The sequence below is a fragment of the Epinephelus lanceolatus genome, chromosome 17 (genome assembly GCF_041903045.1).
Source record: "Epinephelus lanceolatus isolate andai-2023 chromosome 17, ASM4190304v1, whole genome shotgun sequence".
Classification (NCBI taxonomy): Eukaryota; Metazoa; Chordata; class Actinopteri; order Perciformes; family Serranidae; genus Epinephelus; species Epinephelus lanceolatus.
The window spans coordinates 2694394-2766482 of NC_135750.1; the positions used below are offsets into that span (position 1 = coordinate 2694394).

General features: G+C 43.0%; 1 protein-coding gene and 1 pseudogene across 2 annotated transcripts; both read left to right on the top strand.

The window, feature by feature from the left end:
- The first annotated feature begins 901 nt into the window (after positions 1-901).
- LOC144467497 (NLR family CARD domain-containing protein 3-like) lies at positions 902-31455 on the top strand. 2 transcript variants are annotated; one of them, XM_078176306.1, is made up of 14 exons: positions 902-1062; positions 7818-7873; positions 8040-8069; positions 8927-9052; positions 13481-13559; positions 13703-13940; positions 14102-15905; positions 16006-16179; positions 24297-24470; positions 26401-26574; positions 27865-28038; positions 28403-28576; positions 29758-29804; positions 29927-31455. In XM_078176306.1, the coding sequence occupies exons 3-14, from the start codon at positions 8062-8064 to the stop codon at positions 30472-30474; spliced, it is 3720 nt and encodes a 1239-aa protein (XP_078032432.1). In that variant the 5' UTR covers positions 902-1062; positions 7818-7873; positions 8040-8061; the 3' UTR covers positions 30475-31455. The 2 variants fall into 2 exon arrangements, with proteins under 2 accessions (XP_078032432.1, XP_078032431.1); XM_078176305.1 differs by lacking the exons at positions 902-1062; positions 7818-7873; positions 8040-8069; positions 8927-9052 and having other exon boundaries at positions 13479-13559.
- A 13156-nt stretch (positions 31456-44611) lies between these two features.
- LOC144467507 (NACHT, LRR and PYD domains-containing protein 12-like) lies at positions 44612-68155 on the top strand (annotated as a pseudogene).
- Positions 68156-72089: the final 3934 nt, after the last annotated feature.

The window sequence follows — 72089 nt, forward strand, 5'->3', positions numbered from 1 at the left end:
TACGTGTGGCTTCTGTACGCAGTCAGTGGAGCCCAAATGAATGGAGCGGAGCGTGTGTTGTGTTCAGGCGTTGTCAGGTAAATAACAAATTCCGGCACTTGAATAGGCCATAGCACAACACAGCAGCATGTCAAGTTGGCCGAACCTGAGCAAAAGACCATGAAATACCGTGAAACTGATATGATTTTTTCTTAAAACCGTGATATGAAAATTTTGTCATACCGCCCAGCCCTAATCACAGAGACTGGTGGTCAGTGGGATGTGAGGAATCTTAAAAATCATCTGTACAGATGTGAAGCCCTGACTGTATCTGACTGATCTTTGATGAAAGCTGTTGTCTTGTGTTTCTTTCCTCTGTGTTTGAATGTTAGGCTGATGTTCTTAATTTTAATTTAATTTAATAATTTATTTACATGAGAATTCATGTAAAATGAAGGTTGAGGTTGGTGACAGGATTTGTGTTTCTGTGACTTCCTGTACGGACTGAAGACTGCTGGAAACTGTCGGGAAACTGTTTGACCTCATTGCAACTTTTTGTCACCGCCTCTTGCTGCAGCCGCCTGATCTTGTTCACTTTCCAGGCGAGGCGCAATTCATCTCAAACAAGACTACTGCTTTTATTCAAGTTGTGTTCAGCAAGCTAAACTCTACACAACAGTGTCTGCAAAGGTTTCTGCACCATCATCTGTTCCCCATTCATCTACATATACAAGAGCACAAAGTGACAAAGAGCGCCGTGCATGGATCCTCTAAACTATCTGCTGTCAAAGCAGCTCTTTACAAGTCATCATGACTTTTGCACAGATACTGAATTTGATCCTGAAAGACTCTTGTTGTTGCTGTGAGGAGGTTTATATTCACACTAACATTTAATCCTGTGAACGCAGCTCACGTTGAGACTCAGTCCAACTGGTTAGACTGCATACTTTCACAGTGAAGTCAGAACTCACACTCTGATGAAGGATTCACACGGACTGATCGGAGTTGAAGTTGAAGTGACACTCAGACCTGCTGAGGACAGAAGAGAGCTGAACACTAATGAAGTTCATGCCTGAAAGTTCAGTAAGTGGAGGAATGATTGGTTTTCATGATGTCATTGATTGTTGTGGTTAGAGAAACAGTTGAATTGATGGTGAACCTGTGACTATTTAAAGCTGTGAAACAAGATGGCCGCCTGTGTGAGTGGGCAGAGAGAAACTGTTAAGTTTGAAGTTCAGATGAAGTGTTGCTCTGAATGAGAGGATGAGTTCAGTCTGATCTGAAGGTGGGAGGTGGACGAGCACTAGGACCCAGCAGGGATCAGAGGGCTCACCTGGTGAAACACACCTGAGAGACTGAGGATGAACTCTGTCTGCTCTCAGTCCTTTAATGCTCATTTCTCCATCAGTTTTTTCCAAGTGTGTTTAATGAGCCAAAGATGGAATTACATATATCATATTGTAGTGTCAGTGCTCATTTCAATTTACTTGATAGAGCTCCCAAATAATACGTTCACAGATGTGGGAAATTGTTGTAAAAACAAAACAAAACAAAACATAGACACAATAAATGTGCATAAACTAAATAAAGGGAGGAAACATGAAACAGACCAAAGTCAAAGTACAGGACTGAACCTCTTCTGTTCCCCTATCTCTTTTCCTTGTGTCACTCATTAAAGGGGAACTAATGTTTTTTTCAACCTGGGCCCTATTTTCAGATCTACTTTTGTCTAAATGACATGTTCCTCTGCCTGTTGCTGCTCCCTCTCTCTCCTCGTCCGCTCTTCAGTTTCAATGAGCTCTGCGTCCGTGTGCATCCGTGTACGTCCGTGTACTCCGTGTTCAAATAAATACGGGAGGTGGTCAAATTCAAATGGCTCATCCAGATCCAGTTGGTCAAAATCGGGTAAAAATTCAGACATGTTTGTTGTGGCAAGTCAAAACACTCACTCAGAGAGTGAAAGTCTGGCTCTGAAATCTCACGTCACATATTGTAGGTAGGCACCATTGATCCTTTCCATGATATGAGTAGTAGGTTTTTTTTTGCTGTAATGATACAGTCAGAGAGGAACTTTTGTTGTGCAGTGGAGAGCTGCCTTAATGCTTCAGATACACCCAAAATGATTAATATAGGCTGTGATTCTGGTGAAATATTATATATAATTTCTGAGATGTTGTTGAAGACATCAGTCCAAAAAGATGCGACCTTGGGGCACAAAACAAATCTACGAGAAAGAGTTGCCTCTGAGGAATGACATTTGTCACAAGTTGGTGACATGTATAGATATATGTTGTGTATTTTTACCTTGGAGTAATGGTGATTATGGAGACAGTGAACATTTGTGTATGTGTCCAAGGCTTTCATCCCATATGTCATCTGGTATTTGAATACATATTTGTTTCATCCAGCTGGCTTTATATCTTTTAGAAGTTGGAGATGCTGATGATAACAGGGTGTCATATAGGTAGGAGATGAAATAGTCTTGATATGGTGACATTTTAGGACAGTTGTCCATTGTTGATTGCCTCTCAATTTCTGTTAAATTTAAACATAGATCCTTGATACTATGGATTCCTAAGTCGCTCCATGTGCAGAAGGTTTTATCTAGAATGAATGGCATGAAAGTGTGTTTTTTTGCAATTCAATTTTCAATTTTATTTTCAATTTTATTTATAAAGCCCAATATCACAAATCACAATTTGCCTAACAGGGCTTTACAGCAATGGGAAGAACACGATAAGTTGGCTTAAGATTGGAGTGGGATTTGATCTGCTTCCATATATGTATTAAATTATGTATGATAAGATTATAATTGTATATCAATGGGAGTGAGAGCGAGGAGTATATCACCAATGGAGTGGGGAAAACAATATTCTTGCTCAGTTTTTAACCAGTTAGGCTGAGAGATTGATGTATCTAGCAAAAATGTAAAGGGCTTAATAACAGAGGTCCAATAGTACAGCATGGAATTTGAAAGAGTTAGTCCTCCTTTAGAATTGTATTAGTGTAGAAGTTTCCTACTTATCCTATTGGTTTTGTAATTCCACAAGAGGGAGATTGTGATGGAGTGTTATCTCTCAAAGAATGCCTCTGTCAAAAACAAAACAAGGAAATTTTGAATTAGGTTTAATATTTGAGGTAAAATTCTCATCTTAATGGAGTTTACTGTGCTGATTTTTTAAAAGATTTTTTTTGGGACATTTTAGCCTTTAATCGATAGGACAGTCAAGCGTGAGGGGAAGAGAGAGAGAGTGATATGCAGCAAAGGGCCACAGGCTGGAGTCAAACCCGGGCCGCTGCAGGTACTGTGTAGCACTCATGGGCTGCAGGCAGGTCGGCCCGAGCTTCATACTGGAGAAATGTCACATATTGAACATCCTATCACTCATTTAGGCAAAAGTAGATCAGAAAATAGGGCCCAGGGTGAAAAAAACATTAGTTCCCCTTTAAGGTGGCTTTTGGAGTCGATGTCTGAAGCTGAAATCATTGACAAATTGATGGTATTTGTGACCCGTTCTCATTCCTAAGTCATAACATATTGCTGCTTTGCAGTCGCCCTCCATGTATATATAATACGTGCTAGGTATCCTTCTGCATCTGCTGTTTACATTCCAGGATGCTGCTACCAGCGCCGGGATGTCAACATAAGCACTTGGTTAGGTTTAGAAAAAAAACGTCAACGTTTGGCTCCAAGGGAAGAGAACACCAGCCTACTGGGTGAAAGTCCTGGGTTTGTTGGACCCATCCACCACACCTCCAGCCCAGCCTATCAGGATTTTTTTGCTATTTCAGTTTATCATAATACCACCACCACAGGTGCCCTCCTGCCAACCGGCGGCGTATCATAACACCACCACAGGTTCCACTGGACCACTTTACACACTGACGCGACCTGGCATCATACCGCCCTGAAAGGTGGCTGATGCCCAAATCACTTACAAAGCAGCAGTATTTTATGACTTTGGAATGGGTTGTGAATATTGTGTAATAAGTAATGTTGACATACATCTGGGTTCACTTAATCAGTTGTGTCAAATTCTGAGTAATAATTAATGTAATCTGTATAACCATGAATCAAAGCTTACTAAGACACTTTCATCAACCAAAGCTCATTTGGCTAATTGTATCAAGTACTCAGTAATAAGTTATGTCACCCGTAAAAACATAAATCAAGGCACATTTAGATAATTGCATCAAATACTAAGCGATAAGTAAAGTGACCTGTTTAACCATAAATCAAAGCTTATTTAGGCAGCTGCATCAATTTCTAATAAGTAATGTGACCTATATGAACATAGATCAGAGCTCACTTTTGCTTAACCCATATTTAACCAGGTAAGTCCTGCTGACATCAACAATCTCTTTTTCAAGAAAGACCTGGCCAAGACAGCAGCGTAAGAAAAAGTTACAGACAAACAACACAATAAAAAAACATAAAAGATATACAGTAATATGCAGAAATATTACGCCTTCGCACAATGACAAGAACCAACTGTCGCATTCATCCTTGTACTTATGAGAGCTTTAAAAACAGACAGAGACCAGTTGATGTTGCTTCAACTCTTTTTGAAGACTATTCCAAGTGAGAGGAGCAGAGCTCCTAAAAGCTTTTTTTCCAAGCTCAAACAAACACAACTAAGTCTTGAGATCTCAGACTGTAGCTGCAGTCAGATCTCTGCTCAATTAAAGTACAATTGTATAAATGAACAAATACCAGTGACTGAGCCTACGAAAGGTCAAAGATGGCCGGCCAGCCTTGGACACGTACAGTGATGAGTGAGTGCTCTACAATTTGTGACAAATCTCAGTGCACTATAATATTCAGTATCTAACACATGCAAACAATGTGCAGATGCATTCATGTACAACAGATCAGATGGATGCTTGCAGCTCTTCTTTAGCCGTAGCTAAAGCCAAAACTCGGGTCAACATCTGCTCTGCTTTCGAGCAATGGCGAAGACTGATGCAGCTTCATCCTGAGCTAAAAAGGGACGAGATGGTCGCAGAGTTTCTGCTGGACAGGTCTTTTTAGTTTGCCTCTAATGTATCATAGGCTGTAACGTTATATATGACAACACAGCATCCAGTTGCTAACAGTTAGCCTACTGTAGCCTAACGTAGCATGAGCCTCTGTATTATCTCCCTTGTTTGTTGCCAGTCAGCAGCGTGTTTTACTCCTCTTCTCTTCTACTCTTCTCTTGGCGTGTTACACTCGCTCTCCTCTTCCGTGTATCTAACATTGCCTTGCCAACGCCTACGTCTATCATAGACGTAATGAGGACATAATGAAGGAGAGCAGAGTAGGCCTTTGGAGGGAGGTGGAGTTGCAGGAGGAGGGGGATGGGACTTTGGAGGGAGGCGGGAGTTGTGGATGTTCCAATTTTTTTAGGTGGGTGTGAAATGCAAGAAAGGTAAGAGATGCTTTAATTCAGTTGCCTGAGCTACTTTGTCTGTTGTAGTTTTCTCTTCAGGCTTCTCTGTAGCCCTTTGTAGATAGAAATTGTGCAAATTTGCAGGAAAGCCCAATCAGTCTTTTTTCAGCATTGGCAGTATAAAAACAAAATCGGGGAGTGCAGCAAAATGCCGCCTACCTACTTTTGTTTATACAGAATGTGCCTTTTTCGGGGCAATGGGGGGCGTGAGCAAGTAACAAAACGTGTAGCTCAGCGTGTGACGTAAACAGTGACGTGGGAGGGAAGCCGCGGCTGGTCAGTCCTTCGGCGATTCTCTCGTAAGTCGGCCCGTTCTTCACCGTCCCCGTCATCTGACGGTTAATGGCCTCTTCGTTTGCGAGGACAAGGAGGGCGTGCAATTCCTTGTCTCCCCAGTTGCTCATCTTTACAGTGTCTGTCAGGTTTGTGTTTCCCTCTTGCTACTAGCTGCTCGCTAATTCCTGCTATCAGCTGTTTCCTGTTTACCCACCGCCAGTGGGTCGCACGTGCGGCGTCATCAACAGCTCCTCCCACAAAATTGGGCACCTCGGATCAACTCGCCAATCCGGCTCTGTGTGACTAAACGCTTGCAGCTTGGCGGCAAAATGGCCCAACATTCGTGGAAAATCTGGCAGTGTAAAAGGGGCTTGTGTTAAAGAGGAGCTGAGCAGGAGAGAAGCCATTTTGAAAATATCTTCATCTGCTTTGAGTCTTAAAACAACTCAAACCAAGCTGCTCTGTTTGTTATAACAAAAGGCTTGTTTTCTTCAGTCAGCTGTGGAATGAAGGAAAACCAGTTTTCAGGTCTGAGGAGAGGAGGAGAAAAGGAGGGGGGAGGGAGGAGAGAGGAGTAGAATATTTAAAGTAATGACCTCCAGTGGTCACAGTGAGTAACTACACCACATCCAGCTGATAACTGCAGGTTATCTGGTTTCTCACTAACTTTTTTTCATCTCTTTAAATAAAAGAGGGTTATGGTTAAGGATTAAATTAATTATTCAAACATCAGGATCAAAGATGGCCGCCACACAAAGTGACATTTAGTTTTGATTCCCATGAAACAGTAAAATCCTCCCCATCAGCTCCATGAGGCCATCCAGTGGACTGATAGAAGTAGAGTGGCTGATGGCAGCTTCCTCTGCTCTGATTCGTCCTCACCACTGACCAATAAAAACAAACAGCATCTTCTCTGTCCAATAACAAATCACTATTGATACATGTACTGATCAGTTTTCTGTGTTGGGTTTATAAAAATGTAATAAACTAATGAGAAAAGGCCCTCAGTAGGTCACATAGTTCTTAAGTCATATGTCTACTCTGCCATGGACACTGTCACGTGACTGTATGAAGTACTGAGGTGATCTGAGCCACAAATCCACCCACAGTAGAATTTAATATGTGATCTAGTTTTTATCATGTTGGTGTTTCTGACTTTATTTTAAAGTTGAGTTCAGTTTTAAAAGAATTAATTTCCCTCTTTAATCTTCATGTTGAGACAGAAACGTGATCCTGGTGATGATCCATCAGGACATGAAAGTTTTTACTGGTCGATGACATTTAGAGAGAAACTGGTTTTATGTTTGTAAGTGAGCGTCTGCATAAAGAAGGTGTTCAAAGCACATCAGCCATATTCAATCAGCACAGAAATAATGATGGCTGTTATTATTTTGGGTGAACTGAGTGTGTCAGCTCAAAGTGACATGCTGCAGTTTCCCTTTGTGCCACCAGAGGGCCACAGATCCACCAACAGCCTGACTGCGAGGAGACATTAGTGGTGGACGTCACGTGACTCAGAGTCCATCAGTGATAATCAGGAGGTTGAGTCCAGGAGAAATGATGTAAAGGATGAATGAGTGATGACGTGCTGATCAATGATTGGACTGATGCTCTCAGTGTTTCCTCTACAGATGAAGGTAGAAAGTCTCTGGGAGCTGATGGGATTGATTTTGGATGATGTGACGAGCACATTGGAACATTTGAAATGTTGAAGAGCTTTTCAGAGTCGCTCAAACACAAGTGAAAAGTGAGGTCATCCCCAAAGACAGACAAAGACAAAGCAACATGAAGTGTGTCCCTGTGGTGTAGAAGAGGACACATTATGAACTCTAACAGAGGCTGAGAAAACCTTCTTCTTCCTTCACATCATTTCACTCACTGTTGTTCTCTCTCTCATGGAGTCTCTGTCCATAAATGTGCTGCCATGTGTGAATGAAGCTGTAAGAAACATCAGCGTAAACGTCTCCTCTGTCTCAATGAGCAAATATCACTTTAACAAATCCATGACGGCAGCAGTGTCACATATTTCCTGTCTGAAGAGGGCTTAAAAGAGCCAGTCTGCCTCCAGTCTGAGTCCTGATGGAGCACATGGTCCCACTCAGATCAACAGAAAACTCTTTGTGTCCACAGACCTGGTCCAGACAGCAGAGAGCTGCAGAGTGATGAAGTCCATGAGAAGAAACTGAGTAAGTGGACCTTTGATTGATTCCAGTCTCTAATGTGTCTCTGTTGGTTCATGTGTTCACCTCCTGTCTTTGATCCAGACTCCACAGCACAAGGTTTATCTGACAACAAACACTTTAAAGTCTAATGATGAACCTGTCTGTCTGTCTGTCTGTCTGTCTTCATCAGGAGGCTGCAGGTTATCACCAACATGAAAAGGTATCACACTCAACACTTGACATCACATTTGATCCTGTTTCACCTTCAACATGTTCATCAACTCTCTGTTTCCTGTTTCTCTGCTCTCTCACCTCAACACTGACTCATAATAAACCTGTAAATGTACTCAAAGAGCCACAATGTGTCAATATAACCAGTTAATGGTCGGGACCTCGGAACCTCCGACCTTATGAACGCCGCTTAATCTAAAGCAGATGAACAAAACACATGCAGGTTAGTCTGTCACACCTCGTGTTAAGGGCTGTACCCTTCAGACAAACTATAGAAAAGCAATGTACTTAAAGTGACATGAACTTTTATAGAATTTACATCCTTAAAATGACAAACTTTTATGATAGCAACAATAGTTATCTACTGCTGTGCGTGTATTAACTCTGGGGTTTTTAACCAGGGTTTACACAGAGACAAAAGTTTTCAAAGTGAATCCAACAGAAACAAATGAGAGCATCTGTGAGTGTGAGGACGATCAGCCCACGGTTTCATGATTAATCACAGCTTCAACTGTTTGTCATAAGTCATGCTGTATCCATGGCAACGACTGTAGTCCTCATGTTATCCCTGTGGACTCAGCAGTGTCACAGTGTTAACAGTGAGAATTTAAACACATGACAGAGTGAGTGAAGTGTGGGAGGGCTCAGTGTGCAGGTCCACAGGGTGGAGGTTTGGATTGTGAGCTCCCCCTGGTGGTCAGTGAGGTTTACAGCTGCTCTCAGTGTTCCTGTCAGTCTGCTGTCATCCTGTAGGATTCTACTTCTCCTGTTGATAGCTGCTGATACTGAGGCTGAAGACTGAAAACTGAATTTCCCTCCCTGCTGCTCTTCCTCTCTGTGTGCTAGGATCCATCAGAGACCAGACTCCCCTCGACCTGAACCTGAACCTGACCCCAACTGTGTGTCCCTTCAGACTGACCAGTCACATGAACATGGCATCGATGTTAAAGGACGAAAAGTCTCTGCTGCACAGTAAGCTGACATTAAATGTTAAATGAACCTGACAGCTTCCCAGTTTAACTGGTCTTGTCTCCATCATCTCCATCATCTCCATCATCTCCATGCCCCAAGCCTCGCTTTCCGTCATCCAAAAGTCACTCAGGAAGCGAGTACAGTCTCAGCGCAGTCTCTTCCACGGTCCATATCCCACTCAGTCAATCTCCACTCAAAACACAAAATCCATCATGTAACTTTAGCCTCCCTCCATTGTCCCGACAACTGTGGCCTAATGCTAAAAGAATTCTCTCATGTCAGTCGTCATGCTCACTGCTCCGTCAACACGAGCTCTCTTCTGGAGGCCATCATCACCCCCGAAGAAAAAAATAAAGAAAACTCTGAAATGTTAACACACCTGTTTTTTTTCTCAATCTGTAGAGTTTAAGACTGTTGCATCACCGCCACCCACTGGATTGCAACAGTTTCACAGAGCAAACTATTTACAGTGTCCATTCAAATAGATCCAAATCAAGACATCTTACGTTTTGTAATCCAGACCCAATTATGATCTGCCAGGCAGTCGTAGTTGGAAATCCAACAGGAGTGGCCGGAAGCTCTAATAAGAAAACAGTGATGTGCAGGGCGAGCCTGGTCTCACTCCAAAGTTGTCAAAATCTGATGCTTGGGCAGCGACTTTCAGCGTCAGAAACCAACAGAAAAAGGCCTTTAACGTCGGCGTGACACGCGGCCGGTTGCTGTTATAGTTTAACAGTGCCTGGTGGCATCGGGGAAACACAGCGGGACAAGTTCAAAAGTTTAGGCGGCGGAAGTCTGACAGGGGCGGTCTGGAAGGGCGGTGTTCATGTCCTGTAAGATTCTTAAGCCAAAACCCTGTTCTTTTATCCTCAACCTAACCACATGCTTTTGTTGAACGAAAAAACGTCTGTTCACAGTGTTGTACCAACGTAGTGTGATTTTGAAAGAGACTGTATGTAGACGTTAACTTTTCTGTGAAAACAGAAGTGTACTTTGAAAGAAGACAATGCATGTAACAGGCTGAACTTGACATGGTGTCCCAGAATGCACCAATGGTTCCTTGCACATCATATGTGGATGTGGGAAGTCCATGACCAAAAGTCAATATGTGATGAGGTTGGAGTGAGAATGTGCTGGCAGGGCTCTGGTATCATGTGAAAGATGGTTTTCAGATGTTGGTCAAGATGTTCAGTGACTGTGCTGTCCTGACATCAGTAGGGAGTTCATTCCACCACAGAGGAACCAGAACAGAAAAGAGTCTTGACCCAGATCAAAGACCACACCACCAGGGACAGGGCAGCTAAATGTCCAGAGGTAAAGGAGGAGGGCAGGGTTTGATGGCTTGTTGGTATGAAGGACCAGCTGCAGAGGTCTGAAGACAAGCTGCAGTTCAACAAGACAAAGATTTAGCACTATGAGAAACTGACCCTGCACTCAGATGTGCTGCGTCCAAAACCCAAAACAGGCCACAGTTTCAATTGGAGTGGCAGCTCAACAGTGTGAAGTCTTAGCACATCTGACTGACAACACACTGGTTAAACATTCACATACACTGAATACAAACAAGCATTGAGATAAAATAACTTTTATTATCCAATAAAACCAGTGAAATCAGAGACAGAAATCTTGTATGTTCAGTAAATGTCAGTGTTTCTATCAGTTTCCAGCAGCAGAGAGAAAAGTCCCCTGTACCCAGCTGTGTGTCCATGAAGAGTGATCGGTCTATGGGTCGTTTCATTGACTTCAAAGATGGACGTCCTTCTTCTGACCCATTGTAAGTACTTAAAACTGTCAACTGAAACAGATGGGCTATCAGTTACACAGATACAGAACTGGTAGTTCATGATTTACAGTGTTGTTTACATCTGGTTTTCATTACAATCAATTATGTCAGAGCACAACATCTTTAACTAACTGGTGTGTGTGTGTGTAATTCATAACTTAAAGCAGTCTCCTGGTGCAAACACAACGGGTCTCATTCATGAAAAGTGAGTAAATCTGTGTGTAGATTTGCACATAAAAGCTTACTCTACTAAAAACCTACTCCGGATTCAGGAACGCCACGGCAAACTCAGATTTGATCGTAAACACGTGTGTATGATCATGAATGCCAATCCATCGTAAAGTGACAGTGCGCTCCCGGTAATCAGCAATTAGCATAAATCCCCGCCCATGAATAGCCAATGACCACCATATAAGGAGGTGTAGGTGCATCCAGTCGATCTGTCAGTCATGGCGCAAAGAAAGAAAGAGACAGAAAGAAAAAGAAATTTTCCGAAGTGGAGATCGAAATAATTTTGGGTGAAGTGGACTTAAGAAAAAACATTTTATTTTCTTCAGTCAGTAGTGGTGTGACAGGGACAGGCAAAGCAAAGGCCTGGAGGGAGGTAACAGATGCTGTTAATGTTGTCTCCGTGGTACAAAGAACCATGTCAGAGGTGAAGCGTAAATGGTTTGATATGAAACTGGAGGCAAAGAAACGCATAAGCACACACACAAAATATACAGCGGTCACCAAACAAACAGAAGATTAATTTGTGGGGTTTTGAATGAAGTGGGAACGGGAAACCAGAGATGTTTTGTGTGTAATGGATAAACTCTAAATCAGTGATGGCTGTCGGAATGTAGAGCTATTTAACATTTATTTTAACAAATGATACAGATAACATATAGCCTACAGCAGTTTGTATGCATCATCTTCAAATTATTTGAATCCTAAAAGCCTAAAGCTCTGCTTTATACAACGTAAATTAAACATTTTTCAAATCAGATTTATTAATTCAAATGATCAAAAAGCCACAACATGGATCTTAAACCTGCTAATTGCCAACTAATTTAACTAAATGTGTTATATTTTTAATATTTTGTCATGTTTAGATTACGTGTTTCAAAGGCATCTGTGTATTGTGTACATAACAGAGTGCAATACGAGTTAAAATTGTAATTTCCAAAAGTGACAAGCAATATTTATGTGCTTTACTAAATTTACACAAGCACTACGAGAGGTCAGGAGCAGGAGTAGACTTTGTTAGTAGCTACGAAAAGATCGGAGCTACTAAAATATTGATGAATGCGGACATGCACGTAAATTTCCGTCTGCTAACAGTTTACACACAAATTCCTTCTGCTCACATTTCATGAATGAGACCCAATGTGAGCTAATTCTTTCACAGAGTCAACCAGGGGAGGCCAAAGTTTCAGATCGCTGCAGATTTTTGGGGACTGGCAGACAACTGGGGACTAGCTGAAGTCCTCTGGGCAGTAGTTCTAGATTTTTGAAGGACTACCTGCAGCAGTATGGCAAGTAGTTTCAGAAGCTTATGGTCCAGATGCAGAGGCTTGAGGAGTCACTAAAGTAGTCTGGAAACAAATTAAAGAGGTTGTGGACTAGCTCCAGAGTTTTAGGTCAATTGCTGCAGAGGTTTTTGGACTACTTTCAAAAAGCTGCGTCCACACTTCAGAGTTCTGGGAACAACCAGTGAAGGTATGTGGACTAGTGGCAGATGTTGGGGCCTAGCTACAGAGGTCTGTACACTAACTACAGAAGTTTAAGGACTACCTGCAGAGGTCTGGAGGCAGAGCGCAGTTTGTTGAAGAGTCAGTTACTTTAAGAGTTCCCTTTTGAAGGGTTGCCCTTATGTCCTAGCCTTTGTAGGTAAGTAGTCTTTGGTTTCACAGATGCCTCCAGAAACACCCTCTGATTAAAGCTAAAGCCTCAGATTGCTAATTGCAATTATAATCAGGGAATGTAGTGCAGGCTCCACCCACAAATGACCAAGACAAAGCTTTATCACTGACAGAAACTGGCCGTGCTCCCAGATGTGCTGTGGCCCAAAGACAAACACAGGTCACAGTTTCAAGTGTAGGGGCAGGTCAACAGCATCAAGTGTAAGCCTGGCACTGGTATAAAATTCCAAAATTCCAAGTATCACATCAGATTGTGGTGATCAGTGCCTTTAAGCACACACGCCGCTGCCTCACACACATCCACCAGTCAGGTCAAGGAATATCTATGCTGTGTTTTATGCTGAATAGAAATCTTGTATGTTCAGTAAATGTCAGTGTTTCTATCAGTTTCCAGCAGCAGAGAGAAAAGTCCCCTGTACCCAGCTGTGTGTCCATGAAGAGTGATCGGTCTATGGGTGGTCTGATTGACTTCAAAGATGGACGTCCTTCTTCTGACCTGCTGTAAGTGAATGAAACTGTTGAATGAAACAGATGAACTAACTGTTGTGATCCTCAGTCATGAGACACAGAATCAGGTGTCCATCATTTACAGTGTTGTTTACATCTGGTTTTCATTCTGATCAATCATGACAGAACACGTCTTTAACTAACTGGTCTGTGTGTGTTTTTGTAAATGATATAAGTTCTACAGTCTCCTGGTGCAAACATCATGTGAGCTCACTGTTGATGATTCCTCCACAGAGTGGACCAGCGGAGCTCAGAGGTTCCCAGTGGTCAGTCTGCCCAGCAGCATCAAACACACCTGGACTCCATATTTATGGTCTGTACATGTACAACAACTACTTTGACATCTATTCTGTTCACAATCATCTCCATGCTGCACTTTTTACACCAGTGGATTGTCAGTGTGTCCAACATGGATCTGATGTTTGAGTGTGTCATTCATATAATATTCTGTTCCAGCTGCTGGAGGAGAACATCCTCACTTTTGTGAAGAACGAGCTGAAGAAGATCCAGAAGGTTCTGAGTTCAGATTACCCAGAATGCTTAGAGAGTCAGAGGGAGGATGAGGAGGGGTTGGAGGTGTTGGATGGTGAGGATGAAGAGCAGAGGAGGAGCAGCAGAGAGGCATTTCTGAAGATCACACTGAACTTCCTGAGGAGAATGAAGCAGGAGGAGCTGGCTGACTGTCTGCAGAGCAGTAAGAGGATTTCTATAAAGATTTAACATGATGGATAAATGGGACGTTTACTAATGTCTCAAGAGACGGACCAAAATATATTCATATACTCATTCTTTGAGGAAATGACATGTTGAAATATTTTCTTTGTCTTACTGATCTTCTTTGTTGTGTTCATTCAGGACATCTTGCTGCAGTCTGTCAGCGTAAACTGAAATCTGACCTGCAGAAGAAGTTCCAGTGTGTGTTTGAGGGGATCGCTAAAGCAGGAAACCCAACCCTTCTGAATCAGATCTACACAGAGCTCTACATCACAGAGGGAGGGACTGCAGAGGTCAATGATGAACATGAGGTCAGACAGATTGAAACAGCATCCAGGAAACCACACAGACCAGAAACAACCATCAGACAAGAAGATATCTTTAAAGCCTCACCTGGAAGAGACGAACCAATCAGAACAGTGATGACAAAGGGAGTGGCTGGCATTGGGAAAACAGTCTTAACACAGAAGTTCACTCTGGACTGGGCTGAAGACAAAGCCAACCAGGACATACAGTTCACATTTCCATTCACTTTCAGAGAGCTGAATGTGCTGAAAGAGAAAAAGTACAGCTTGGTGGAACTTGTTCATCACTTCTTTACTGAAACCAAAGAAGCAGGAATCTGCAGGTTTGAAGAGTTCCAGGTTGTGTTCATCTTTGACGGTCTGGATGAGTGTCGACTTCCTCTGGACTTCCACAAGAATGAGATCCTGACTGATGTTACAGAGTCCACCTCAGTGGATGTGCTGCTGACAAACCTCATCAGGGGGAAACTGCTTCCCTCTGCTCGCCTCTGGATAACCACACGACCTGCAGCAGCCAATCAGATCCCTCCTGACTGTGTTGACATGGTGACAGAGGTCAGAGGGTTCACTGACCCACAGAAGGAGGAGTACTTCAGGAAGAGATTCAGAGATGAGGAGCAGGCCAGCAGAATCATCTCCCACATCAAGACATCACCAAGCCTCCACATCATGTGCCACATCCCAGTCTTCTGCTGGATCACTGCTACAGTTCTGGAGGATGTGATGAAGACCAGAGAGGAAGGAGAGCTGCCCAAGACCCTGACTGAGATGTACATCCACTTCCTGGTGGTTCAGACCAAAGTGAAGAACATCAAGTATGATGGAGGAGCTGAGACAGATCATCACTGGAGTCCAGAGAGCAGGAAGATGATTGAGTCTCTGGGAAAACTGGCTTTTGATCAGCTGCAGAAAGGCAACCTGATCTTCTATGAATCAGACCTGACAGAGTGTGGCATCGATATCAGAGCAGCCTCAGTGTACTCAGGAGTGTTCACACAGATCTTTAAAGAGGAGAGAGGACTGTACCAGGACAAGGTGTTCTGCTTCGTCCATCTGAGTGTTCAGGAGTTTCTGGCTGCTCTTCATGTCCATCTGACCTTCATCAACTCTGGAGTCAATCTGATGGAAGAACAACAAACAACATCCTGGTGGTCTAAAGTCTTCAAAGACAAACCGAATCTGAAGTATCTCCACCAGAGTGCTGTGGACAAGGCCTTACAGAGTCCAAATGGACACCTGGACTTGTTCCTCCGCTTCCTTCTGGGTCTCTCACTACAGACCAATCAGAGACACCTAAGAGGTCTGCTGAGACAGACAGGAAGTAGCTCACAGACCAATCAGGAAACAGTCCAGTACATCAAGAAGAAGATCAACCAGGATCTGTCTGCAGAGAGAAGCATCAATCTGTTCCACTGTCTGAATGAACTGAATGATCGTTCTCTAGTGGAGGAGATCCAACAGTCCCTGAGTTCAGGACGTCTCTCCACAGATGAACTGTCTCCTGCTCAGTGGTCAGCTCTGGTCTTCATCTTACTGTCATCAGAAGAAGATCTGGACGTGTTTGACCTGAAGAAATACTCTGCTTCAGAGGAGGCTCTTCTGAGGCTGCTGCCAGTGGTCAAAGCCTCCAACAAAGCTCTGTAAGTACAGAGACAGTTGGATTCATATATCATAACTTAAATGCTCTGTTGTCTTTTCAACTTACTGTCTTTTTATTTCTTTAATATATTGTCTCTGTAGGCTGAGTGTCTGTAACCTCTCAGAGAGAAGCTGTGAAGCTCTGTCCTCAGTTCTCAGCTCCCAGTCCTCCAGTCTGAGACACCTGGACCTGAGTAACAACCACCTGAAGGATTCAGGAGTGAAGCTTCTGTCTGATGGACTGAAGAGTTCACACTGTACACTGGAAACTCTCAGGTCAGATCAAGCTGCAGACCATCTGAAATGATTTCACATATTTCTCTAAACTCCATACAGTTTAAACATTCTCTCTCATGTCAGCATTTCTGAATCTGACAAATGTTCAATCAGGATTTGAAACTTCACAGTTCAGAAACTCTTTTCTGCTTCAATTCCACCTACTGAACAACATACAGATATGAACTCTGGCTGATATAGAAAAGACCATTATGCTTTCATATCATGTTATTTGGATTGACTCCTTATTTATGAGTTAATCATAATTAACTGTGAGGCAGGGCTCGAAATTGCGACCATTTTGGTCACATATGCGACCAAAGTTTCATCTGTGCGACCTCAAAATATAATTGGGAGCACTGGTGCCAGTGTAAATAATTCTTCTGGTGCGACTATTTTCCCCCCCGAGTCAAATGTCTCATTCACAAGTTCGTAGGCTACATTGATAAAGTTCCCAGGATTCTCTCTACCTCGTGAGCTGACAGTGACCAATCAAACATGAGCTTGACATTTAATGCTGTTTTTAGATTGGTTATTAGCCTCAAATCACTCCGCAACCGCGGCACTTCTGCCACTCAGAACTAAGTAGAAGCCGAAGCTAATTCATGCCGGAGAGAAGAGAAAATGAAGAGAACGCTGAAAGACTTTTTTAGAACAAACACCACTGAACTAGCCTGGTGAAACCATCCTAATCTCGCGAGCTCATATTCTATTTCGCTCCACAGATCAGTCTGGCCATGCAATCATAAAGGCGCTTCTTTAAAAGCAGAGCAAACGGCTGCACTGAAAGCTTTTATTGATCAAAAGGATGCGTTTGCCGTCCTTCCTACGGGGTTTGGTCAAAGTTTAATTTACCAACTGGCTCCGTTGATCGGGAAAAAGATGGGACTCAGTGAAAACCCAGTGGCTATTGTTGTTTCTCTGCTAGTTGCTCTCATGGAGGAGCAGGTCAGGGAAACGACCAAGCTGGGAATCACAGCCGTGCAACTCGGAGTCCACAGTGAGGAGGAAATCCGCAAAGACGCAACACTCTTTCCCAGACATCATCACAGCTCATCTCCGCTGCAGCTTGCTGGCAGTGTTGCCAGATCTCGCGAGACAAATAAGCAACCAGGCCTGTGAAAACAAGCCCAAAACAAGCGACTTTTTCTATGGAGCTCCCCTAGGTTCCAGGGAGAGAAAAGTAAATAAACTGTGTGCACTGCGCAGTTTTGCAAAACTGTACCCAGGGTACACAGTTTATTTATTTTTCTCTCCCCTGAGCTTCAGGACAATGACCACAAGAGGGAGATAAACCACATTTTTAACATTATTTAACATCAGAGTTGGGTATAACGCATTACAAAGTAACGCGCTAGAGTACTTTGATTACTTTTTGCAGTAATGAGTAACCTAACGCGTTAGTTTGCTGTTTGAGTAATCAAATACTTAAGTACATTTTCAAAGAAGACATCAGTTACTTCCGTTACTTTTAGAACGCTGGTCCTTCAGCTCCGAAACAGCAACGGCTGTCGTTTGGTTCAAATAACGGAGATAACGTTAAACCTATCAGTCTGAAAGAAGCCACGGAGCTTGTGGCTCGCTACGTGGTTGGAGAAATGCTGCCGTTGTCTACGGTGGAGTCTAAATAGGTGGAGCAGGACTCGCTGACAGACATATTTCAGACTCAGGACTTGCATTATACCTGGTACACGCTACACGCTGGTACACACCAATTATCCCCGGTCGTCTTTCACAGCGTGTGTGATGTCATCGGGTTATTCTTGTCCTATTTTTATTACTTTGACTATTCTTTGTGTCTCTTCGTGTGCCAGCCGACATGTTGTTGTAGTCACCTAAAAGCGTCAGCAGATGGCAGGAGCTACATTTGAAGCGCCACACGTAAACTATCAAGCTACTATATCTTCCACAGGAAGTTCTGACTAGGGATGGGTACCGAAACTCGGTACTTTTTGTACTTGGTACCGATTCACGTCGGTACTACCGAGTACCGATTCACTTAAAATTAAACGGTGCCAAATTTCGGTACCTGAGGTGGAGGCGGAGCGAGAGTGCATGACTCGCACCTCAGACTCAGCAACAATGGCGACAAAAACAATGTGCAGACAAAAGTTAACGTGCAGCAGTGTTCCTAAATGTTCTCAATAAAATGTTGAAACTGAGAAGTTTAGACTATGGGCCCGAACGACGCATAGTGCGTCCAAATTCACACCCGTTCTTCTCTGTGGATTTTCTCCGCGACCGTGCGTCATAGCGAGAAGCCACGCATATCAGCGGAAACAGCAGAATTGTAGCTTTCCGACAAGGTAAAGTCGGTAATCTAATGTTTTCACAGCGAAAAAAATTGATAAAATTTCAATACAATGATGTATAACAGAGCTTTCATACAGCTTTGCACACAAATTACTCTTGGATGGATTACTGGCGAATGCAGGCTCGCACAGAAATGCCACGCATATCACATGAAAGTGCAGGAGCAGAGCTTTCCAGTGATACCACACACATCATTGTGCTGTCATCCCATCAATACAATGCTTTAGATACAGATCAATTGTCTATAAAATAAAAACTTGACGAATTTCTTTACAATCCATTATACAGATCTTGTTATCAGTCACTTCATATAGTGAGGAATATCGTATCTTACCACGTCTTAGGCTTGTGTGTGTTTCTCCCTGTCTATCCACATTTGTAGTCCGGCTTTCAAGATGCAAATATCTCCATATTGTCCAGTTGACACTCCATCAAACTTTGTATGACAAGACCAGCCACTTCACCTTTGCGCACCCAGACAACTGCAGCCTAATTATGCATGCATGACAGGGCCGTAGTGACCATATACATTGAGGGGGACACGTGCCCCCCCCACCAATGCCCAAAATGTTCCCCCAGTATATAACTGAAAGTGAAAAACAAATATTATCTTGGAGGACATCATTGCACTTGGTTGACTATTTTTCTATGATCTTAGATGTAAATATTGCATGTTTCTTTCAGATAAAACACATTTTTGACTTGTGAATGAGTCAATGGAATTTCTTGCAATAATGAAAAAATACTGGCAATCATGTCCGCCTGGCACAAACCACATGTTTTGGACAGCTGTTAAGTGACAGAATGTCCCAGCATCATGGTTCTTATAATGTCAGATTCCAGAGAGTCTCCCCTCTTCATATATGGCAGAATATGTCAACTTCCAACTTGCTATGGTGAGATACATGTAAAAATGTAAGAATTTAGTAACACAGATTTGTTTTTTTCATTGATATAAAAATTAATATAAAATACAGGCACATAGAAGGACATGAAATGATGGCAAATCTGGAAAGCCCAGATTGTCCTAAAAAAACCAAGATATAGCATGTGTATGTAGCCTTTATAATGACTGTGATATGAGCTTAAAAGTAAAGGCAGTAAAAATACCCCAAAAAGGCCTAGGTCCCATAGGGTTAAAAAGTACCGAAATAAGGTACCGTTTGGTACCGGTACCGAATTCCAGATACCGATACCGGTACCGTATCGGTTCAATTATGAACGGTACCCAACCCTAGTTCTGACAAATGTTTCAGAATAAAAGCCTATTTAGAAAATGGAGGGATTCTCTCAGCCGAGGTTATAAGGGGCTTTCAATTTGAAACAAGTGTTGAGTTTGAAATGACGGTGCGATATGTTAACTTTACAAAGACAACGGAGCGGATAAAAAGTAAATATATAAACACACAGAGGGATTAATAAATAACAGACCGTCTATAATGTAGTTTGTTTCAAATGAAGCTGGGAGCCTCTGCAGTTGTGGTGAGTAAAAGCCCCGCCGCTATTTGTTAATGTTATTACTTTATCAGGGCTCGACAGTGCGAGCGTTTCACTTGCATTTGCGACTAAAAATAGATGTGTGCGAACTGTAAAAAATATTTAGGGGCACATGTGCGCATAAAAAAAATCAGCCGAAGCAGCCTATATTTTTGTCAATAAAAAAAAATATGATAATCTAACCGCAAATGTTGGAGGAACTCCAGCCGCCTTCCCTCTTCTCCGTGTGACACGGTTATGGGCGGTTTTCCAAGCCACTGTCGGCACAATGCGCTCTTGCGCCGCGGTAGCACATACACAATGAATGGGTTCGTTGGTGGAGGTCTGCACTTTGCGTGCTCTGTGTGAAAAGGGCTTAAAGGGATAGTGCACCCAAAAATGAAAATTCAGCCATTATCTACTCACCCATATGCCAACGGAGGCCCTGGTGAAGTTTTAGAGTCCTCACATCACTTGCAGAGATCGGCGGGGGGAGCGGCTAGCATATCTAATGGCAGATGGCGCCCCAGACTAACGTCCAAGAACACAAAATTGAATCCACAAAATATCTCCATACTGCTCATCCGTAGTGATCCAAGTGTGCTGCAGCCGCGACATAAAAAGTTGTTTGGAAAAACGTCATATGAACTCTGTTTTTAGCCTCACTGTAGCCTGTAGCTCTGACTGCTTCTCTGTGCTCCGCGCTCACGTGTGCGCGCTCAGGGTGATCGGTGATGCACGGTCTCTGAAGAGCAGCAGTCTCGTCAGTACTGATGTCCAGATTCTCAAGTGCAGGCATTGCCAATTCCCAGTCTGAGCAGCAAAGACTTTCCTCATCTGTTGGCATTGCTTTGCATTTGAAACAACTACACCACCAGGTTTCCAGTGCTCGACTCCGGTATTCTGCGGCTGGCTGAGGCTCATGAGCTGCGGCGGCTGCTTCGTCCAGTAGCCTGAGTTCCGCGTCCATATACTCGGGCTCAAACAAATACGGCTCAACAAAGAAATGCTGTTCCTCCTCAGTTTCAAAGTCTTCAGACATGTTGGGCTGTCCTTTGCTAAAAGACCGTAGTGCAAATTATCTTTTAGCTCTGTGGTTACTGTTGTCTCCCCCTGTGGTGCACGTGTCACGTGATGTAAACATGGGTGAGCAAAGCTCATGCTTTCCCTGGTCTCGCACAAGCGCGCACACGTGAGCGCAGAGCACAGAGAAGCAGTCGGAGCTACAGGCTACAGTGAGGCTAAAAACAGAGTTCACATGACGTTTTTCCAAACAACTTTTTATGTCGCGGCTGCAGCACACTTGGATCACTATGGATGAGCAGTATGGAGATACTTTGTGGATTCAATTTTGTGTTCTTGGACGTTAGTCTGGGGCGCCGTCTACTATTAGGTGTGCAAGCCGCTCCACCCGCCGATCTCCGCAAGGGATGTGAGGACTCTAAAACTTCACCAGGGCCTCCATCGGCATATGGGTGAGTAGATAATGGCTGAATTTTCATTTTTGGGTGCACTATCCCTTTAAGTCCCACTGTCGGCAGCGTGGAAATGAGTCAAAGTATGGAGGAGATGGACCAGGTTAAGCGGCGGATCTCCGGGGAAGCCTGCTCCGTTCTTCCCGTAGTTCAAATAATTTCAACTCTGAGCGCAGCGTTCGGGCGGAGAATCAGAGCGGTGCGCGACGCCAAGGGTAGTGGTGCCGCTTTGTCAGGCGTTGCTGCCCTCTCCATAGACAAACAATGGGACAGCCAGCGCAAAGCGGTTTTACAGCTGATCATGTGTAGAGGCCTTTAGGGACCGTTCGCCACGGTACCGCTGCTGGGCAGGGTGGAAATAAAGCCCTTTTCACACAGAGTGCGCAAAGCGCAGACCTCCGCCAATGAACCCATTCATTATGTATGTGCTACCGCGGCGCAAGTGCGCACCGCTCTGCCGCTGAGCTGAGAGGCGCACGAGAGGGCGCATGTCGCGGCGTCTGCGTGCTGTGACGACACCTCGGCGCTGCGTGTCCAATAGCAGAGAAGAGCCTGAAGTAGACCCGGAAGCGGTCACCATGGAGCTGTAGCTCCTGAACGAGCCTGTACTCCCCCAAATCCTGTCCTCTGCGCCCTACCCCGTGGTGGGCGCCGCGAAAGCTCAGTGTGAAAGAGGTTTTAAGTCCTGCAGAGTTTCAGAGGAAATGGAGAATGTTTTAGGATAGTAATAACATTATATAAGATAATCATATTGCAAAGATAATATATATAAGATAATAACATTAAAGACAAAATTAAATTGCAATACTTTTTCAAAACTTGATGATTTTACCTTTCTGTACATTTTGTATACAGATTCATTAAATAATATTGCTTGTAAATGTCTATTTGCATAACGTTTATTACGGAAAACACATTATTTGATCAATTTACAGTGTGCCCCTAAAGTTCTTTGTGCGCTCCTTACTTTTTCAACTTAGGAGCACATGTGCTCCTTGGGAAAAAAGTTAGCGTCAAGCCCTGTTTATGTCCGACTGTGAGGATGCACCATTGTTTGCTAGCTTGATGCTAATGACAGTAACGTTAAATCAGCGGGTTGACAAAGTGCCTCTCCTGTTTCACACCATCATTTCCCCCTTTTACTCTGTGTGGTAACATCCCTAGAGGAAATATTAAAAACGCTGAGGTGTTGTTGTCATACAGTTGTCTACGGCAGCAGATCGTTGTGTGTTTCTACTGGTCAAAGTGACGGCTGTGATGGGAGAATTGGATCTCAGTGAAGGGCAAGTGGTCCATAACTTTAATTTTGGAGACAAAAAAATGTAGGCTTAGCGCCCTGTGGTCCATTGCCCAATAGGAAAAGGGAGTAACGCAGTAAAGTAACTGGTTACTTTTTTTTAAAAAAAAGTAACGCAGTAATGTACTTTGATTACTTTTAAAGTAACCCTTACCCAACACTGTTTAACATTAGAAAACAGATGGGATATCAAATATAGACTGATGTACCAAGTACATTATATACACAGTAAACCACTGATGATTAAAATTCGCACACACAAATAAATATCATCCTGAATTCACAAATTCTTTATTTATTATTGCTTTTTATGCACTCATCTTCTGACGTTTTCCTAACCAGAAAAAAAACAGATTACCCTGCTCTGCCTCTGATTGGCTAGTACTCGTTGCCATCAGGGTCAGAGCCAATTAGAAGCAGGATGCAGGTGGGAAAAAACTCTGCTGTCTCCTGTGTGTATGGGGAAAGGAGAGGGACAGAGGGAACAGGCAAGACAAACTATCCTACGTTTAAATAACATATCGAAAATATCTGCTTGACAACTTATTATGGAGCTGGGAACAAGCCCAAATAAGCAACTACACTTTAGAAACAAGCCCAAGAAAACCGCGACCCGCGACTACCAATATTTGTAAGCGACTTAACAGAAAAACAAGCCCAAAGTCGCTTATAATAAGCGGACTTGGCAACACTGCTTGCTGGTCTGTTTACAGTGGCGTTGTGCTAGCCCACGTCACACGTTTCGTTTACTCTGATTGGTTTTCTGTCTTTCCAATTGCGTGAAGGGTCACTTTGAGTGACAGCCGTTGATACCGCCTGTCGGGAATAGAGGAAATGTACACTCCATGTCCAGACCCATTCGTGTTTTGCGAATTGGGTCTGGACACGCCAGGCTACCACTGAACACCACTGTGAATGAAAGAGAAACCTTAGATGATGATGATGATGATGATGACTGCCGCCACCATCATCATCATCATCATCATCATCATCTAAGGTTTCTCATTCATTCACAGTGGTGTTCAGTGGTTCAGTGGTGTTTTTTCTAAAAATGTCTTCAACTGAAAAAGTTAATGATAAGTGGACTATACACATACAATGTAATGTATACAGTATAATGTCGACTTTCTGTTGCAATAAAAAAAATCTATTACACTGTTGCTGCTTCTTACATTACAGTGGGTGCTCCCAAAATTTTACTGGTGCTCCTAACTTTCTGAAGTTAGGAGCACCAGTGCTACCATGTAAAAAAGTTAATTTCAAGCCCTGTGAGGATTTTAATCTGTGCTCAGAAGAGATTATACTGTAGATCACCAAATTTAGTGGGTCCTCACTTGTTACCATCTGGATGAAGTTGATATTTCAGTTTTACTGAACAAATGTAAAGTGTTCTTCTTGACTCAGTGTTATAATGCAGGTCTGTTAGTTTCCTGTTAGCTGAAGTACTAACTGAGATCTTTGTTCCTTTAGATTTGACTTTAGTCCAGACTCATTAATCAAAGAGGATTACATTTGAACACAGATATTTTTCTTCCTGTTGATTGTTGTCTCTGTAGGCTGAGTGGTTGTAACCTCTCCAAGAGAAGCTGTGAAGCTCTGTCCTCAGTTCTCAGCTCCCAGTCCTCCAGTCTGAGACACCTGGACCTGAGTAACAACCACCTGAAGGATTCAGCAGTGAAGCTTCTGTCTGATGGACTGAAGAGTTCACACTGTACACTGGAAACTCTCAGGTCAGATCAAGCTGCAGACCATCTGAAATGATTTCACATATTTCTCTAAACTCCATACAGTTCAAACATTCTCTCTCATGTCGGCGTTTCTGAATCTGACAAATGTTCAATCAGGATTTGAAACTTCACAGTTCAGAAACTCTTTTCTGCTTCAATTCCACCTACTGAACAACATACAGATATGAACTCTGGCTGATATAGAAAAGACCATTATGCTTTCATATCATGTTATTTGGATTGACTCCTTATTTATGAGTTAATCATAATTAACTGTGAGGCAGGGCTCGAAATTGTGACCGTTTTGGTCACATGTGCGACCAAAATTTCATCTGTGCGACCTCAAAATATAATTGGGAGCACTGGTGCCAGTGTAAATAATTCTTCTGGTGCGACTATTTTCCCCCCCGAGTCAAATGTCTCATTCACAAGTTCGTAGGCTACATTGATAAAGTTCCCAGGATTCTCTCTACCTCGTGAGCTGACAGTGACCAATCAAACATGAGCTTGACATTTAATGCTGTTTTTAGATTGGTTATTAGCCTCAAATCACTCCGCAACCGCGGCACTTCTGCCACTCAGAACTAAGTAGAAGCCGAAGCTAATTCATGCCGGAGAGAAGAGAAAATGAAGAGAACGCTGAAAGACTTTTTTAGAACAAACACCACTGAACTAGCCTGGTGAAACCATCCTAATCTCGCGAGCTCATATTCTATTTCGCTCCGCAGATCAGTCTGGCCATGCAATCATAAAGGTGCTTCTTTAAAAGCAGAGCAAACGGCTGCACTGAAAGCTTTTATTGATCAAAAGGATGCGTTTGCCGTCCTTCCTACGGGGTTTGGTAAAAGTTTATTTACCAACTGGCTCCGTTGATCGGGAAAAAGATGGGACTCAGTGAAAACCCAGTGGCTATTGTTGTTTCTCTGCTAGTTACTCTCATGGAGGAGCAGGTCAGGGAAACGACCAAGCTGGGAATCACAGCCGTGCAACTCGGAGTCCACAGTGAGGAGGAAATCCGCAAAGACGGCAACACTCTTTCCCAGACATCATCACAGCTCATCTCCGCTGCAGCTTGCTGGTCTGTTTACAGTGCTGTTGTGCTAGCCCACGTCACACGTTTTGTTTACTCTGATTGGTTTTCTGTCTTTCCAATTGCGTGAAGGGTCACTTTGAGTGACAGCCGTTGATACCGCCTGTCGGGAATAGAGGAAATGTACACTCCATGTCCAGACCCATTTGCGTTTTGCGAATTGAGTCTGGACACGCCAGGCTACCACTGAACACCACTGTGAATGAATGAGAAACCTTAGATGATGATGATACTGATGATGACTGCCGCCACCATCATCATCATCATCATCATCATCATCTAAGGTTTCTCATTCATTCACAGTGGTGTTCAGTGGTTCAGTGGTGTTTTTTCTAAAAATGTCTTCAACTGAAAAAGTTAATGATAAGTGGACTATACACATACAATGTAATGTATACAGTATAATGTCGACTTTCTGTTGCAATAAAAAAAATCTATTACACTGTTGCTGCTTCTTACATTACAGTGGGTGCTCCCAAAATTTTACTGGTGCTCCTAACTTTCTGAAGTTAGGAGCACCAGTGCTACCATGTAAAAAAGTTAATTTCAAGCCCTGTGAGGATTTTAATCTGTGCTCAGAAGAGATTATACTGTAGATCACCAAATTTAGTGGGTCCTCACTTGTTACCATCTGGATGAAGTTGATATTTCAGTTTTACTGAACAAATTTAAAGTGTTCTTCTTGACTCAGTGTTATAATGCAGGTCTGTTAGTTTCCTGTTAGCTGAAGTACTAACTGAGATCTTTGTTCCTTTAGATTTGACTTTAGTCCAGACTCATTAATCAAAGAGGATTACATTTGAACACAGATATTTTCCTTCTTGTTGATTGTTGTCTCTGTAGGCTGAGTGGTTGTAACCTCTCAAAGAGAAGCTGTGAAGCTCTGTCCTCAGTTCTCAGCTCCCAGTCCTCCAGTCTGAGACACCTGGACCTGAGTAACAACCACCTGAAGGATTCAGCAGTGAAGCTTCTGTCTGATGGACTGAAGAGTTCACACTGTACACTGGAAACTCTCAGGTCAGATCAAGCTGCAGACCATCTGAAATGATTTCACATATTTCTCTAAACTCCATACAGTTCAAACATTCTCTCTCATGTCGGCGTTTCTGAATCTGACAAATGTTCAATCAGGATTTGAAACTTCACAGTTCAGAAACTCTTTTCTGCTTCAATTCCACCTACTGAACAACATACAGATATGAACTCTGGCTGATATAGAAAAGACCATTATGCTTTCATATCATGTCATGTTTTACTGAACAAATTTAAAGTGGTTGCTTTTCACAGCAATATAGTCCACGATGAGCAGTGCTAAAATCAACCTGCGTAGTTGTCCCTCCATTGTGACATTAGAAAGTGTCACATTTATCTTGTAAGTGTACTCTTCTTCAATGTTTACTTTACTTCCTGGATTTTTCCCACATGGAAACTCTGACGAATCAAGAGCAGCTTTCTCACACAAGGCATTAGTGTTGTGTCGTTCGCGAACGAATTCATTCATTTCTCAGTTCAGTTGAGCTCAGCAGCGAGCATGCAGGCTGGGAGTGGAACTGCTGATTTGGTCCGTGCATACAATGAATCACTCGCGAGTCGCTAGGCAGCCAGGGTGCAGGGAGGGACTGCCTACCGTGTCACAAATCACTTGGTGAACGAATCACTCGGTGAACGACGTAACCCTGATCCCTGAGTGATTCAAATAATTTCTTCTCAGCGATACACTTTCTTAGGGACCGTTTCTCCAAGTTAAAGGCTAATGTATCCAGGAGTCAAGCCACATGAACACAATCACACACCTCCCCATTGTTTTAACAGACTTAGTTTCCAGATAAACAAACTTAAAACATTAGGCTGGCCAGTAATGAGACTCATCAGTGCAGGGCAGACGCAGCGGCAGCTCAGCCGTGTATCAGTTCAGTGAGTTGGACTACGCAGTACACAGTCAGGGCTCCTCCCGCTAAGCACTGAACGATTCGATGAACGAATCTTTTTAATGAACTGAGTCTTGTGATTCAGTAACATCTAAAGAACTGCTTTGCCCATCATTACAAGGCATCTGATCAATTTCAATCGGTTGCTATAGCACCCCCCTTTGGCCAATTGATGTAATATTGCTTCATTGGCATCCTCCCATGACCCTCTACCACTGTGCCAAATTTCACATGGATTGACCAAGTCAGTGAGGAGAAAAACGTCGAACACACACACACACACACACACACAGAGTTTTCGTCATTATATAGTAAGATTACATTTTAACACAAATTAGTTTTGTTTTTTTTTCCTTCTTGTTGATTGTTGTCTCTGTAGGCTGAGTGGTTGTAACCTCTCAAAGAGAAGCTGTGAAGCTCTGTCCTCAGTTCTCAGCTCCCAGTCCTCCAGTCTGAGACACCTGGACCTGAGTAACAACCACCTGAAGGATTCAGGAATGAAGCTTCTGTCTGATGGACTGAAGAGTTCACACTGTACACTGGAAACTCTCAGGTCAGGATTCATCAACATGTTCAACTGATGGCCACTTAAATCCTGATTTACATTAGTTGATAAACTCATAACCATCACAGGATTGTCTCTGCTGATATGATTTCAAACCAGTTGTCTTTTGTGTTTCAGTCTCTTTCCATCAACATGTTTTATCTTGTTTTTTTCTCTGTTGTTGGAACTTGAAATATCAGAGAGGAATCAGTAATGTTGTCAGATACTTGGTGGACATTAGTGGGTGTTTGGTTGGGACTAGAAAAAAGTCAGTAATAATGTTGATGTAACCCCACAGTAGGCGACAGTATGGCAGTACTGTGGTACCCACCCTCACATTATGTGACATGTGTGTTGTTTTGTGTGTTTGCAGTGTGTCAGGCTGTCTGATCACAGAGGAAGGCTGTGCTTCTCTGGCCTCAGCTCTGAGCTCCAACCCCTCCCATCTGAGAGAGCTGGACCTGAGCTACAATCATCCAGGAGACTCAGGGGTGAAGCTGCTGTCGGCTGGACTGAAGGATCCACACTGGAGACTGGACACTCTCAGGTATGAAGAGGCCTGCTGCAGCCACACACACTCAGTCTGATAGAGGAGGTAGAGCTGGAAACTTTGTCTCTGTCACACTGTCAGCCTGGCTCATATGACCCTGACACACCAAGCTGACCTCAAACAACCACAGCTGATAAACACTGACTCATCAAACTGTTTGTGTCCCACATCAGACCATCAATACAGACACAAGTAGTCAGGGAACAGTAGCCAGGATGGGCCAAAACAGGGAGGGAAGGTGATGAAATGTTTCTGGAGCCTTGTCTTGTTTCAACATTGGATAATAGGACAGTGGTGTATCCTGACACGTTGGAGGTTCATGGTGGGTTGACGTGTGTCAATGTGGTCATGCTGCAGGTTTGTGGGCTCATATGAAACAATAGTGGGGGATGTTTTGGTCTTCATCATCTGACACCACTGGGTGTCATCATAATGGGAATGTTTCCTGATTTAAAAGGAGTTTAGCTTCACCTGGATTTGGTTTGTTTTGCACTGACAGAGAGTTCCCTGGCTGATAAGAGTCGACTTGTAGTGGGACTCACCACAGAAACTAAAGGTGACAGTCAGCCACAGACGCTCAATGAAGAACTAACAGCTGATTGTGGACGTGGTGTGTCAGAGACCAAAGAGCTTTATTTAGAACTGGATCAACATTATGGGGAAACAGGCAGTGCACTGTGGCTGCAGATGGACTTTGACTGTCATATTTGATATTCAGATTACAGATGATAAAAACCAGTGCTGACTGTTGCTAGGAGACAGGATGTGAACAGCAACCCTAACCCATCCAACCATCCACCCCGACCTCCTCCATCAGAGGTTGTGTCTCCTTTACTTGTGACAGACAACAGTCATTATGACACAAACAAAGGAGGTCACTCATCAGGAGTAAAACAGGTGGTTTCAAAGCTCCAATAATCAATACTTGTATATTGACAATGGATCAGCTGACTGTAATGGTCAAGTGTTGTGTGGTGGTGATGAACCCACAGTAAACTGTTGAAACACCACCTGCTCAGGTACACTGAACTAAAACAATATCAGCTGATTAATAATAAGTGATGACCATGTCAGTCCATGTGGAGACAATAACAAAGCTGTGTGTATGAGAGTGATGTAATGTCCATGTTTCCATGGTGAAAGAGGAAGTGCTGCTCTGACCCCCCTCCTCCTTTCAGGGTGGAGCCTGCTGGAGTCCGATGGTTGACACCAGGTCTGAGGAAGTGTAAGTGTGTTTTTCATTTCATCTTCAAACTGTGACATCACTCATTCAAATCTCTGATGTCATCATCAGAGTGATGACAGATGAATAACTGCAGCTGTATTGTGTCTTCTTCTCTCCATCAGATTCCTGTGAACTCACAATCGACACAAACACAGTGAACAGAAAGATCAAACTGTCTGACAACAACAGGAAGGTGACACATGTGGAGGAGGATCAGTCATATCCTGATCATCCAGACAGATTTGACGGCTGGGCTCAGCTGCTGTGTAGAACTGGTCTGACTGGTCGCTGTTACTGGGAGGTGGAGTGGAGAGGATGGGTTTATATATCAGTGAGTTACAGAGGAATCAGGAGGAGAGGAGACAGAGATGACTGTGTGTTTGGATGGAATGATCAGTCCTGGAGTCTGATCTGCTATGATGGTGGTTACAGTGTGTGGCACAATAGCAGAGGAACATCCATCCCCTCCTCCTCCTCCTCCTCCTCCTCCTCCTCCTCTGGTAGAGTAGCAGTGTATGTGGACTGTCCTGCTGGCACTCTGTCCTTCTTCACAGTCTCCTCTGACACACTGATCCACCTCCACACCTTCAACACCACATTCACTGAACCTCTTTATCCTGGGTTTAGGCTCTGGTCACCTGGTTCCTCAGTGTCTCTGTGTTCTCTGTAGGAGGGAGAGTCTCCTCCTGTTAGAGAAACTTTCTCACTGCTGAACAGATAGTTCAGTCTGTACAGGACTTGTTGAGAACAAAATGACGTAACAACAGTCAGTGGGAACCAAAATCATCAACCCACTGAGGGCTGGATTCAAAGAAGAAGATCAAAGTAAAACATCATCATCAACTCATCATGTGACTCAGTAGTGTGTACGGCCCCCGCCTGCCTGTATGACCCAGGGCCCTCTGCACCAGGAGGAGCAGATAACGGTCCTGCTGCTGGGTTGATGCCCTTCTACGGCCCTGTCCAGCTCTCCTGGTGTAACGGCCGGTTTCCTGGTGTCTGGTATCAACCTGATTGGGCTGCAGGTACGGCCTCATGCTACCAGTAGTGCCAAGGACACTAGCAGAAGACCAAACTAGAGAAGAATCAGTAAGAAGGATAAGGAGAGAGCAACTGTCTGTGGACACCACATGTAAAACCATTCCCTTTTTGGGGGGTGTCTCGCTTTTGCCTCTCCATTGCACCTGTTGTCACTTTGATTTGCACCAAAGCAGCTGAAACTGATTCACAATCACTTGTGCTTCCTGAATGGACACATTGATATCCCTGAAGTTTAACTGACTCCCTGTTACACTGTGACCATTGAGTGTTCCCTTCAGTTTTTGAGCAGTGTAAATATCTTCATAACACAAGTTGTAAATAATTTAGGAATGTAATATAATTAGAAAATTGGGTTGTAAAAATATCCTAATTGTTGTATGTAACTATATATACATGTAAGAAATTGTGCAAATAGTTTAAGTTAATAGAAGAAAAGTGAAAGAGGGGTAGGAACATATAAGTTTTACTTCTACCTACTCCTTTTAGAACATTTCTGTTTTGTTTTCTTCGTTTTTTGTTGTCACAACATTGTTTTAAACTTTGGTTCGAAGTCATTCATTCATTCATTCATTGTCCACAGAAAAAATAAATTTTAATGAAATAATTTGAACTAATTAATATTTTTTAATAGGCTTTAAACACCTTTTTAAAATCATTATTAAAACAATGGCTTTAATGATGAATAATTTTAAAGTATATTTTCCACTCAGGCCTCTTGTGCCACTGCCCCACAGAACACTCATTCAGAGTGTTACATTTTTAACATAACTGTACTATGACTTCTTAAAGTTTTTTCAACATGTTATACTATGACTTTTTTACATTCTCTACTAATGTAGTTTTATAACTAAGGTCAGGAACAAAGACCAGGCCTTAGACACATCCCATTTCCATCCAAAAGTATTGAAACACTCTCACAGCTTCACATGTTCTGTGCCAGGGGCGATTCTAGGATCAGAGGTTTAGGGGTGCTGAGCACCCAGAGTGCTGGCCGGCCAGGCAAGAGACATTTCACTGTTTTGTACATTTTGACGCAATTTCGGACCATCATTCCCACATTTGTGAAAGAAAAGCACAACACTTTGTGGGTAGGGGAAACTCTGTGACTAAACCATCAAATCTAAGTAATTTAAATGCTGAGTCACAGCAAAAGAGGAATGGATTGGAATCATTAAAGAAATATACCCTAACCCTAATTTCTGGAGGAAGTAAGGCTGGGCGATAAATCGATTTTATCTATTAATTCAAATTCGTAGTAGTAATAAATATCCATTTTTTCTTTAACATCCACCACAGCCGCTCCCCGCTGGGCTTCTGTAGTTCAGAGTGGGCTCACCCCCCCATCAAGTGTGTTGGAAGGCTGTTCAAAGCAGTACTACCAATTTACTGCAGCACCTCAAACAGTTGTTGCTCCCTATGAAAATATCCCGATTCAAGTTCTGGAATTCATTACAATATAATGGTAGGGGAAACACTGCCATATGATGAGAAAGGGGCCCGGTGGAAGGCGATCATGGATGCAGTTGTGATGTATATTACAAGAGATATGGTGCCCTTATATACTGTGGAAAAGCCGGGGTTTATTCATATGCCGAAGGTTTTGGACCCCAGGTACGTGCTACCAGGCCGCAAGTATTTTTCTGAAAATTGATTTTAAGTAGAGGGGAAAAACTCGATTTAAATCATGAATCAGATTTGTTGTGAAAAAATGTCTGTCTGTCTGTCTGTCTGTCTGCACACACTCCTCTATTTTTGTTGTTAAAATGTCACGTTTCAACCTGGATTAGCACCCCAGGGGCCCCTGGCCACCAGATCTCAAAGGGCCCTTGTACACACGCAATGTCACCACCTCACACACTATGCTATGCCACACCACGGCACCACCACGCCAATTAACACACAAATCATACTAACCAGTTACCAGCAACTAATGTTGATTTCAGCACTGATGATACGAACAACACCTTATTCTCTCTCTCTCACACACTCACACACACGCACACTCACACACACACACACACACACACACACACTCTTAACTCAAGGCTGACACTCACTGACTCACAGATAATAATCACCACTGAAATGTTACATCAATGCATCATAACAGCCACACAACACAGCTGAATGGAGGGTTTCAAAATAAGGGGTTCATAGGTACCATGCAGAAATGCAACAGCCAACAAATGAGCTGCAACTGGTGTGTGTGTGTGTGTGTGTGTGTGTGTGTGTGTGTGTGTGTGTGTGTGTGTGTGTGTGAGAGAGAGAGAGAGAGAGAGAGAGAGAGAGAGAGAGAGAGAGAGAGCGTGTGTGCAGGGCAGAGATAATGTGTCAAAATGAAGGCGTGTGCATGTGTGTCAAGGCTGACAGACAAACAGCAAATCAAATAAACCATCCTCACACTATGCTCAGTGCACTGACAGCATTATCAATGTTCTTACCTTTAGGAGTTCTTCTTCCTGGACTTTAACTTGAACACACAGTCTGCCACCAGAAAACCCAGCTCCTTCACCAGGTCACGTTCAATGGCCATCAGGCAGAGTGCTGACAGTCGCTCTTGTTTCATGGTGCTCCTCAGTTCCTTCACTTAAATGTTCTTTCTCCTTCACAGTTTGATACAGGTAGGGTGAGAAAACGACGGAGAGCCAAGCGTCCACAGTTCCCTCCTTTTCTGGACGATGCACTTTCTGTGTTCGGGTCCCGTCTCCATGTTTCCTGATACAAATGCGGTGTTATGTGCTGAAAACATTTTGCAAGCACAGCACAGTATATTTATAAATGATCCATTCACGGGTGATGATTTCTCCATTTTGAAGCTCACTGGAGAGCAGGCCGTTGGTCAGTGAGCGCGTGGCTCCGTCCGACATGACGCTCGGTACTTTGTGGCCCCATTTTGAAAAGCAAAAGCACCTTTCACCATCATGTCCTCTCTGAGGTTATCCGTCACCACCCCCCATAAAGCAGGGTCGTTGCTGGGCGGCTGCCTGCTGCTCTCCTGGCTGCTTCTTCTGCTTCTTTAGTTGAGGCTCTGGGTCACGGGCTGCGGCAGCCGCCACTCTGCTGGTGCTCGGCACTGGATCACCTCCTCCTCCAGCTCCGAGGACCTGTTGCTGGTGTTGGCCGGGCTAACCGTTAACGTTAGGGGCACTGGCTCCAGTGCTCCGCCGCTAGAAACAGTTAGCCTATCCTCCGGGTCCTGCTGCTGCTAACGTTAGGGCTAGAGGCGTTAGCTAGCTCTAGCTAACTAGCTAGCATGTTAGCCAACTCCGTTTCGTCGTCGTCTGTAAGTTTTTTTGTAAAAGGCGGGACATCTTTAATCACCGCTGCTTCTCTCGCTTGTCTTTCTTCCTTTCTGCTCCTCCGCTTAAAGGCTTTTTAAAATCCATCTTCTCTCTCTTATCTTAGTGTGAGCTGTCTACTACTGACCACACTCTGAAGTTCAACGAGCCGCCGCGGCGCGCGCTCGCGCTGCCCAGCATGCACCCTGCCAGCCAGCGTCACGTGATGACAACACACTCAGATCTTTTTTAAAAACATGATTTTATTATTTATGATTTCATTTTCCAGTGTTACAAAGTTTTTGAAAACAGATTTAAATTGCTGTATGAAGGGCCCAACAAGCAGGGATGGGCAGTATTTCTATTACTTGTATTTAAAATACGTATTTCAATTACATTTGAGTATTTTGTCATTTGTATTTGATAAGGACGATAAAAAGCAAATGTAATTTGTAACAGAATACTTTTGAGTGGAATAATTTTGTATTTAAAATACTCAAAATACTTTCTCCACAAATCAAAAAACAAAAATAATAGGCTACACATTCTTATAATATTGGATGCAACAATATTTTGTACTTCTTTTTTTTTTTCTTTAATATTTTTATGTATATGTTTTTTAAACTTGGGCCATTCAATGTGCCCTTCACTGACCTAGTGGTCTGTTTTACTGGACTGTGCATCACATAGGAAACTGTATGTTGTTGTGGTTGATGCTTGGGATAAGTATGCTATAAATGAGTTGCCTCACGTGGGATCAATAAAGTTGTCTGAATCTAAATCTGGATCAGTTACAATGCAGTTACTCATGGTCTCTCATTGCAGCATGTAAATTTTGAGCATTTTTGGTCAAGGACTTTTTGAGTTATTCACAAAAAGATTTGAATTGGTTAGTATAGCGCCACCTATGGACGAATCATGGGCATTCCTTCTGGTATAGTTACTCATGGTCTCTAGTTGCAGTATGCACATTTTGAGCATTTTTGGTCAAGGACTTTTTGAGTTATTCACGAAAAGCTTTGTGGACCAACCGACAGAGTGACCTATAGAGCTGCAGGTCGCTGCTAAAAAGAAAAAGAAAAAAAATATTTTCTGTATTTGAAAATACAAAATACATGTATTTTATTTTGATACATTTATTTGAGGGGTATTTTGTATCAAAATACATTTTGATGTATTTTTGCCCAACTCTGCTGACATTGAACGATCACTGAATGTGGCAACGTGTTCTGCTATACCTCAAAGAAAATATTATTTTCATTATTATTATTATTTTAATTTATACAAACTGACATAAGGAATCTTTTTTCGTCATCTTTTTCCTCTTTGTCCAATGGGACGATTTGAGAGGCGGGCCTTCTGTGGTGCTCACAACAACAAGTTTACAGTTGGTAAACAATGGAGGAGAAACTGGTGGTAGTGGTTGCTGGATACCCAGAGCTATACGGCCTGATGATAGACAGCAGGTTGTCAAACTGCCCCTGAGTCGTCCTAAAATCTGCCTGTAAACATCCATGATGGAGGAGAAGCTCCTGGACTAACTGGTGGTACTCCCCATGATCCAGCCTCTTTTTTAGGGTCTCATGTACCCACACAGATCTCTGTTTATCTGCTGACAGCCTCTCACCCTCAACCAGAGCTACAGACAGCACCCTCTGCCTCAACATGGCAGCAACTACACACTGATTACTGCAGGATAAACACAATAAAATAAACTAAGTGGCATACAATTAAAAAAGGCAGCATGGCGTGCCATATACGTGACATTGACTTGATGTGATTTAAAGAACACAATACAAAGAATAGCACAAAAACAAATGTAACTAGGAAAATAAAAGTCAAAAAGTATGTCTTGAGTCACGCAAATGTTACAAACATCAAGGATTACCTGAGTCAATTTACACACGTATTCAACATCATTGCAATATCTGAAACATGGATCAACATGGAAAAAGGGGTGGACTTTGAGCTGGAGGGGTTTGAGTTTATGCACATGGATCGGCAGAATAAAGGTGGAGGGGGAGCTGCAATCTATGTGGACAGAAATCTGAACTTCAGGGTGTTGGACAATATGTCAGCTGTTGTTAACAACATGCTTGAATGCAAATCAACTGAAATATACAAAGAGAAAAATAAATCTGTAACTATTAGCTGCATATACAGGACACCAGGTTCCAGTATTGAACTGTTCAAGGACTGGATGGAGGAAATGTTTGCAAAAAAAGTCATAAAACAATTTTCATCTGTGGAGACTTCAATATCGACCTGCTTCATCCAAATAAACACAAAATGACCGATGATTTCATTCATACAATAAACAGTATGAACTTATATCCGAAAATCACCAGACCCACCTGGATAACTTCCCACTGTGCCACGCTAATCAACAATACATTCACAACTGACATGATGAACAACACAATAAGTGGACTATTAATCAGTGATATCAGTGACCATTTGCCAATTTTTACAGTATTTGACAGCAGCTACAAGAGAAATCAACCTGACGACAAAACAAAATTGTGCATATGAGGAATTCTTCAGAATATTTAGAAGATTATAGGATAAAAACTGTCCTATAAAAATCATCACTAGGAGACTAAAATATGCAGATTGTCCTTGGATCACAAAGGGGTTACAAAATGCCTGCGAAAAGAAAAATACACTTTATAGAGAATTCATGAGACAGAGAACTGAGGAGGCAGAAAATAAATATAAAAATATAAAAACAAGTTCACTAATATTATAAGAATAATGAGGAAAGAATATTAAAACAAACTATTAGATGATAACAAGAATAACATTAAAGGTATATCGAAAATATTGAACACTAATAAAAATGGTTCTGGACAAGTAGATTACTCTAAATATTTAATTATTGATTACACTGAAAAGTATAATATGAATGAAGTGGTTAATGGTTTCAATAAAGTCTTTGTCAGTGCTGGACCTGATCTTGCAAAACAAATCCCTGATCCAGGAACATCTGAGGAGCAGAACGATCATTTCATTGATAGAAATCTGAGTTCAATGTTCCTCACAGCAGTGGATGAGAAAGACATTTTAGATATTGTTGCTAAATGTCCAAATAAGACATCTACTAACTGTGATGACATTAATATGACTGTTGTGAAAAGGCTCATTGAGGGAATTTCAAAACCATTAACGTATATCTGTAATTTATCATTTCAGACTGCTACATTTCCAGACAACATGAAAATAGCAAAAGCCATAGCTCTGTATAAATCTGGGAACAAACACCACTTCACAAACTACAGACCTGTTTCATTACTACCTCAAGTCTCCAAAATCCTAGAAAAGCTTTTCAATAACCGGCTGGAAAAATTCATAGACAAACACAAATGACTCACTGAAAGTCAATATGGATTCAGATCAAACAGCAACATCACTGGCATTAATAGATTCAGCTGAGGAAATCACAGATTCACTCGGACATAAACTGTATACAGTTGGAATATTCATAGACATAAAAAGGCTTTTGACACAATAAACCATGATATATTATTCAATGAACTAGAACACTATGGCATCATCTCAGAGGAACATGTGGTACTTTTACTGCACTACATCTCAGAGGAACATGTGGTACTTTTACTGCACTACATCTCAGAGGTACATGTGGTACTTTTACTTAACTAGTAACTTGCCCAACACTGGTTATAATTTAGTATAATGGTATAATAATAATTAAGTACACCCAGAAATAATAACAGTTGCATGTACAATTCAGATCTCCATCAAAAGTGCCCTCAAAGATTAACAGACCTGTGTTATTGTATGACTGATAAATAAAGCTGAGTTGACTGACTGCTCACCAGATATTAAAGATTACAAAAACATAAAACACAAGGATTACTGTGGGGACAGATTAAAAATATTAAACTGAACATGTATAAATATATAAAAATGTACAAAAAACATTCAATAAAAAATAAAAAGTCAGAGACAAGTTTTTTTTCTTCCCATTGTTAATGGAAATTCCATTCCTCGATCTTCCTTCTCTTTGCAAGCTTCTGTATGAAGTCTTCCACTTCACTAAACTGGTAACAGAGAACACAATGTTTGCCAAGTAGATATTTTACTTCAAATTGCATTTGAAAATGTAATTATCCACCCTCACCTTTGATCATAAACTGGACCAGAGAGATAGGCCTGCTCAGCCTCCTGTGAGGACAGCCCCTTTAGCTCAGTCAGTCCATATATGAGTGCCTACCGCCAGAATATACACACACACATTATACCAAGTGGTGTTGTATTTTATATTGTTGGAAAGCCTGATTAGTCAGCTTTACAACGAGGTACAACTTGTAAGGATCATGCATTAGTGGAATGAGCAACACAGCTAAACATGTGGGTAACGCCCCAAAACAATGTGCCAAAATCCCCTGCAACATTCTCCTGTTGGTATTCACTCTTGTTCTGAGCTTCAAGTGCTGCTAGGTGTGTGTCAGTCACAGGTGTATGGCACCTGACTGGAGTCCAAACTTCAACCCAATTGAACACTTGTGGGATCAGCTTGGGCATGCTGTACGTGCTAGAGTGACCAACACAACCACGCTGGTTGACCTTCAACAACTCCTGGTTGAGGAATGGGATGCCATCCCACAACGAAATGTGACCAGCATGAGGAGGAGGTGCCAAGCTGTTGTGGCTGCGTATGGCTCTTCCACACTCTACTGAGGTCCCTGACAGTGTCAAGGGAGGGGAAGCTTTGAAAATCAATAACCACACAGAAATGCATCACACAGTCATGCTTACTTCAGGAAAAAGAACACCACATATGAAGTCTACTTCATCGGTAAAGCTCAGTGTTGTTGGTGTTTTCTCCAACATGCCCTTAAGACAGGCAAACAGGGTGTCCTGCTGCTCTTCACTGTCGAGGTACACAGGCACCTTGTATGAGGGTTTCTGAGGAAACCACTTAGATGGCTTTCCATTAAGCACATCCTGTAAATAAACCAAAGGACAGAAATAATTATGTTATGTATAATATCCTAACAATGGCAGAGGGTGAATCAATTCAGTTATTTAGTATGTAGAATCTAATAGTTGTCCAAGTAGCACCAAATGCTGCGCTGCTCCCTGTGACTGTACGATGAAGTCCACAAGTCTTTTTTCATTTTGGGTACTGTCACTGACTGCCTGCATGTGAGCGGGAACATCTTCAGTTGGGGCTATCTGTTTTGGCACTCTGTACACTGGCTGAAGAGTTCCCTGGAGCAAGCTTCTGGCCTCATTACTCCAGAAGGCAAATCTCTGGCCATGTCTTAATAACAACATTGAAATAAATTACTACATGTGGAAAAGGACAAGTTATATGTGCACAACTGACATTCCTAAACACCGTCAGCAGAGAGACAGCCATCAAGACCTCCAGATCTGTCAGGAGAATGTCAATATTGTGCATATCTGGTATGAATGCATAGACAGACACATGGTCACTTTATTAGCATTTTCTGAGAAAGGTTTCCAAATCTTACCTTCATGGACAGCTACACGAGTGAAGTGGCTGTCCAGATGAGCCTGTGCTTTGCTCAACTTTGTGGGTTGATAAACTGTTGAGCTGCAGAAAGGACAATGACATTTGTTGCAGCATGTGCTGCATCTTTTAATGTCTGGCAGTGATCGCCCGCTTTGTATTGAAATAAGCATCCTAAAAAAGAGACAACATAGTTAGTCAAATCCAGAATCAACCCTTTACATCTATTTCACAAACCAGCAGATTGTAGTAGCTTCTGTACCGAGGGGCGCTACAGTGTTGTGAAAACATGCTCAGTCAAAGTATATCCTGGTAAAACACTGTCAGTATGGAGTTAATAAGATGTGTCTGCAAAAACCTTTATAACTAAACCAACTTGTGATGTTTCTCTGAGTAACAGAACAGACCCACTGGCTATAGAGGATTTTTTTATTTTCCCCCCAAAAACACGTGTTAGCATGTAACGTTGTGGCATCCGTGTAAGCCAGCATGCTAACAAGCTAACGTCGTTGCAGCAAACTATCATAAAAGTGTCATACTCAGCAGACTTTACGAAGGGTAAACTCATCATTAGTGCATAATGAAGCCAGCCCATGGTAACTCACAGATCCATTCAAAGACAAAGTAGACAACTTTTAACCTTAAACAATTAAAACTGTACTCACGTTCTGTCGTCTTGTCCTCTTTAACGTTACTCCTTCTAACCGTAGACACTTACTTTTTCTCATCTCGTCCCCTCTAGTCCTTCTAACCGTGGGTGGCGCTGTGATGAAAATTGAAGGGTCCTAAAACTGCGGTCCTGAAACTGCAGCCTCCAGTACTGCAGCTTTACCCTACTCAACTCAAGGCTATTCAAGAGAAGGCTGAGACACGGGGTCAAACATGGGGGGATTGCACATGCGCAGTGTAACTTGAGCTGCGATGCTGGAGGGTGACAGTAGGGGCGCTAGATAAAAAGCGCAGGATCCGCTCAGGTGATCAAAGAGTGCGCTTGGTGCGGTCTGCTTGGCCTTTTGGACGGCGGCTCACGCCATCTACTGAGCCTTTGAGGAAGTGCAGACCAGATTTTACTGCGCATGTGCAATCCCCCCATGTTTGACCCCGTGTCTCAGCCTTCTCTTGAATAGCCTTGACTCGACTGATGTGAGAGCAGCTGTTTGTCACCGCCCCTTCCTTCCTGTTGGCACTTTTGTTTCACTTTGGCCCAGTCCCAAACCAGCCCCTATCCCCTCGCCCTATTCACTCCCCCTCCGTTTGCGCTGTCACGTGGAGCGCCGCCATATTAATGGCCGTCCCAAACCAATTATCGCTGAGTGCGAGTGGACTGCTCAGCCTTTAAATAGCGAGTGTGCATCAGTGCAGGCTTCTGATGAGCCCAGCAGGAAGCGCAACATCACAATGGAGGAAACAATGTACAAATGTGAGAGTTCCGTCTTTCTACTTTGTAAAATATTTTAGATCAAACACACACACTTGTTTTCCTCACACTGACTTTACAGTCTCAAATAAACTCACAGCATGTTTGGTGTCAGAAGATGAAAACCTACATGTCCACATGCTTAAATATTTAAAACTGTCTAAAAAATTCCTCATCCCATTCTCATGATTTTTAAAAAAACATATATAATTCTGTGTTCACAGGGACAGAAGAAAAAACAAAGCAGTTAATCAATCTACGAATTAAAAATGAGTCTCTTCACTAAAAAGAGGAATGCTGCAAAGCAGGATGGGGGAAGATTGCCCAGAGTAATGAATGAAGTTCATCTGTAAATGTGTGAACTGTGTCTAGAAAATATGAACAAGTTAATTACTTTGATTACACTGCACTGTATCTCTTATCTGACTTATTGAAGTTTATTTTTAATTTAACTCATTTTAATTCATATTTAAATGTTTTTTTTAATAGCCTGTTGCTCTATTTTGCTTTCACAAAGGGTCTGTCGGTATCCATGGTTACATGTCCTTCCTTCTTCTGGTAGAGTGGAGAGGGCGTCCCATGGTTTGGCTTCTCTTTCATACACTTCCCCTTAATCAGGAGTGGCCTCCGCAGCTGCGAGTGTAACTTGATTTGGAGTGACACTCGGTAGAGAAGTGGTAGTGGGTAGGGAGTGGTTTGGGATTGGGCCTTTGTGTGCTGGTCGTCGTGTCGCAGCTTCTTGTCTCCATCTAAAGGTTTGTAAGCTTTGACACTTTTCACTGTGTGACTCTTGAATGACTCTTTGTTAGTTCACTTCCTGTAGAAACTTGTTAAAGTGGAGTTCAGTTTCCACCATGAGAGGAGGATCAGTGAGGACCGGACAGACACGTCCCTCCAAACCCTCTGAAGAAGAACACAAACTCTTCAGTCCGGACTTTAACACTCTTCACTTCTTACTCTCACAGTTTGTTACCAACTATTTAGACTCTAAAAGAAAAGTTAGAGGTCCACGCATGCGCAAGTTAAGGCTCTATGTAGTTAGCTGTAAAACATCAGGTGCTCTTGGAGGACGGGGCAAATAGTCACATACAGATAAAAAACAAGGACTGTCCAGCTCACTCAGTGTAAAAGTCCCATGGTACAGGCAGGCAGTCCAAAAATGCATATTTTTCATTTCCTGTCACTTAATGTGCAGGTTTGTCACAATATAGAACAATTCTTACTTCATCTCACTGTTGTTTCTTTTTATTTGGCATTGAACCTGTTGTCTTGTTACTAGATATGTAAATTACTCACAGTATACACTACATTTACTTCATTTTCATTTGCACTTTCTTTCTGTGTGGTTTTTGTCTAGTAGGGCTCCACCAGCATAGCATGTGACCTGTGTCACATGAGCTATACATGAGTTGTTACACTGCACACCTGGTTCCAATGCATTTTACATCCAGATGAAGACTCTCTAGTGGAAATGTGTTGGTTTATCCTGTATTAATAAAGGATTTTTAACTCCAGTCAGAGAGGCTGGGATGCATCTTTGGACTGCCTTTCAACTTGACAAGATAATGATCAGCTGGGTAATATCTGTGTGTCATTTTAAAGGACACTTCCCTTTCTCTGAGATTATCAACAAAAATAACAACAATGCACAGACTTTATTTACTGTTGTTGACAGACTGACAAACCCATCAGCGTCAGTCCCTCCTGAACTGCTATCCACCAAGGCATGCAATGACTTTGCTTCTTTTTTCACAGACAAGATTTTAAAGATAAGACAGACAGTCTGTAACTCCAACACAGTGGCTATTTCACGTGTGCCTCATAAGACTACTCCAGTTAATTTGGCACTTTTTCACCCATTAAATTATGCTACTTTGAGAGACATAGTTAGAAACCTTAGGTCCACTACCTGCTGCCTTGACACTCTGCCTACAAGCTTTTTTAAAGATGTTTTTAACTGCATAGCATCAGATATACTACAGATAGTCAACTGTTCTCTTCAGTCAGGCCTTTTTCCAACGGCCCTGAAGACTGCAGTCATTAAACCTCTCTTAAAAAAGCCTAATCTGGATGCCTCAGTAATAAATAACTACAGGCCCATATCAAACCTACCATTTTTAGGAAAGATCATTGAAAAGGTTGTTTTTCAGCAACTTAACACCTTCTTGGAGCAAAACAATTCCTTTGATGCCTTTCAGTCTGGATTTCGAGCACATCACAGCACTGAGACTGCACTTGTAAAAGTTTTAAATGACATTCATCTGAGCAGTGATGCATCAAAGATTTCGGTTCTGGTATTACTGGACCTCAGTGCTGCATTCGACACAGTTGACCATAACATACTGCTCGACAGACTAGAAAAGTTTGTGGGACTTTCTTGCACTGTGCTAAATTGGTTTAAATCTTATTTGCAAGACAGGGATTTCTTTGTGTCACTTGGCAATTATGAATCTGTGCGAACGAAAATTACATGTGGAGTTCCTCAAGGGTCCATTCTTGGGCCTCTTCTGTTCAACATCTATATGCTCCCTCTTGCTCAGATTATGGAATATCATAACTTCTCCTACCACACTTATGCAGATGAGAGGACTACAGTCCCCTACATCTGCTAAATAAGTGCATTGACGAAATCAATACGTGGATGTGCCAGAATTTTCTACAACTAAGCACAGACAAAACTGAGATAGTTGTTTTTGGCCCCAAAGAACAAAGATCAATAGTCAGTGCTCACCTTGACGCCATGACACTAAAACCTACAAATCAAGACAGAAATCTTGGTGTAGTTCTGGACTCAGACCTAAATTTCAATAGTCACATTAAGACAATTACTAAATCAGCCTACTACCACCTTAAAAACATAGCAAGAATAAAAGAATTTCTGTCTAAACAAGATACAGAAAAACTTGTTCATGCTTTCATTTTCAGCAGGCTGGACTATTGTAACGGTGTCTTCACAGGCCTGAGTAAAAAAATCAATCAGACAACTGCAGCTCGTCCAGAACGCTGCTGCCAGAGTCCTCACCAACACCAAGAGAGTGGAGCACATCACACCAGTGCTTAAGTCACTGCACTGGCTTCCTGTGTGTCAAAGGATAGACTTTAAAATCTTGTTACTTGTCTATAAAGCACTTAATGGTCTCGGGCCTAAATACATCTCTGATTTACTTGTACGTTATGAAGCACCCAGACCCCTCAGATCATCTGGAACAGGTTTACTCAGTGTTCCCAGGATCAAAACCAAACAAGGTGAAGCAGCCTTTAGTTTCTATGCTCCCCGCCTGTGGAACAAACTTCCAGAATATCTGAGGTCGGCTGAAACTGTCAACTCATTTAAATCAGGGCTTAAAACATTACTATTTACTGCAGCTTACCAGTGAACTAGATATGTAACTTATTGTTAGGATAATCTGTAGCTATTGTTTTTATATTTGTCTGCTGTTGCTTTTGCTTTATGTTTGCTTTTTACTGCATTTTCTGCACTGTTTTTCTTGCTTTTAGCTTTTGTTTTTAATGATCTATTGTTCCTTTAATGTTTTATTTTAATGTATTTCTCTTGTAAAGCACATTGAATTGCCTTGTGTATGAATGGTGCAATATAAATAAAATTGCCTTGCCTTGCCTTACAGCTTTAAAGCTGTCATCTGTCTGCGGCTCAGTCGATGTGACGTATCGTCCGCTGTGCAGAGGATTGTGGGTCAGAATAAACAGAAAAGCGTGCTGGATTGTAAACTAAACCACGACAGGATGTAATAGAACATCCTGGTATTCTTGGCATACTGCATTTGACATACCGTGTATTGGGACACACTAAATCTTTTCCTGGCGTACTAAACAGTATGGTAGGATGAGGACTGGAATGCACAGTTTGTTGTCTGCAGAGTTTCACATGTGAACACAAACATCCTGCACTGATCACATGACCACTCTTTTTAACTTCCACTCACTTTTCTGGAGCCGTTGAACATCCGACAGTCTCCATGTTTCCTGTGTGTGATAGCGCTCCATTCAATCAGTCACCACAATCATCCTCTCAGTAACATCTGCAGTGAAATCCAGCGCAGAGCCACGAATCCACCCACAGTAGAATTTAATATGTGATCTAGTTTTTATCATGTTGGTGTTTCTGACTTTATTTTAAAGTTGAGTTCAGTTTTAAAAGAATTAATTTCCCTCTTTAATCTTCATGTTGAGACAGAAACGTGATCCTGGTGATGATCCATCAGGACATGAAAGTTTTTACTGGTCGATGACATTTAGAGAGAAACTGGTTTTATGTTTGTAAGTGAGCGTCTGCATAAAGAAGGTGTTCAAAGCACATCAGCCATATTCAATCAGCACAGAAATAATGATGGCTGTTATTATTTTGGGTGAACTGAGTGTGTCAGCTCAAAGTGACATGCTGCAGTTTCCCTTTGTGCCACCAGAGGGCCACAGATCCACCAACAGCCTGACTGAGAGGAGACATTAGTGGTGGACGTCACGTGACTCAGAGTCCATCAGTGATAATCAGGAGGTTGAGTCCAGGAGAAATGATGTGAAGGATGAATGAGTGATGACGTGCTGATCAATGATTGGACTGATGCTCTCAGTGTTTCCTCTACAGATGAAGGTAGAAAGTCTCTGGGAGCTGATGGGATTGATTTTGGATGGTGTGATGAGCACATTGGAACATTTGAAATGTTGAAGAGCTTTTCAGAGTCGCTCAAACACAAGTGAAAAGTGAGGTCATCCCCAAAGACAGTCAAAGACAAAGCAACATGAAGTGTGTCCCTGTGGTGTAGAAGAGGACACATTATGAACTCTAACAGAGGCTGAGAAAACCTTCTTCTTCCTTCACATCATTTCACTCACTGTTGTTCTCTCTCTCATGGAGTCTCTGTCCATAAATGTGCTGCCATGTGTGAATGAAGCTGTAAGAAACATCAGCGTAAACGTCTCCTCTGTCTCAATGAGCAAATATCACTTTAACAAATCCATGACGGCAGCAGTGTCACATATTTCCTGTCTGAAGAGGGCTTAAAAGAGCCAGTCTGCCTCCAGTCTGAGTCCTGATGGAGCACATGGTCCCACTCAGATCAACAGAAAACTCTTTGTGTCCACAGACCTGGTCCAGACAGCAGAGAGCTGCAGAGTGATGAAGTCCATGAGAAGAAACTGAGTAAGTGGACCTTTGATTGATTCCAGTCTCTAATGTGTCTCTGTTGGTTCATGTGTTCACCTCCTGTCTTTGATCCAGACTCCACAGCACAAAGTTTATCTGACAACAAACACTTTAAAGTCTAATGATGAACCTGTCTGTCTGTCTGTCTGTCTTCATCAGGAGGCTGCAGGTTATCACCAACATGAAAAGGTATCACACTCAACACTTGACATCACATTTGATCCTGTTTCACCTTCAACATGTTCATCAACTCTCTGTTTCCTGTTTCTCTGCTCTCTCACCTCAACACTGACTCATAATAAACCTGTAAATGTACTCAAAGAGCCACAATGTGTCAATATAACCAGTTAATGGTCGGGACCTCGGAACCTCCGACCTTATGAACGCCGCTTAATCTAAAGCAGATGAACAAAACACATGCAGGTTAGTCTGTCACACCTCGTGTTAAGGGCTGTACCCTTCAGACAAACTATAGAAAAGCAACATACTTAAAGTGACATGAACTTTTATAGAATTTACATCCTTAAAATGACAAACTTTTATGATAGCAACAATAGTTATCTACTGCTGTGCGTGTATTAACTCTGGGGTTTTTGACCAGGGGTTACACAGAGACAAAAGTTTTCAAAGTGAATCCAACAGAAACAAATGAGAGCATCTGTGAGTGTGAGGACGATCAGCCCACGGCTTCATGTCAGAATAATATGAGCCGTGTTCACACTTTGTTCTTTGTATGTGTGTAATGTTCAGTGATTGTCAGAGCGTGCTGCTGCCAGAAGTGCCGCTGAATGAGTTCCCTCTGAGCAGTAAGTCACTAAATGAGTCTGAGAAGTCCAGTGTATTCCACACTACTGAAGCTGCTCCTCTTTTTGGAACCACCAAGAACCAGTGTGCAGAGACAAACGCTTTCGAATAAACAGCCAAAAGCTAGCCTGTGGACTGGAAAGCCCACCGCACGAACACATCAAGCTAGCTTAGCCTGATGGCTAAGCTAGCCGGAACAGCTAACGTTATGCCCTTTGAAGAAGATCTGTTGCTGAGGAAAGCAAACAAAAAGATCACTGAGCTTACAGAGGACATCAGTCGTCCTGGGCCGAGGTGGCGGTCCGGGGTCATAAGACAGCGGTGGAAGGGACGGCTTCGCCTAGGGTGATCATATTTTCATTTCCAAAAAAGAGGACACTCGGCCCGGCCACGATATAGCCTACTTAAATGATACTCGCAGTTTACTCAAAGATGCCTTATAATTTTAATATATTTAAAATTTATATGTATGGATAGAAAATTCAGTTATATTACAAAATAATATCTCTCAAAGACAGAAATTCAGATAGGCCCCAGTAGGGGACACATACACACACTAGAGTGTGGCGATCCGAGCCCGATGATACCAGACGGGTCGGGCGGGTTTGGTCAAAAATGTAGCTATAAACTGTATTCGGGCTCGGGTCGGATTCGGTCAGCTTTCAGTGAAAATGTAGTGTAACAATAAATAAAATCCTATTGTCTGTCCTGTTTATTGCTTGGGCACTGTTATTTACGTGACAACACCTGAACATAACACACACAGACACACATTGGCTGTTTGTTTCTACCTCTCTCCTCGCTGGAAGCCTCGGACCTCCCACCGCTAGCCTCCGCCTTGATTAAACGCTGAAAATAAAATAAAAGACGGAGACAGGTTTTTCCTATTTTATCTTATTTTGTTTTATGTCTCCCTCTCCTCTCGCTGGAAGCGTTGGACCTCCCGCCTCCCGCTCCCATCTCAAACATGGAGGTCTCCCTCTCCGCTGAGCACCCACGGCGCACGCCCGGGTGGGACAGAAATATGCGGCCCATGCCGCACTCTAACACACACACACACACAAACACATGGAAAACCGGACATTTATAAAAAAAACCCGGACGCCTGGACGGGACGTGAAAAGTGGACATGTCCGGGCAAAAGAGGACGTTTGGTCAGCCTAGCTTCGCCTCCTCGCCTGAGCCTCTCCAACCGCTCTGCGGTTCTGTCTGGGGATGATCCGGCTCCGTCTCGTCGCAACCTGGACCCCTCTCCAAGCACGGCTTCCTCTCCTCCGGCAGCAGGCGGTGGTCGGCCGGTAGCTCTCCGCTCCGCTGAGGGGCCACATCGGCAGCTGTCTTCCCGGGCAACGACCTCTGCATCTCGGCGTAAGATGATCCTCCTCACGGGACTGGTGCTGCTGCCTCGCCGCAACACTCGTCTGCTCGGACTCCTCCCCCGGTGACCCCAGCACACGGTCCGGACGCTGACCGCCCGCTGCCTTCCCCCGGTGAGCCGCAGCCGTCCTCTCCTCGTCCCCTCTTCCCCCCAACCACTCTGATAGTGAGAAACATCCCTTTCTTTAACGCTGCCACTCGCTGTTTCCCTGGAGCCACAGTCCCGGTCCTCCTGGATAAGCTCCCGGGGCTGCTGCGCTCACTACCGTCCTCCATAAACCGAGTGGTAATACATGATGGGACGAACGATTTAGCTTGCCAACAGTCTGAGCTTATACCAAAAAGGATTTCAGTGCCCTTTTTAACTTTTTAAGCAGCTGTGGAAAGTCTGTTTTTATCTCCTGCCCGATCCCCACACTTGGGCTTGGAGTGTGCCGCTTCTCGAGGACCCTCTCTCTCCACACCTGGCTTCTGTCCGCCTGCAATGTCCGTGGCCTTGGTTTTATTGACAATTTTAATCTGTTTTGGAACCGGTCTTCCTTCTTCAGGACCGACGGACTTCACCCCAACAGGCTGGGTAGCCACATGCTATCCTCAAACATTCAGCACGCTGTTCAGTAGTGGCACCGAGTACTGTTCCCCCTGCCAGCTCCCCCTACCGGTCTCATTTGTCACCAACACTCTCACCAGAAACATTCCCGATAGAGACCATCATAAGGTACAGAGCACCCCGTCCACACAGCAAACCTCGTGACAATAACATCCTGCACCCCACTTCTATACATCGCACAGGTGATGATGAGCGCATGTTCGGCACGAACATTAACTTGGCCGTGCTGAACGTGCGCTCTCTTTTAAATAAAACTTTTATTATAAATGACCTGATTTTAGAGAATAATATTGACAGTATTCTTTTAACAGAAACATGGCTTGGCACTGACGCACCACTTGTTCTCACTGAGGCCTGCCCAGCACATTTTAACTTTTTATTCTCTACTAAGGGGGGTAAAAAAGGAGGTGGAACTGCATCTAGAACCAAAAATATGCTGCACTCAAATGAAGTTTCTTTTAACAGCTACACATCATTTGAGCATCATGCCTTTGTTTTTAGCAGCCCTCCTATTCTCTGCATCACAGTTTACAGACCACCCCACCATTCTACCTCTTTTATCAGTGAATTCTCAGAATTATTATCAATCATACACACCACCTTTAACAGAATTTTAATAACTGGTGATTTTAATTTACATGTTGATAATACCTCTGATCCAATGTCAAGAGAATTTTTAAACCTTTTAACCTGCAAGGATTTTAAGCACGTCACACAGCCAACTCACAACAGAGGGCACACCCTGGACCTGGTCATAACCTATGGCCTGACCACTGGTGTGTCCTGTGTTGTTGACCTGGCTGTGTCTGACCACTACTGTGTGTATTTTAACATCACCAGTTTTAGCCATCAGGAGGCCCCGGTGAGAACAGTGAGGAAACGCTACCTAACTTCTGAAGTGGCTGCAAATTTATGGAGCTTTATCCCTATCTTTATTCAAGAGAGTGGTCTATCAGTTTGAGAGCATTATTTATTGATTTCACGTTCAAAAACCCTGCCCTCACACTCAAATAGCCTCTGCTTGTGCTTGGATCTACTCTGTTTCTGCTCAAACTGTGTGCTCGCACTCAGACACCATGTTGCTCGCACTCAGACACCATGTTGCTCGCACAGATTTCCTGCTCGAGCTTCGGCTTTTCTCCTCGCGCTCAAACTGTTTCTGTGCGCTCGCGGAATTTCTGCTCTCAGATTTTTGCCCTGCGCTTGGAATTTTTTGTGTTACAACCCTGTTAAAATCCCCCAACCAATAGAATGCCAGATTTACTTGTTGACCAATGAAATGATCCCTGCCTCCTTGTGGACGCGCTCGCTTTAGTTTTAGAGCGTCCCATCCGGGCAGGTACTCTTTAACCGGGTTCATCCACTCCCACCCTCTTCCCCTGTCAGGAGTTATTTTTCAACAGTCACCGGCTCACTATACATTATCCCTTACATATACTGTATATATGTATATATTTAAGCAATATCTCACGAGAGGGAGTGATGTACTGTATATCGTCACGGCCGTGATTCGGTCATGGGCACTATGAAGACAATTACAGCCGTGATGATATAGGCCTACATTACACCGTCACGACCTCGAGTGTGATTATGCATTTGTGCAACAGTTCAACAACAGCTTAAACAGCAATGCTGAGTAAGGAAATGTTAACAAAAGGTGATGAAATAAATTATTTAAGTATGTTATGTAGCTCCGCGAAAAACCCCAGTTCCCCCAGTCTGTTGCTAGGCAACGCAGCACACACGCCAGAGCGATAGATAGATAGATGTTCTCTTTATTGCTCTGACACACGCCAGGAACTCACAAACTACTTTGTATTTACATTGATCTGCAACTGCATAACTTCGTCCAGTTCGGCTGATGAAACGTTGGCAAACCTGGATGTTGGCACGGCCGGACTCAAACACACCTGGAGGTCTGCACTGAAGAGTCCTGGCTTTCCTTTTCCTCGTCCTCTCCTGACGACCACTCATAATTCAATTCAAATGTAATTTTGGGGAAAATATCCATCTTCTTGGTGTAACGCTATAGTGTCAGTTTGCATCAATGTAGCGAGTGTGACAGCTGGTTAATTAACGGTTATATTTATAACACCTGTGAGCGGAGTGATTTTACTGTTACATGTCCCAGTGATGTTATACTCTATATCAGCACTAACCCCAGATAGCACATCTGGCCAATGTTGGCCCGATTTATCAAGTTTGGATGGTTAAGACGTAGCAGGGAAAGCGTTTGCTCATTGCCAAGATGTCGCTGAGATGTCAGCCTTTTTTTTTCAGCATTTCAGCTGTCTTTTAGCCAGATTGAAGGCTTTGGGTCCGTCACTCTGCTTAATTTAGTGTTGAAACTGTTAAATAATGGGATCCGGCATTAACTCCGTTAACTGTTAACAGCAGCTCAACAATCAGTCCTTCATCTCGGAAAAGCAGTGGTTTCAAAGCTGCGCTATTACCTGTAGCCCCCGGGTCAGCTTGCTTTGCAGAGGAGGAGACCTCGACTGATAAATTGCCCATAAAATCACATTAACAACATATCGAAGACGAAGGCATCCTTAAACTTCACTATTTGACCTCTGCGGTCCTCTCCGCTCCTCTTCCCCACACTTGAGCATCCGTCCAGGCCGCGGAGGTCAGGCCGGGGGGGCGCTGAGGTCAGGCCCAGGCGGGACCATAGGTGAGTGGATCCCAAGTCTCGAGCCCTGCCCGGGACCGCGGGTGGCAGCTCCGGGCACTTCCACTTTTAAACCAAAACGAGTGCTCATGATAACCAGATACGCAGATAACATCAACTAGGGAAAATAAAATGAAAACACCACCGTTTTAGCCTGTTAGCTAACGTGAGCTAAACTAACTATCAGCTAATGAAAGATAACGTTAGCTGGTGGGGACATGTGCTAACTTATATGTGCTAACTTACACCCAGTCGTGCCTCTTTAAACGGTCACAGAATAAACAGCATAGCTATTTTCTGCCAAAGGGCAGGGTTTTTGAACGTGAAATCAATAAATAATGCTCTCAAACTGATAGACCACTCTCTTGAATAAAGATAGGGATAAAGCTACATACAAATTTTATCCAGATTTTACAGAGCACTGCTGAAATTTTACCTGCACGCTGTGATTTTATTGTGGACAATTTTAACAGTAAATTAAAGTCAACACTTGACTCAGTGGCTCCACTTTTAACAAAAACCATAAAATCAAAACCTACACCCCCGTGGAGAAATGATGCTATCAAAAAGTTGAAAAGAAAATGCAGGAGTGCAGAGAGGAGGTGGAGAAAAACTAAACTGCATTCATTACGAAATATTACGTGCACAACTCAAAACCTACAATAATACATTCAAACAGGCAAGAATATCCCACCTTTCAAAACTCATCACAGATAATAAAAACAACCCCAAATTCCTTTTATCCACCTTCGATCTTTTAACTAGCACCAATTTTAACAAACCATCCAAGATTTCAACAGATGCCCTCTGCAAGGACTTTGCAGACCACTATATCATATCATCATATGATATCAGATCCAGTCGTTTATACCAACAGAATATAATTTTTAACACACCTGGATCATTGCTTTTACCTGAGGAAACACTGAAGAGTTTTGCCCTGGTTGAGTTTTCTCCCAGGTAACCCCAACAACCTGCCTTTTAGATCTGATTCCCACATGACTTTTAAAAACATTTTATGGATTCTTTGAGGAACAGATTTTAAACATAGTAAATTACTCTCTTCAGACGGGTGTCTTCCCCGCTGCCTTCAAAACGGCGGTGGGGAAGCCCCTTCTGAAGAAGAGTAATTTAGATCCCAACATTTTTAATAATTACCGACCTGTATCCAACTTACCGTTTTTAAGTAAGATTTTAGAAAAACTGGTTTTTAACCAAGTAAATGATTTTTTAAAAAGAAATAATATTTTAGAGAAATATCAATCTTGGTACTACTGGATCTAAGCGCTGCCTTTGATACAGTAGATCACCACATTTTACTAAACAGACTCAGAAACCTGGTGGGCCTCTCTGGCACTGTTTTTAACTGGTTCAGCTCTTATCTCACAGATTGTTGTTTCTTTGTAAGTATAGATACATGTTCCTCCAGAAGGCATGAAATTAGGTGTGGGGTGCCCCAAGGGTCAATTTTAGGTCCAGTTCTTTTTAATCTATACATGCTTCCCCTTGGGGACGTCATCAGGAGGCACGGCATCAGCTTCCACAGTTACGCAGATGACACACAGTTGTACATCGCCGTGTCTCCTGATGACACAGGGCCAATTGATGCCCTTTTTAACTGCATTTTAGATATCAAGTCATGGATGGCAGTGAACTTCCTGCAGCTCAACCAGGACAAAACTGAGGTTTTAATTATTGGTCCTGAAGGCCAGAGAGAGAAACTTTTACCAAAACTACAAGATTTTAAACCTTCACAATGTGTGAAGAACCTGGGTGTCATTTTTGACTCTGAGCTTAGTTTTATTCCCCACATCAAAAATGTAACAAAGACAGGTTTTTATCATCTTAAGAATATAGCCAGAGTCCGCCCGTTTCTCTCTCAGGCTAACACGGAGGTGCTGATGCATGCTTTTATCTCTTGTTGTTTAGACTATTGTAATGCCCTGCTCTCTGGTCTTCCCAAAAAGACCATCTCTAATCTGCAGCTACTCCAAAACTCAGCCACACGAGTGCTGACGAGGTACCAGAGGGCGGGCGCACATTACACCAATCAATCAATACAATCAATCTTTATTTCAGACTCAAAAATAGGTCCATATAAAATATAAAAACAATAGACGACATACACACAACATACAAGACAGCATAAAAAAAACACACCTAAAAAACATACAAACACGCTCGCCAGTGTCTCCAGAAACTAGAATAATATCTGGTACTGCTCTTTTTAGGCATGGTTAAAGCCATAATAATTTCATTTTTAGAGTCATTTAGCCTTGCCATAAAATTAAACATAAAATTCCTGAGGACAGCATCTAAGGTGGGAACACCACTACACACAAACAGCTGACTGGCACTCATCCACCGAGGGACCTTCAGTAAAATTCGAAGTGCATCATTGTATGCTACCCGTAGCTTATGATATTTAGCCCTACTGTAGCTGCACCACAGGTGGGCAGTGTACAGTGGAGTACAATAGGCTTTAAACAAAGCAATTTTAACATCATCCGTACACATAAAAAATTTACGTGCCAACATATTAGCTTGTGCATACAGTTTACAATATTGCCTTTGAATATCATCATCATCACAAAGGTCGTCCCTGATGATGTGACCAAGATATTTGACCTTATCAACAACATTCAACTCTCTGTCTGCCAAGAAAAAAGTAGGTAATGTTCTTTTCTGGTCCTCTTTAGTCTTTACAATCATGATCACAGTCTTTTTAGAGTTAAATTTAACATCAAACTGCTTTCCATAATCTGAACAGACTCTAAGCAGTTGCTGCAAACCAGCAGAATAGGGAGACATGATGACCAAATCATCAGCATACAGTAAATGATTTACAAGCTTTTCTCCTACCATACAGCCAGTCCTACACCCTTTAAGCCTTTTAGAGAGCTCATCCATGTATAGATTAAAAAGAATAGGTGAAAGAATCCCACCCTGCCTAACCCCTTTAGTCACCAGGAAGGGCTCAGATATGACATTACCCCATCTTACTTGCATGGTTTGATGTGAGTACCAATAATGTAGAATCCGTATTAAATAAGAAGGGACCCCTCGCTCTTGTAACTTTTTAAACAATTTCCCATGATTAATGCAGTCAAAGGCTTTAGAAGCGTCCAAGAAGCACATAAACATGGTAGAGTTATGTTTACTATAGCTACTGACAGCCTCTTTCAGAGCATATATACAGATGTCAGTGCCATGTTTACTTTTAAATCCAAACTGATCATCTGTGGTGACAATATATTCATCCAACCTATCCAGCAAGATTCTTTCTATCACTTTTGATAATACACTAGCCAGAGCAATGGGCCTATAGTTGTCAGTACTGGACATCTACCCCGTTTTATCTTTAACTACTGGCACCAGCAGGACACCAGTTTTAAAATCGCTGCATTGGCTCCCCGTGTGTTTCAGGATCGATTTTAAGATTCTTTTATTAGTTTTTAAATGTCTTAACGGTCTTGGGCCATCTTATTTATCTGACCTGCTTTTATCATATCAACCCTCACGGATCCTGAGGTCCTCCAGCACTGGCCTTTTAACTGTTCCAAAAGTTAGAACAAAAACCCACGGGGAGGCTGCATTCAGTCATCATGGCCCTCACTTGTGGAATAGCCTGCCGAGAACATCAGGACTGTAGAGACTGTTGATGTTTTTAAAAGGAGGCTCAAGACTCACCTTTTTAGTTTGGCTTTTAACTGATTTCTTTTACTCTTTTAATTCTTCTATTATATTTTATTTTAATTTCTAATGCTTTTAAATGATTTATTTTTAAATCCTTATACATTTTATTATTATTAAGTTTCTAAATCTTCATTTATTTATTTATTTATTTATTATTATTTTATCTCATACTTGTTTTATCTTATTATATTGCCTTTTAGTCTTTTAGTGTTTAGCTCCAGTGTTTCCTCATGGGGGGCCTCCACGCTGAGAGGTGTACCCAATCTGCCCGCGGGGACGTCGTCCTGGAGATCCCTCTGGTCCAGAGGACTGGGAGGCTCTGCACCATGTGTGGAGTCCACCCCAGTTTATCTGGGTCGGGGTGGTCTCTGTGGCGGCGCTCCCTATGGCCGTAGGCTGTGACACCTCTCAGTGTGGATGAGCTCCCCCATAGGTGGCTCTTTCCTCACCTGGTTCCTCAGTGCCCAGCCATGTTACTGACTATACTAACCGTGTGTGTGTGTGTGTGTGTGTGTGTGTGTGTGTGTGTACGCAGGTGTGTGTGTGTGTGTGTTTATATGTGGGGGTGGGAGGGGCGGGTTTTCAATATGTATTTGTATGTATTTTTGTTGTATGTTTTTATTCTGTGAAGCACTTTGTGCTGCTTTTTTAATGCATGAAAAGTGCTAAACACATAAAGTTTGATTTGATTTGATTTGTGTTGTATATATAGTGAACGTTACATGATGTGTCTCTGTTAAAGTGTCTGAAGCAGCAGACTGAACACACGTTGCAGAAACTGTTGATACAAAAACTGTTGGAGACAAACTCTGAGATCAATCACAGCTTCAACTGTTTGTCATATGTCATGCTGTATCCATGGCAACGACTGTAGTCCTCATGTTATCCCTGTGGACTCAGCAGTGTCACAGTGTTAACAGTGAGAATTTAAACACATGACAGAGTGAGTGAAGTGTGGGGGGGCTCAGTGTGCAGGTCCACAGGGTGGAGGTTTGGATTGTGAGCTCCCCCTGGTGGTCAGTGAGGTTTACAGCTGCTCTCAGTGTTCCTGTCAGTCTGCTGTCATCCTGTAGGATTCTACTTCTCCTGTTGATAGCTGCTGATACTGAGGCTGAAGACTGAAAACTGAATTTCCCTCCCTGCTGCTCTTCCTCTCTGTGTGCTAGGATCCATCAGAGACCAGACTCCCCTCGACCTGAACCTGAACCTGAACCTGACCCCAGCTGTGTGTCCCCCAAGTCTGACCAGTCACATGAACATGGCATCGATGTTAAAGGACGAAAAGTCTCTGCTGCACGGTAAGCTGACATTAAATGTTAAATGAACCTGACAGCTTCCCAGTATAACTGGTCTTGTCTCCATCATCTCCATCATCTCCATCATCTCCATGCCCCAAGCCTCGCTTTCCGTCATCTAAAAGTCACTCAGGAAGCGAGTACAGTCTCAACACAGTCTCTTCCACGGTCCATATCCCACTCAGTCAATCTCCACTCAAAACACAAAATCCATCATGTAACTTTAGCCTCCCTCCATTGTCCCAACAACTGTGGCCTAATGCTAAAAGAATTCTCTCATGTCAGTCGTCATGCTCACTGCTCCGTCAACACGAGCTCTCTTCTGGAGGCCATCATTACCCCCAAAGAATACAATAAAGAAAACTCTGAAACGTTAACACACCTGTTCTTTTTCTCAATCTGTAGAGTTTAAGACTGTTGCATCACCACCACCCACTGGATTGCAACACTTTCACAGAGCAAACTATTTACAGTGTCCATTCAAATAGATCCCAATCAAGACATCTTACGTTTTGTAATCCAGACCCAATTATGATCTGCCAGGCAGTCGTAGTTGGAAATCCAACAGGAGTGGACGAAAGTGTTAAGAAGAAAACTGTGCAGGGCGAGCCCGGTCTCACTCCAAAGTCGTCAAAATCCGGCAATTGGGCAGTGACTTGTGGTGTCAAAAACCAACCAAAAAAGGCGTTTACCATTGGCATTATATGGGGCTGGATGCCATTATACTTTCACGGCGCACGACGACCTCAGGGGGAAATGCAACGGGACGAAGACCAAAGTTACGGTGGTGAAAGTCCTACTGGGATGGGCAGGGAGGGGTGGTGGATGGATTCAGCAAACTCCACCTTTCACCAGAGAGAGCGGTGTTCATGTCCCATAAGATTCCAGAGACAAACACTGTTCTTCATTCTAAACTTAACCACATGTTTTTGATGCCTAAACCCAACTATGTGTTTGTTGTTGAAGGAAAAAAAACGTCAGTTCACAGTGTTGTACTGTTGTAGTGTGTTTTTTTTAAAAGAGACTATATGTAGACGTTAAGTTTTCTGTGAAAACAGACAATGGACATGATGTCCGAGAACGTGAACAACCAACGCACTCAGGGTGCCTTGTGTGTTGTATGTGGACGAGGAATGTCCGTGACCAAACGTGGATATGTGACGCAGTCGGAGTGAGAAATGTGTTGGCAAGGCTCTAGTATTGTGATAAAGATGTTGGTCAAGATGTTCAGTGACTGTGCTGTCCTGACATCAGTAGAGAGTTCATTCCACCACAGAGGAACCAGAACAGAAAAGAGTCTTGACCCAGATCAAAGACCACACCACCAGGGACAGCTAAACGTCCAGAGGTAAAGGAGGAGGGTAGGGTTTGATGGCTTGTTAGTATGAAGGACCAGCTGCAGAGGTCTGAAGACAAGCTGCAGTTCAACAAGACAAAGATTTAGCACTATCTGAAACTGACCCTGCACTCAGATGTGCTGCGTCCAAAACCCAAAACAGGCCACAGTTTCAATTGGAGTGGCAGCTCAACAGTGTGAAGTCTTAGCACATCTGACTGACAACACACTGGTTAAACATTCACATATACTGAATACAAACAAGCACTGAGATAAAATAACTTTTATTATCCAATAAAACCAGTGAAATCAGAGACAGAAATCTTGTATGTTCAGTAAATGTCAGTGTTTCTATCAGTTTCCAGCAGCAGAGAGAAAAGTCCCCTGTACCCAGCTGTGTGTCCATGAAAAGTGATCGGTCTATGGATCGTTTTGATGAATTCAAAGATGGACGTCCTTCTTATGACCCACTGTAAGTTCTTAATTTAGGTTCAACAGATGGATTTGATGTGAGACAGATACAGAATTGGTTGCGCATCATTTGTTTGCATCTCGTCTTCTACAGAAAGCTGCAAGCAGCAATACCAGAGGCCAAACAGTTGGCTCGTTCCAAACAGGCACTGCACTAATTCTTTCTAATTCCTCCACAGAGTGGACCAGGAGAGCTCAGAGGTTCCCAGTGGTCAGTCTGCCCAGCAGCATCAAACACACCTGGACTCCATATTTATGGTCTGTACATGTACAACTACTACTTTGACATCTATTCTGTTCACAATCATCTCCATGCTGCACTTTTTACACCAGTGGATTGTCAGTGTGTCCAACATGGATCTGATGTTTGAGTGTGTCATTCATATAATATTCTGTTCCAGCTGCTGGAGGAGAACATCCTCACTTTTGTGAAGAACGAGCTGAAGAAGATCCAGAAGGTTCTGAGTTCAGATTACCCAGAATGCTTAGAGAGTCAGAGGGAGGATGAGGAGGTGTTGGATGGGGAGGATGAAGAGCAGAGGAGGAGCAGCAGAGAGGCATTTGTGAAGATCACACTGAACTTCCTGAGGAGAATGAAGCAGGAGGAGCTGGCTGACTGTCTGCAGAGCAGTAAGAGGATTTCTATAAAGATTTAACATGATGGATAAATGGGACGTTTACTAATGTCTCAAGAGACGGACCAAAATATATTCATATACTCATTCTTTGAGGAAATGACATGTTGAAATATTTTCTTTGTCTTACTGATCTTCTTTGTTGTGTTCATTCAGGAAGTTATTCTGCAGTCTGTCAGCGTAAACTGAAATCTAACCTGCAGAAGAAGTTCCAGTGTGTGTTTGAGGGGATCGCTAAAGCAGGAAACCCAACCCTTCTGAATCAGATCTACACAGAGCTCTACATCACAGAGGGAGGGACTGCAGAGGTCAATGATGAACATGAGGTCAGACAGATTGAAACAGCATCCAGGAAACCACACAGACCAGAAACAACCATCAGACAAGAAGATATCTTTAAAGCCTCACCTGGAAGAGACGAACCAATCAGAACAGTGATGACAAAGGGAGTGGCTGGCATTGGGAAAACAGTCTTAACACAGAAGTTCACTCTGGACTGGGCTGAAGACAAAGCCAACCAGGACATACAGTTGACATTTCCATTCACTTTCAGAGAGCTGAATGTGCTGAAAGAGAAAAAGTACAACTTGGTGGAACTTGTTCATCACTTCTTTACTGAAACCAAAGAAGCAGGAATCTGCAGGTTTGAAGAGTTCCAGGTTGTGTTCATCTTTGACGGTCTGGATGAGTGTCGACTTCCTCTGGACTTCCACAAGAATGAGATCCTGACTGATGTTACACAGTCCACCTCAGTGGATGTGCTGCTGACAAACCTCATCAGGGGGAAACTGCTTCCCTCTGCTCGCCTCTGGATAACCACACGACCTGCAGCAGCCAATCAGATCCCTCCTGACTGTGTTGACATGGTGACAGAGGTCAGAGGGTTCACTGACCCACAGAAGGAGGAGTACTTCAGGAAGAGATTCAGAGATGAGGAGCAGGCCAGCAGAATCATCTCCCACATCAAGACATCACGAAGCCTCCACATCATGTGCCACATCCCAGTCTTCTGCTGGATCACTGCTACAGTTCTGGAGGATGTGATGAAGACCAGAGAGGAAGGAGAGCTGCCCAAGACCCTGACTGAGATGTACATCCACTTCCTGGTGGTTCAGACCAAAGTGAAGAACATCAAGTATGATGGAGGAGCTGAGACAGATCATCACTGGAGTAAAAAGAGCAGGAAGATGATTAAGTCTCTGGGAAAACTGGCTTTTGATCAGCTGCAGAAAGGCAACCTGATCTTCTATGAATCAGACCTGACAGAGTGTGGCATCGATATCAGAGCAGCCTCAGTGTACTCAGGAGTGTTCACACAGATCTTTAAAGAGGAGAGAGGACTGTACCAGGACAAGGTGTTCTGCTTCGTCCATCTCACTGTTCAGGAGTTTCTGGCTGCTCTTCATGTCCATCTGACCTTCATCAACTCTGGAGTCAATCTGATGGAAGAACAACAAACAACATCCCGGTGGTCTAAAGTCTTCAAAGACAAACAGAATCTGAAGTATCTCCACCAGAGTGCTGTGGACAAGGCCTTACAGAGTCCAAATGGACACCTGGACTTGTTCCTCCGCTTCCTCCTGGGTCTCTCACTGCAGACCAATCAGAGACACCTAGGAGGTCTGCTGAGACAGACAGGAAGTAGCTCACAGACCAATCAGGAAACAGTCGAGTACATCAAGAAGAAGATCAACCAGGATCTGTCTGCTGAGAGAAGCATCAATCTGTTCCACTGTCTGAATGAACTGAATGATCGTTCTCTAGTGGAGGAGATCCGACAGTCCCTGAGTTCAGGACGTCTCTCCACAGATAAACTGTCTCCTGCTCAGTGGTCAGCTCTGGTCTTCATCTTACTGTCATCAGAAGAAGATCTGGACGTGTTTGACCTGAAGAAATACTCTGCTTCAGAGGAGGCTCTTCTGAGGCTGCTGCCAGTGGTCAAAGCCTCCAACAAAGCTCTGTAAGTACAGAGACAGTTGGATTCATATATCATAACTTAAATGCTCTGTTGTCTTTTGAAGTTACTCTCTTCTTATTTCTTTATTATATCGTCTCTTCAGACTGAGTGGTTGTAACCTCTCAGAGAGAAGCTGTGAAGCTCTGTCCTCAGTTCTCAGCTCCCAGTCCTCCAGTCTGAGACACCTGGACCTGAGTAACAACCACCTGAAGGATTCAGGAGTGAAGCTTCTGTCTGATGGACTGAAGAGTTCACACTGTACACTGGAAACTCTCAGGTCAGGATTCATCAACATGTTCAACTGATGGCCACTTAAATCTTGATTTATATTAGTTGATAAACTCATAACCATCACAGGATTGTCTCTGCTGATATGATTTCAAACCAGTTGTCTTTTGTGTTTCAGTCTCTTTCCATCAACATGTTCTATCTTGTTTTTTTCTCTGTTGTTGGAACTTGAAATATCAGAGAGGAATCAGTAATGTTGTCAGATAGTTGGTGGACATTAGTGGGTGTTTGGTTGGGACTAGAAAAAAGTCAGTAATAATGTTGATGTAACCCCACAGTAGGCGACAGTATGGCAGTACTGTGGTACCCACCCTCACATTATGTGACATAATAATAATAATAATAATAATAAATTTTATTTATAAAGCGCTTTCAATCAAAGTGCTGTACAGGTGAATTAAAACAGTACATGTACAAATGGCGTAAAAGTTTCAGAAAATAAACACACAAACAACAATGATAAAAACACAACACACACCTAAAACAGGACATCACAGGAGGAGCAAACCACCCATCCCTCAAACGCAACAGTAACAAGTGGGTCTTTAACTGTGCTTTAAAAACCTCAATCAAGCAGGCCTGTCTGATGTCAAGAGGAAGACTATTCCACAGAGTCGGTGCACGGAAAGAAAAAGCACGTTCACCGACCGTCTTCTTTTTGACTATAGGGACAAGCAGACGGCTGCTCCCCTCGGAGCGCAGAGACCCTGTAGGCACATAAATATCCACAAGTTCTGTTAAATATACAGGTGCCAGACCATTTACAGATTTGTATGTTAGTAACAGCACCTTAAAGTCCGCTCTAACCTGAACAGGGAGCCAGTGAAGAGAGGCCAGCACAGGAGTAATATGATCATACCTAGATGATCCAGCTGAAATACGAGCTGCCGCATTCTGAACCAACTGCAGACCTCGAAAACTCTTCCTAGGCAACCCTGATAAAAGAATGTTACAATAATCCAACCTGGATGTCACAAATGCATGAATAAGAGTCTCAGCATCTTTTACTGAAAGGACTGATCTGATCTTTGCAATTTTTCTGAGGTGAAAGAAGGCCACTCGTGTCACCTCTTTTACATGCAAGTTAAATGAAAGGGTCTGATCAAAAAGTACACCAAGGTTCTTTACCTTGTCCTTGCAATGAATGACACAGTCATCAAGAGATAGGGTGAAATGATCGAACTGGTGACTAAATTTTGACGGTCAAATAGCTATCATCTCAGTCTTAGCTGAGTTAAGTAGCAGAAAGTTTGTTGATAGCCAGGACCTCACCGCAGCCAAACAGGTTGTAAGTTTATCAGAAACAGACCCATGTCCTGCAATGACTGGCATATATAATTGCAAATCATCAGCATAGCAATGAAAAACAATCCCAAAAGAGCGCATGATCTGACCTAGTGGTGGCAGGTACATTGAAAACAACAGTGGACCCAGGACAGAGCCCTGTGGGACCCCGTGCTTAACAGAATAAGAGTCAGATAACATGTTGTTATAAAGAACACATTGAGATCTCTCTGACAGGTAAGATCTCAACCAATTTAGCACCTGACCCGAGATGCCAAAATAATTCTCGAGCCTGTCCAAAAGTATACAGTGGTCCACAGTATCAAATGCGGTGCTAAGGTCCAATAACAGTAGAACAGATGTTGAGTCTGAATCTAACGCCAATAATAAGTCATTCACCACTTTTGTAAGTGCTGTTTCTGTAGAATGGTTAGCACGGAAAGCAGACTGCAGTGGCTCAAATAAATCACTCAATGACAGAAATTTTACAAGTTGGTTGGAGGCCACTTTCTCAAAGATTTTTGATAAAAAAGCTAAATTTGAGACAGGTCTATAATTGGCAAGAGAGTTTACATCCAGGTTTGTTTTTTTCAATAAGGGTTTAACCACAGCAGACTTAAAACAAGCTGTAAAAACTCCAGTGGACAGAGCGAGGTTATGGATAGCTAAAACCTAAGATCTTAATGTTGACCAAAGCTCCTTAATAACCCATGCTGGTAGCGGGTCCAGAGAGCAAGTGGTACTTCTTGCAGCCATAACAACCTCAGTTAGCGCAGCCAGAGAAGTAGACTCAAACTCAAAGAAACCTTGTCCTGCAAAAGAGGGCAAAGTGGCAACACAGTCTGATCCCCCAGCCAGTGACTGGGGTATTCTAGATCTAATATCCTCTACTCTATCATTAAAATACTCCATAAAATCCTGTGCAGAGAGGTCAGTGCTGATGACTGGCTGCTGATCCTGTGTTAGTCTAGAAACAGTGTCAAATAAAAGCCTTGGGTTGTGCTTATTATTCGTAATCAAAATAGAATAATAGGCAGCCTTCGCCGCAGACATCTCAGACTGGTAAGTGGTCAGACTTTTATGCCATGCTTGATAATGAACTTCCAGCTTAGAGTGACGCCACTGGCGTTCATGTTTTCTACAGCTCTTTATGAGAAGTAATAAGTCGTCATTTAGCCAGGGCATAGGATTTTTCTGAGGACCCCTCCGAGTCTTTGCTGGAGCAACTGAATCCAATAGTACCCGGAGAGCATTATTAAAATTTTCAGAAAGACATTCGACTGAAAAAGATTGACTAAAAACTAAGTCGACCACATCCGGCAGTCCCAAGTTAAAATCATTTAATGCTCTGGGGCCAATGTAACGGGATGACCTCAGAATTGAGAATGTTCTCCCAGAGACAAGAAGGTGAGGGATAAAAATATCAAATAATATCAATGAGTGATCCAAGCTTGGCAGAACACAAATTTCATTAATTGACACAGACAAGCCATAACCTAACACCAGATCTAATGTATGTCCACGCTGATCTATCAATCAATCAATCAATCAATTTTATTTATAAAGCCCAATATCACAAATCACAACTTGCCTCACAGGGCTTTACAGCATACAACATCCCTCTGTCCTTATGACCCTCACAGCTGATCAGGAAAAACTCCCCAAAAAACCCCTTTAACGGGGGAAAAAACGGTAGAAAGCTCAGGAAGAGCAACTGAGGAGGGATCCCTCTTCCAGGACGGACAGACGTGCAATAGATGTCGTACAGAACAGATCAGCATAATAAATTAACAGTAATGATGCTGATGTGTTGGTCCAGATACAAACTGTGTGAGATTAAAAGACTCAATGACATTTAAAAAGTCTTTGACCAGTGGCTTGTCATCACAACAAATGTGAATATTAAAGTCACCAACAATCAATATCCTGTCATATTGCAAAATAAATCTGGATAAGAAGTCTGCAAACTTTGAGATGAAGTTATCATTGTACTTTGGTGGACGATAGATCACAGCAATCAAAACAACCGAAGGTTTGTTTATCGTGAAAAGCTGTAATTCAAAGCTGGTGTAGGAATCACAATAAGAAATCAGTTTGCATTTAAAACTGTCATTAAAAAGTGAGGCAACTCCCCCTCCTCTTCCAGTCAGTCTAGCGGAGCTGAAAAAGCTGCTGTCAGGAGGACAAAGTTCCATTAGGGGCGCTACTTCCCCATCACGCATCCAAGTCTCTGTGATAAACATTCAATCCAGAGCATGGGAGTTACAAAAGTCATGAAGGACAAAAGTCTTATTAGACGTGTGTTGTTTTGTGTGTTTGCAGTGTGTCAGGCTGTCTGATCACAGAGGAAGGCTGTGTTTCTCTGGCCTCAGCTCTGAGCTCCAACCCCTCCCATCTGAGAGAGCTGGACCTGAGCTACAATCATCCAGGAGACTCAGGGGTGAAGCTGCTGTCGGCTGGACTGAAGGATCCACACTGGAGACTGGACACTCTCAGGTATGAAGAGGCCTGCTGCAGCCACACACACTCAGTCTGATAGAGGAGGTAGAGCTGGAAACTTTGTCTCTGTCACACTGTCAGCCTGGCTCATATGACCCTGACACACCAAGCTGACCTCAAACAACCACAGCTGATAAACACTGACTCATCAAACTGTTTGTGTCCCACATCAGACCATCAATACAGACACAAGTAGTCAGGGAACAGTAGCCAGGATGGGCCAAAACAGGGAGGGAAGGTGATGAAATGTTTCTGGAGCCTTGTCTTGTTTCAACATTGGATAATAGGACAGTGGTGTATCCTGACACGTTGGAGGTTCATGGTGGGTTGACGTGTGTCATTGTGGTCATGCTGCAGGTTTGTGGGCTCATATGAAACTATAGTGGGGGATGTTTTGGTCTTCATCATCTGACACCAGTGGGTGTCATCATAATGGGAATGTTTCCTGATTTAAAAGGAGTTCAGCTTCACCTGGATTTGGTTTGTTTTGCACTGACAGAGAGTTCCCTGGCTGATAAGAGTCGACTTGTAGTGGGACTCACCACAGAAACTAAAGGTGACAGTCAGCCACAGACGCTCAATGAAGAACTAACAGCTGATTGTGGACGTGGTGTGTCAGAGACCAAAGAGCTTTATTTAGAACTGGACCAACATTATGGGGAAACAGGCAGTGCACTGTGGCTGCAGATGGACTTTTACTGGAATATTTGATATTCAGATTACAGATGATAAAAACCAGTGCTGACTGTTGCTAGGAGACAGGATGTGAACAGCAACCCTAACCCATCCAACCATCCACCCCGACCTCCTCCATCAGAGGTTGTGTCTCTTTTACTTGTGACAGACAACAGTCATTATGACACAAACAAAGGAGGTCACTCATCAGGAGTAAAACAGGTGGTTTCAAAGCTCCAATAATCAATACTTGTATATTGACAATGGATCAGCTGACTGTAATGGTCAAGTGTTGTGTGGTGGTGATGAACCCACAGTAAACTGTTGAAACACCACCTGCTCAGGTACACTGAACTAAAACAATATCAGCTGATTAATAATAAGTGATGACCATGTCAGTCCATGTGGAGACAATAACAAAGCTGTGTGTATGAGAGTGATGTAATGTCCATGTTTCCATGGTGAAAGAGGAAGTGCTGCTCTGACCCCCCTCCTCCTTTCAGGGTGGAGCCTGCTGGAGTCCGATGGTTGACACCAGGTCTGAGGAAGTGTAAGTGTGTTTTTCATTTGATCTTCAAACTGTGACATCACTCATTCAAATCTCTGATGTCATCATCAGAGTGATGACAGATGAATAACTGCAGCTGTATTGTGTCTTCTTCTCTCCATCAGATTCCTGTGAACTCACAATCGACACAAACACAGTGAACAGAGAGATCAAACTGTCTGACAACAACAGGAAGGTGACACATGTAGAGAAGGATCAGTCATATCCTGATCATCCAGACAGATTTGACTACTGGCCTCAGCTGCTGTGTAGAACTGGTCTGACTGGTCGCTGTTACTGGGAGGTCGAGTGTAGAGGAGAGGTTTATATATCAGTGAGTTACAGAGGAATCAGGAGGAGAGGACACAGAACTGACTGTGTGTTTGGAAGGAATGATCAGTCCTGGAGTCTGATCTGCTCTGATGGTCGTTACTATGTCAGGAACAATAACAGAGAAACATACACCTCTTCTTCTTCCTCCTCCTCCTCCTCCTCCTCCTCCTCCTCTGGTAGAGTAGCAGTGTATGTGGACTGTCCTGCTGGTACTCTGTCCTTCTTCACAGTCTCCTCTGACACACTGATCCACCTCCACACCTTCAACACCACATTCACTGAACCTCTTTATCCTGGGTTTGGGTTCTTGTCACCTTGTTCCTCAGTGTCTCTGTGTTCTCTGTAGGAGGGAGAGTCTCCTCCTGTTAGAGAAACTTTCTCACTGCTGAACAGATAGTTCAGTCTGTACAGGACTTGTTGAGAACAAAATGACATAACAACAGTCAGTGGGAACCAAAATCATCAACCCACTGAAGGCTGGATTCAAAATCACACCGAAAATCAAAGTAAAACATCATCAACTCATCATGTGACTCAGTAGTGTGTACGGCCCCCGCCGGCACCAATGGTGGACCTGCCAGTTCTGGTGTTCTCTGGTGAATGATGGAGCTGCACGGTGCTGGGCTGTGAGCACAGGTCCCACTAGAGGACGTGGGGCCCTCATGCCACCCTCATGGAGTCTGTTTCTGACAGTGTGGTCAGAAACATGCACACCAGTAGCCTGCTGGAGGTCATGTTGTAGGGCTCTGGCAGTGCTCCTCCTGTTCCTCCTCACACAAAGGAGCAGATAGCGGTCCTGCTGCTGGGTTGATGCCCTTCTACGGCCCTGTCCAGCTCTCCTGGTGTAACGGCCGGTCTCCTGGTATCTGGTCTCAACCTGATTGGCCTGCAGGTACGGCCTCATGCTACCAGTAGTGCCAAGGACACTAGCAGAAGACCAAACTAGAGAAGAATCAGTCAGGAAGGATAAGGAGAGAGCAACTGTCTGTGGACACCACATGTAAAACCATTCCCTTTTTGGGGGGTGTCTTGCTTTTGCCTCTCCATTGCACCTGTTGTCACTTTGATTTGCACCAAAGCAGCTGAAACTGATTCACAATCACTTGCGCTTCCTGAATGGACACATTGATATCCCTGAAGTTTAACTGACTTCCTGTTACACTGTGACCATTGAGTGTTCCCTTCAGTTTTTGAGCAGTGTAAATATCTTCATAACACAAGTTGTAAATAATTTAGGAATGTAATATAATTAGAAAATTGGGTTGTAAAATTATCTTAATTGTTGTATGTAACTATATATACATTTAAGAAATTGTGCAAATAGTTTAAGTTAATAGAAGAAAAGTGAAAGAGGGGTAGGAACATATAAGTTTTACTTCTACCTACTCCTTTTAGAACATTTCTGGGGGGGTTTTGTTTTTCATTTCTTGTTGTCACAACATTGTTTTAAACTTTGGTTCGAAATAAAGTCATTCATTCATTCATTAATTCATTCATTCATTCATTGTCCACAGAAAAAAAAATATTTTTAATGAAATAATTTGAACTAATTAATATTTGTTAACAGGCTTTAAACACCTTTTTAAAATGATTATTAAAACAATGGCTTTAATGACGAATAATTTTAAAGTATATTTTCCACTCAGGCCTCTTGTGCCACTGCCCCACAGAACACTCATTCAGAGTGTTACATTTTTAACATAACTGTACTATGACTTCTTAAAGTTTTTTCAACATTATATACGATCAGAGGTTTAGGGGTGCTGAGCACCCAGAGTGCTGGCCGGCCAGGCGAGAGAAATTTCACTGTTTTGTACATTTTAACGCAATTTCGGACCATCATTCCCACATTTGTGAAAGAAAACCATAACACTTTGTGGGTAGGGGAAACTCTGTGACTAAACCATCAAATCTCAGAGGAACATGTGGTACTTTTACTGCACTACATCTCAGAGGAACATGTGGTACTTTTACTGCACTACATCTCAGAGGAACATGTGGTACTTTTACTGCACTACATTCATCTGACAGCTTCAGTTACTGTTCAGAGGAAAGTCTCCTCACAGCCACACAGCTGTTTTCAATCACTTATTAGACCTGTAGTCAGGTGGTGGCTCGGTGAAGTTGTACTGGGAATGTTTGTGCACAAATGACTGGGTCTCTCAGGTCAGTCTGTGCTGTCTGAATAAAGACACTCATTCGAGATGAGCCAGGCTTGCGCAGATTCGATCTCTGGTGATTGCCACACAATGCATGACGGTTAGATTTGTGTCCGACTTCATCCCGACTTGCTCTGATGTCATGCAAAAGTGGACATTAATAATCTCACAAGACAGCCGCAGTTTTTAGAGCCAGGCACTGCAGCTGCTCTCCACCAACTGCAAGACCCAGGGCATTATGGGAAACGCCTGGCTCTCACCTGATCTAGCAGCTGATTGGTTTAGATGTTGACTCAACAAGATGATGTTTAATATAAACTTTTCTGTTTTGTTGAATTTCAGAGTTTTAGATGTTATTTGTCAGATTTGCAGGTTTATTCTGGGAACAGAAAACATGCTGTGTGACTGATGGTGATGTTTAGTCGCCAGAGACTAAATACATTCATCATAAACTAAACACAGTCTGTTGTATATTAAAGGGCCAGTGTGTAATATTTGGCATGGTTTATTGTCAATCTGAATCTGAATCTGAATATTTTACCCATTAATATGTTTATACAAGTGTATGATCGCTATAAAATAAAATTTGTTTGGTTTTCGTAGCCTTATAATTATGCTTTTATATATATATATATATATATATATATATATATATATATATATATATATATATATATATAGCAAGGGCCTTGCTTTAGAGAGATCGCCATCTTGCGCCGCCATGTATGTACGGCAGACCGAGAGGACAATCCAGCCCGCCAGAGAACGCGTTTCGCGTGTATAAATAAACCAACGAAGACAGCGGAAGGAAGGAAGAAGGAGGAGGAAACAGCAGAGAGTGTTAGTAGTTCGTTGATAGAGAGTAGTGAAAAGTTTTTTTAGTTATAAAGTTTGCGAATGGACCACACTTACCACGCAACAGGAGAGAATGAACCCGAACTGTCATCTGCGAGGAAAAGAAGACGCAACTTCACTCCTTGTGATGCACTCTCTGCGGCGCTTTTCCTCCTGATGATATATCTCCCCAACAATGGTAGCAGTAGCACCGAATCCCATTCTGTGCATTCAGCCTCTCTTCTCACCCGCTCAGCATCAAACACATGGAGTTCCTCATCTGTATGCTCCGGCTCAAACAGGTATGGCTCTGGGTCTGTGTCCGCTACAAGAAACTCTTCAAAATCGCGTTCAAAGTCGTCCATTGCAGCTACTATAGTCCGGAGATATTGCTAGGCTAAATAAATAGCTGAGCTCTGTTTACAGGCTACGCTGTCAGTCAGTGTGCGGGCTGGAGATTGGTGGAGCAGAGAGGGGAGGGGGGTCCCCACTCAGAATGGTAAACGAGTATGTGTGTAAAGTTATGAAGTGTGTCTGTTACGCTAGAAGAGTCAGAGTTTGGGACGGAGTCTTTTACCCCCTGGAGTGTTACCGGAGTTTTTGGAGTGCTCAAATAAACGGGCCTTTTTCCCGAACGCTCCTCTGGTCTCCTGCTCGTGAGGGATTCATTACAATATCGTAACATGGTTTAGATTTCTAAATAAATATTCACCTCATCGCTAGATAGACCTACTCCTGAAAAACTCGTGCGCAAGGCTTTTTGTCCCTACGAGGCCACCGTCATTTACCCGACGGGAGGGGTGAGCGAGTGAGCCCTGCAATCTAGAATTTGACCACTGATGTCACTGTTTTCAACCCATTTTACACACTGGCCCTTTAACACTGGATTGTTTTAATTACTGAAGTATTTAGCATCACAGATAGGGCTTGGCGGTATACCGGTTTGTACCGAAAACCGGTATTTATTTTTGTTATGATATGAATTTTTCATATACTGCAATACCGGTGAATAGCCCAAACAACATCCGGAACATGTGCGGCGGGAAAGTGTTTCAGCGGGGACCCATTTCACCGTTGCACACCACAGGCACGCTTTGATCTTTTCCTTAGCATAGAAAAGTTTAGAGGCGAGAATGGCTGCTGGAGAGAGTCCTGAACGCAAAGCAACTGTACATGATGACCCAGAAGAACTCATACCAAAAAGAGCAGTGTTTCCCCCTATATGCAGCTAGCAGCGGCGCACCGCCGTTTACAGTTCTCCTCTGTCCTCTGTATCGCGCACGGCGGAGTTTCGCCCCGATGTGCACGCACACACACACACACACAGACAAAGCGCACACACACAGGTGAGCACACTAGAGCACGGCTCGGGCCGCATTTTCCTGACCGAAGACGACCCGTCCCGAGTCCGAGACAGTTATGGCCGGGCTCCACCGGGCACGTCAGCGGCGCGACACGTCTGCAGCGCGAGTCCCGTAGCAGCTCGCCCCCTGTTAATCAATTACAGCTGCTCCACCGGCAACAGGAGCTGCAACTCTCTATTTTACGTGGCTCTTCTATTTTTGTCGCGCTACGCTCCCCTACACTACCCTCCAGCAGATAAAAACTACATGAAATAGTGTGCTAAATGAGCACAATGTGTTTTTAAATGAATAAACCATTATCAGAGGTGATATGTGATGATTTTTTTCATGCATTTACCCATGTTTATCCGTGTGTAAATGTCCGTGGCGGACATTTGAAAGCGAGTAGATGACAAACAGTACAGTAAACTTGTAGATAACTCAAATATATTTAATAACTTAGGTGGAAAATGCTTTAACATTTCATGCAGACTACATGCAGCCTCTCGGCTCAGCAAACGGTAAACAACCCCGCTGGCTTCTCTACGTGTGGCTTCTGTACGCAGTCAGTGGAGCCCAAATGAATGGAGCGGAGCGTGTGTTGTGTTCAGGCGTTGTCAGGTAAATAACAAATTCCGGCACTTGAATAGGCCATAGCACAACACAGCAGCATGTCAAGTTGGCCGAACCTGAGCAAAAGACCATGAAATACCGTGAAACTGATATGATTTTTTCTTAAAACCGTGATATGAAAATTTTGTCATACCGCCCAGCCCTAATCACAGAGACTGGTGGTCAGTGGGATGTGAGGAATCTTAAAAATCATCTGTACAGATGTGAAGCCCTGACTGTATCTGACTGATCTTTGATGAAAGCTGTTGTCTTGTGTTTCTTTCCTCTGTGTTTGAATGTTAGGCTGATGTTCTTAATTTTAATTTAATTTAATAATTTATTTACATGAGAATTCATGTAAAATGAAGGTTGAGGTTGGTGACAGGATTTGTGTTTCTGTGACTTCCTGTACGGACTGAAGACTGCTGGAAACTGTCGGGAAACTGTTTGACCTCATTGCAA

What these genes read in the sequence shown, in the direction of transcription:
- LOC144467497 (XM_078176306.1), top strand. An exon ending in TGTACACTGGAAACTCTCAG is followed by an intron (nt 24,471 to 26,400) that starts GTCAGATCAAGC and finishes TTGTCTCTGTAG; the next exon opens with GCTGAGTGGTTGTAACCTCT. An exon ending in GACACCAGGTCTGAGGAAGT is followed by an intron (nt 29,805 to 29,926) that starts GTAAGTGTGTTT and finishes TCTCTCCATCAG; the next exon opens with ATTCCTGTGAACTCACAATC.